At 49.0% G+C, this 71,466-nt stretch overlaps 1 protein-coding gene across 2 annotated transcripts; it reads right to left on the reverse strand.

Annotated features, from left to right (window-relative positions):
• Positions 1 to 18,958: 18,958 nt before the first annotated feature.
• LOC105536288 (cytochrome P450 11B2, mitochondrial) lies at positions 18,959 to 24,913 on the reverse strand. 2 transcript variants are annotated; one of them, XM_011975627.1, is made up of 9 exons: positions 24,672 to 24,913; positions 24,129 to 24,284; positions 22,035 to 22,234; positions 21,694 to 21,897; positions 21,247 to 21,401; positions 20,267 to 20,433; positions 19,789 to 19,867; positions 19,512 to 19,709; positions 18,959 to 19,072 (listed from the first exon to the last, which is right to left on the reverse strand). In XM_011975627.1, exons 1-9 carry the CDS (start codon positions 24,908 to 24,910, stop codon positions 18,959 to 18,961), a joined length of 1,512 nt encoding a protein of 503 aa, XP_011831017.1. In that variant the 5' UTR covers positions 24,911 to 24,913. The 2 variants fall into 2 exon arrangements, with proteins under 2 accessions (XP_011831017.1, XP_011831018.1); XM_011975628.1 differs by lacking the exon at positions 19,512 to 19,709.
• Between the last annotated feature and the right edge of the window lie 46,553 nt (positions 24,914 to 71,466).

A 71,466-nucleotide genomic window follows, 5' to 3' on the forward strand; every position in this document is an offset into this window, starting at 1 on the left:
TCTCTTTTGACTCCATGTCTCATGCTGATGCAAGAGCTGGGCTCCCAAGGCCTTGAGCAGCTCCAACCTTGTGGATCTACAAGGCACAGCCCCTGTGACTGTTTTCACAAGCTGGCGTGGAGTGCCTATGGCTTTTCCAGGTGCACGATGCAAACTCTCAGTGGATCTACCATTCTAGGGTCTGGAGGATAGTGGCCCTATTCTTAGAGCTCCACTGAATAGTGTCCCAGTGGGAACTCCGTGTGGGTGCTCCAACCCCACATTTCCCCTCTGCACTGCCTTAGTAGAGGTTCTCCATCAGGTCTCTGCTCCTGCAGCAGACTTCTGCCTAGACATCCAGGTGTTTCCATACATCCTCTGAAATCTAGACAGAGGCTCCCAAACCTCAACTCTTGCCTTCTGCACACCCACAGGGCCTCACTGATTAAAACTCGCAAAGGTTTGGGGCTTGCATCCTCTTAAGCAATGGCCTGAGATGTACCTTGGCCCCTTTTAGCCATGGCTGGAGCTGGAGTCACTGGGATGGAGAACACAATGTTCTGAGGCTGCACAGATCATCGAGGTCCTGGGCCTGGCCCACAAAACCATTTTTCCTTCCTAGGTCTCCAGGCCTATGATGGGAGGGACTGCCGCGAAGGTCTCTGAAATGCCCTGAAGGCATTGTCCCCATTGTCTTGGTGATATGGTTTGGCTGTGTCCCCACCCAAATCTCATCTTGAACTGTAGCTTCCATAATCCCCATGTATCATGGCAAGGACTCAGTGGAAGGTAATTGAATCATGGAGGCAGTTACCTCCATGCTGTTCTTGTGATAGTGAGTGAGTTCTCACAAGATCTAGTGGTTTTATAAGGGGCTCCCCACCCCCACCCTTCACTGTGCACTTCTCCTTGCTGCAGCTGTGTGAAGAAGGATGTATTTGTTTCCCCTTCTGCCATGATTGTAAGTTTCTTGAGGCCTCCCCAGCCCTGCAGAACTGTGGGTCAGTTAAACCTCTTTTCTCTAAAAATCACCCAGTCTCAGGTATGTCCTTATAGCAGCGTAAGAAAGGATGAATGCACTTGACTATTAACATTTGGCTGTCCTTTACTTATGCAAATTTCTGCAGCCTTGAATTCCTCCCTGGAAAATGGTTTTTTCTTTTCTACCGCATGGTCGAGCTGCAAGTTTTCCAAGCTTTCATACTCTCCTTCTCTTTTAAATATAAGTTCCAGTTTCAGATAATCTCTTTCTTCATGCATATGAGAATACGCTTTTAGAAACAGCTGGGTAACCTCTTGAATGCATTGCTGCTTAGACATTTCTTCTGCCAGATACCCTAAATTATTCCTCTCAAGTTCAAAGTTCCACAGATCTCTAGAGCAGGGGCATAATGCCACCAGTCTCTTTGCTAAAGCATAGCAAGAGTGACCTTTATGCCAGTTCCCAATAAGTTCCTCATCTCCATCTAAGACCTCATCTGCCTGACCATCTCTGTCCATATCACTATCAGCATTTTGGTCAAAACCATTCAACAAGTCTCTAGGAAGTTCCAAACTTTCTCTCATCTTCCTGTATTCTTCTGATTCCTCCAAACTGTTCCAACCTCTGCCTATTACCCAATTCCAAAGTCATTTCCACCTTTTCAGTTATCTTTATAGCAATGCCCCATTTCTCTGGTACCAATTTTCTGTGTTAGTCTATTCTCACACTGCTATAAGGAATTATCTGAGACTGGGTAATTTATAAAGAAAAGAGGTTTGGTTGACTCACAGTTCTGCAGGCTGTACAGGGAGCATAGCTGGGAGACCTCAGGAAACTTACATTCATGGCAGATGATGAAGGGAAAGCAGGCACATCTCACCATGACAGAGCAGGAGAGAGGGAGAGTGAAGGGGGAGGTGCTACATACTTTCAAACAACCAAATCTCATGAGAACTCTATCACGAAACAGCACAAGGTGGATGGTGCTAAACCATTAGAAACCACCCCTCCGTGATCCAAGCACCTCCCACCAGGACCCTTCTCCAACACGTGGGAATTACAGTTTGACATGAGATTTGGATGGAGACACACAGCCAAACCATCTCACAATTATACTCTTTTAGTGATTTTTAAATGTACAATTAAATTGTCATTGACTATAATCACCCTGTTGTGCTATCAAATAGTAGGTCTTATTCATTCTTTCTATATTTTAACCATTCTTACCTCACTACCATTCCCAGCCTCTGGTAACCATCTTACTCTCTATCTCCATGAGTTCAATTGTTTCCATTTTTAGATCCCACAAATAAGTGAGAACATGCAATGCTTGTCTTTCTGCACCTGGCTTATTTCAATTAATGTAATAATCTGCAGTTCCATCCATGTTGGTGTAAATGACAGGATCAAATTCTTTTTTCATGGCTGAATAGTACTCCATTGTGTATATTTCCCACATTTTCTTTATCCTTTTATCTGTTGATTCACACTTAGGTTGCTTCCAAATCTTGGCTGTTGTGAACAGTGCTGCAATAAACATGCAAGTGCAGATCCCATATACCGATTTCCTTTCTTTTGGGTATATACCTAGCAATGAGATTGCTGGATCATATGGTAGCTCTATTTTTAGTTTTTTGAGGAATCACCACACTGTTTTCTATAGTAATTGCACTAATTTACATTCCCACCGACAGCGTAAAAGGGCTCCCTTTTCTCCACATCCTTGTTAACATTTGTTATTGCCTGTCTTTTGAATATAAACCATTTTAACTGGGGTGAGATAATATCTCATTGTAGTTTTTATTTGCATTTCTCTGATGATAATGATGTTGAGCAGCTTTTCATATGCCTGTTTGCTGTTTGTATGTCTTCTTTTGAGAAATGTCTAGTCGAATATTTTGCCCATTTTTAAATTGGATTATTAGATTTTTTTTCCTATAGAGTTGTTTGAACTCCTTATATATTCTGAATATTACTCCCTTGTCATATGAGTAGCTTGCAAATATTTTCTCCCATTCTGTGGGTTGTCACTTCACCTTGGCAATTGTTTCCTTTGCTGTGCAGAAGTTTCTTAACTTGATGTAATCCCATTTATCCATTTTTATTTTGGTCCTATGTGTTTGTGGGGTATTACTCAGGAAATCTTTGCCCAGATCAATGACCTGGAAAGTTTCCCCAATGTTTTCTCGTAGCAGTTTCACAGTATGAAGTTTTATATTTATAACTTTAATCCATTTTGATTTGATTTTTGTATATGGTGAGAAACAGGGGTCTAATTTCATTCTTTTGCATATGGATATCCAGTTTTCTCAGCACCATTTATTGAAGAGACTGTCTTTTCCTTGGCACCTTTGTCAAAAATGAGTTCACTGTTGTGTATGGATTTTTTTCTTAGCTCTCTATTCTATCCCATTGATCTATGTGTCTGTTTTAATGCCAGTACCCTGCTGTTTTGCTTACTATACTTCTGCAGCATAATTTAAAGTCAAGTAATGTGATTTCTCTAGTTTTGTTCCTTTACTTAGGGTAACTTTGGCTATTCTGGGTCTTTTGTGGTTCCATATAGATTTTAGGATTGTTTTTTCTATTTCTGTAAGGCATGTCATTGGTATTTTGAGAAGGACTGCATTGAATCTGTAGATTGCTTTGGGTAGTATGGACTTTTTAACAATGTCAATCCTTCTAATCAACGAACGTGGAATATCTTCCCATTTTTTGGTGCCCTCTTCAATTTCTTTCATCACTGTTTAATAGTTTTACTTATAGAGATCTTTCATTTCTTTAGTTAATCTCAGGTATTTAATTTTGTTTGTGGTTATTGTAAATGGACTTACTTTTTATTTCTTTTTCAAATTGTTCACTGTTGGCATATGGAAATGCTACTGATTTTTGTAAGCTGATTTTGTATTCTGCAACTTTACTGAATTTGTTTATAAGTTCTAATAGTTTTTTTTGTGGAGTCTTTATGTTCTTCCAAATATAAGATTATATAATCTGCAAACAAGGATAATTTCACTGCTTTCTTTCTAATGTGGATGCTGTTTATATCTTTATCTTGTCTGATTGCTCTAGCTAGGACTTCCAGTACTATGCTGAATAACAGTGGTGATAGTGGGCATCCTTGTCATTCTTTAGATCTTGGAGGACAGGCTTTCAGTTTTCACCCATTCAGTATGATACTAGCTGTGGGTCTGTAATAGATGACTTTTATTATGTCAAAATATACTTCTTCTACACCCAGTTTTTTGAGTGTTTGTTTTTATCATGAAGGGATGTTAAATTTTATTAAATGTTTTTCAGCATCAATGGAAATGATCATACAGCTTTTGTCCTTCATTCTGTCAATAGGATATATCACACTGATTGATTTGCATTTATTGAACCATCCTTGCATCCCAGAGATAAATCTCACTTGGTCATGATGAATGGTCTTTTTAATGTATTGTTGAATTCAATTTGATAGTATTTTGTTGAGGATTTTTGCATCAATATTTATTAGAGATATTGGCCTTTAATTTTTTTATGTGTCCTTGTCTGGTTTTGGTATCCAGGTAATACTGGTCTTGCACAATGAGTTCGGAAGTATTCCTTCCTCCTTTATTTTTCAGAATAGTTTCAGTAGGATTGGTATTAGCTTTTCTTTAAATGCTTGGTAGAATTCAGTGGTGAAGCCATTGAGTCCAGGGCTTCTCTTTACTTGGAGACATTTTATTATGGAGTAAATCTCATTACTTGCTATTTGTCTGTTCAGGTTTTTTTATTTTTTCAAGGTTTAATCTTGGTAGGTTTTTATGTCTTGAAATGTGTCCATTTTTTTCTAGATTTTCCAATTTATTGGCATGTAGTTGCTCATAGTAGCCACTAATTATCCTTTGAATTTCTGCATCAGTTGTAATATCTCTTTTATCATTTCTGATTTTATTTATTTGAATCTTCTCTCTTTTTTCTTAGTTGGGCTAAAGTTTTGTCAATTTTGTTTATCGTTTTGGGAAAAAACCCAATTTTTTGTTTCATTGATCTTTTGTATCATTTTCTTCATTTCAATTTCATTTGTTTCTGTTCCTTAGGTTTTGTTTGAAGTTTTTCTTCTTTTTTGAGATAGGCACTTACAGCTATAAAGTTCCCTCTTAATACTGCTTTTGCTGTATCCCATAAATTTTGGGGTTTTTTTTTTTTTCCTGTTATCATTTGTTTCAAGAAATGTTTCAATTTTCTTCTTAATTTTTTCATTGACCTACTGGTCATTCAGGAGGATATTGTTTAACTTCCATATACTTTTATAGTTTCCAGAATTCTTCTTGTTATTGATTTCTAGTTTTATTTCATGTGGCCATAGAAGATGCTCAAGATTATTTCTATTTTTTTGAATGTTTTAAGATTTGTTTTGTGACTTAACCTATGGTCCATCCTTGAGAATGATCCACATGCTGAGGAAAAGAATATGTATTCTGTAGCTGTTGGATAAAATATTCTGCAAATATCTATTAGGTCCATTTGGTGTATAGTGCAGATTAAGTCTGATGTTCCTTTGTTGATTTTCTGTCTGGAAGATCTGTCTGATAGTCAAAATGAGGTATTGAGGTCTCCATTTACTATTGTATTGGGGGTCTGTCTCTCTCACCACATTTGGGAATCTGCTAAGCTTCACCTGAAGCCAGCAAGTCTCAGATTCTCACCTAAAGCCCTTGATGAAGAACCTGGGTATGGCTGCTTGTTATTTAAGTTCCAAGATCTCTTCAGTTAGCAGGTGATGAATCCTGCCAGACTTGGTTCTTCCCTTCAAGGCAACAGGTTCCCTTCTGGCCCAAGGTGTGTCTGGTAATGTCATCTGAGAGCTAGGGCCTGGAAAGGGGACCTCAGGACTCTGACCAGTGCCCACTCCTGCTGTGGCTGAAACTGGTATCCAAGGTGTAAGACAATGTCCTCCCCACTCTTTTCTCTCCTCTCCTTAAGTAGAAGGAAGAGGTATCCTTTTGAGCTGCAAGCTGTGCAGTCTCTGGTTAGGGGAGGGGTGTAATGCCAGCACTCCCTTATCTGCCCCAGCTATTGCCTAAGTATCTCACACGCCCACCAGTCCACTGGCTCTGGGCCCAGTTCAACAGCAGGAGTTGCAGTTCTTGTGGCCTAGACTGCCTTTCAAGTTTATATAAAGGTGCTTTAAAGGGGACCTCCGAAGTCCTGTGGTCCCCTTTATTTAGAGGTGCTCTAAATAAACTTGAAACTCTAGTCTGTGGTAACGAGGCTTGAGGCAACTCCAGTTTGTACCACTGGGATCAGCAATTTTCCTCTGGCTAGGGCTGGGTTTTTTGTTTCGTTTTGTTTTGTTTTTGTTTGTTTGGTTGTTTTGTTACTAACCCTCAGAACCTGTGAACTAGGGCTGGTTTAATGCTCCCTCCATGGGCAGGCGTCTGCTGAGTTTGGTCTGGTTTTGCTTTCTGCTCTAGTAGGGTAGCACTGAGTTGAATGCCTCACAATTGCTGCACTATCCCTCCCCCAGTGCACTGAAATGCACTCCACATCACACCACTGCTGTCAGGGGGACAATTGGCTCAGCTTTCTATTCCACCATCTTGCTTCACCTCCTCTCCCCAATTGCTTTTAATAAGGTTTTATAGTTTTCAGTGCATAGGTATTTCACCTCCTTGGTTAAATTTATTCCTAAGTTTTAAAAATTTTGTAGCTATTATTAATGGGATTTTTTCCTTCTTTTTGTTTTTTTTTTTTTAAGAGATGGGATCTTGCTCTGTCACCCAGGCTGTAGTGCAGTGGCACGATTACAGCTCATTACAGCCTTGAACCCCTGGGCTCAAATGATCCTTCCACCTCAGCCCCACCCCCTAACTCCCTGAGTAACTGGTATTACAGGCATGAGTCACTGTGCCCGGGAAAATTGGTTTTTTTCCATTTCTTTTTTTTTTTTTTTTTTTTTTGGTGGAGGGGATAGTTTGTTACTAGTATGCAGAAATGCTATGAATTTTTTTTTTTTTTTTGGTTGCTGTCTTTAGGGTTTCTATTATAAGATCATTGCCATCTGCAAATGAGGACAATTTAATTTCCTCCCTTTTAATTTACGTGCTTTTTACTTCTTTCTCTTACCTAATTGCTCTATGTAGTACTTCCAGCACTGTGTTGAATAGAAATGGCAAGAATGGACATTCTTGTCTTATTCTTCATCTTCCAGGAAAAGCCTTCAAATTTTCACCATTGAGTATGATGTTAAGACACCGGGGCCTGTCATGGGGTGGGGGTAGTGGGGAGGTATAGCATTAGGAGATATGCCTAACGTAAACGACGAGTTAAAGGGTGCAGCACGCCAACATGGCACATGTATACATATGTAACAAACCTGCACATTGTGCACATGTACCCTAGAACTTAAAGTATAATAATTTAAAAAGAGACATTTGTATGAAAGTGTGCTGCTGTGATTTGAATGTGTCCCCTCCAAAATCCAGTTGTCGCCGATTTAATAGTATTAAGAGATGGGGCCTTTGAGAGATGGTTAGGCAATGAGGGCTCCACCCTCATGAATGGGATTAGGTCCCCTTGTAAAGGGGCTTGGCAGAGGGGATTTCATCACCCTTATGCCCTCTGACGTCTACCATGTGAGGACACATTGTTCCTCCCCTCCAGACGATGCAATGTTCAGGGTGCCACTTGGACACAGAGACCCAGCTTCCACCAGACACTGACCCTGCTGGTGTCCTGATCTTCGACTCTCAGCCACCACAACTGTGGGAAAATAAATTTCTATTCTTTATAAGTCACTCAGTCTTTAGTGTTTCTGTTATAGTCCACAAAATGGACTAAGACAGATGGGAAATAAGCCCAACAGAAATTCAAGTCCCTTCTATGGCCACGAAATTTCTAGAAATCTGGTGGTGTGGGGCATGTCTAAATATCTCTTCTAAGGTGAATTACAAGCTGTAACATCTGGTCTCTCCTGCAATCAAAAAGGAGGCGCATTGCCTAGTAGACACTTAGGACTTTCATGGTAAACATATTTCTCATCTGAGTATGATCCAGCCCACTTTGTTTTAACCTAAAGTGCTGCTACTTATGAGTGGGACCCAGGACAGTGGAAGGCTCAGCAACAGGTCACGGCCGCCGTGCAACCTGCTCTGCTCATTGTGCCACATTTTCTAGCAGATACAATGATAACTGAAGTGGCAGTGGCAGATAGGCAAGCTTTCTGGAGCCTTGGTTGGGCCTGGTAGGTTAATCACAGCACAGACCGCTGGAATTGCAGAACAAAGCTCTGTCATCCTGTGCTGATAACCACTCTCCTTTGAGAAAGAGATTTTGCTTGCTCCTGGGTCTTAGTAGAGAATAAACACTTTACCAGGGGCCGCTAAATTACCACATGACTGTCCTTGATTCGTGGGGTGTTGCATAAACCACTAAGCCTTAACATACCCCAGCAGCACTCTGTCAATGAATGGAATGGAAGGAGTATGTTCATGTGGCCTCAAGGAGGCCCAGAAAGCACAAATAAGTTGCATGGAGAAGTGGCCCTAATGTCCATGTTGTCCACAATCCTGCTACACCATCTTCTCTCTCCCAGCCTGCACTTACGGCCTTATGTGGTTACCTGTATTTAGCTGGCAGAGAACAAGAAAACTAAAGTCAGGTTTAGAGATGGTTCTGCAAGAGATGTTGCTGTCATCCCAAAACAGACAGCTGCAGCACTGCAGCTACTTTCCGAGATGTCCCTGAAGGACAATGGCAGAGGAAAATTCTCCCAGTGGGCAGGACTTTGGGCACTGAGCCTGGTTGTTCATTACGCTTGGAGGGAGAAATGGCCAGGCATGCAGTGATATACAGATTTATGGGCTTTTGCCAAAGATTTGGCTGGGGGTCAGGATCTAGGAAGCAAGACGACTGTAAAATTGGTGACTAGAGATTTTGAGGAAGAGTCATGTTGATAGATCTCTCTGAACAGGCCAAACATGTGAGGATCTTTGTGTCCCATGTAAATGCTTATCAAAGCGTGATCTCAGTAGAAGGGGATTTTCATAATCAAGTAGATAGGATGACCTATTCGTGAACACCAGCCAGTCGCTATCCCCAGCCATGCCTGTCATTGCCCAATGTGCTCCTGAATTAAGCAAACGTGGGAGCAAGGAAGGGGGTTATGCTTGCTCAGCAATGTGGTTTTGCACTGACGGTGCCAAATCGGCTACAGCTCCTGCTGAGTGCACAGTCTGCCAGCAGCACGCACCAACAGATAACTCGCAGAGTGATACGCTCCCTGGGGAGATCAGCCAGCAACCTGGTGGCAGGTCTATTACAGCCAGCCTGTTTCATCATGGATGGGAAGCATTATGTTCCTTTTGGGATACATACATACTTTCTTTGGATGTGCATTGTTTCTGCATTCAATGCTGCTGTCAAAACTATACATTTTTATTTAATCTCTTATAACTTTATATAAAATAAGATGTGTTGACTATATCATAGTATTTATTGTGCAGAAAGTCAAGAAGAATAAACACCACCAAGGGTTTTTGCACCTTCTTCTGGGGAGAGGATTAGGACAGTTGTATCACGTTAGGTGAAGTATGACCTTGTTTTTATTTTTATTTGAAGGTCGAGTATGATTTAAGGAGCTGTGTGTGGGTGCCAAGATGAGAAGAATGGAATGTGATGATTGGTTTTAGGTTTCCATCTGGCTAGGCTATGCATGAGTCTGCTGTGGCTGCCATAACAAAGTGCCATGGATTGGGTGGCTTAAATGACAAACGTTTATCTCTCACAGTTCCAGATGCTGAGCAGTCCACGATCGTGGTACCAGAAGGCTCGGTTTCTCCTGGGCCTCTCTACTTAGACTGTAGATGGTTGCCTTACCTCTGTGTGCTCACGTGGCCTTTTTTCCCTGCATGAGCACTCCTGGTATCTCTTCCTCTTCTAATAAAGACACTAGCCCCACTGGATTGAGACCCCATACATGTGACCTCACTTCGCCCTAATTACTTTCTTAGAGGCTCTACCTCCAAACAGAGTCACATTTGGGGCTAGAGCTTCGACATATAAATGGGGACGGGCACAATTCACTTCATAAAAGTCAAAAACTAGTCAAGTTGTTGCTGAAAAGAAATTTTTTAGATATGAATAAGATTTAAATTGGTAGACTTTGAGTAAAGTAAATTATACTCCAGAATGAGGATATGCCTCATCCAAACTAGTAAGTCCTTTAGAGGATGGCTGGAGGTCTCCTGAGGAAGAAGGAATGCTGCCTCCAGACAGCATTTGAATCAAGATCTCAACATTAGCTTCTCTCTGCATCTTCAAACTACTAGCCTGCCCTGCATATTCTGGACTTCCCGGCAGAAACACTCTCATGAACCAATTCTGTAAAATAAATCCCTCTCTCATCTTGATTCAGTATTTCTGGAGAACTCCGGCTTATTCTAGAGAAGATTCATCAAAAAGAGATAACAACTGTAGCCATATACATATCAAACCACAGAGTCCCAAAATATATTCAGAAAACCTTAGGGAGGGGGTTCCAGATGGCCAGCTAGAAGCAGCTAGTGTGTGCCACTCTCTGGAGAGGAAACAAGGTAGCCAGGAAACACTAGCTCTTCAAGTGCCTCATCTGAGAGACCACACTGGGCCTCAATCAGGAAGCAAGGGAACCCACAGAGAACAGAGAGGACTGAAGCTCGCCCCATGCTAATGCTTACCAAAGTGTGACCTCGATGGAGGAGGATTTTTTAATAATCCGGTACATACGAGAATCTGTTCGTGAACACCAGCCAGTCACTATCGCCAGCCACCCCTGTCATAACCCAGTGTACTCATGAATTCAGCAGACATGGGAACAGGGAAGGAGGTCACCGGTTTGGAGCCAGGAGAAGCTCTCTAACTTCGGGAAAGGCTGAGTGAGTGAGAGTCCACAAGGGGTCCACACCTCCCTCTTGGACCTTTGCAATCCTGGGCATGGGAGAACCTCTCTGATGCTCCAACCCCCAGGCCTCCAGACTGACACAGGGAGCTAGCTGGAGTTTTGCAGAGGCACCATTTAAGCCCACATGGAGCCCCACAGGTCTTGGATCCCCGAATAGCCTTGTGCCAGCTGCCATAGCCCCAACAGAGCCCACAGCTGTGGTGCCAAGGAATGGCCAGACTGCTGTGCTTCTCCTCACCAGGCAAGGCTCCGCTCAGGCTTCCAGCACGGTGACCTAATCCCCACCTGAACACTGTGGGAGCACAGCTCTGTGTTCTCCTGGCATGCACCCAGACTGCAGCCCACGTGATGTTCCCCAACCCCCATTGTTCCTTGCCAGACAAAGCTCACTGGCTTGGGCTTCCAGTACAGTAACCCCACCCCCGCCTGGACACTGTGGTGGGTTGTTCCTCTGTGTTCCTCTGGGTCAAAACTCCCAGAGGTAACAGACAACGCTTGGCACCCTTGCATGCCCCCAGCAGTGAAGTTTAGCATTGCTTGGGTAGGAGGGAAGTGTCAGCATGCCACATATCCCACAGCCACCAGTTTCCGTGGACCCAGCTGAGGGGTCCTGTCCTCCCCAGTGAAAGGTCCACAGCATAGCTGCCCTGCCCCTGCCTGAACATTTTATCTGCAGCCCAGAGCCTTTCTGAAAACCCAGCCCCTACAGGTCTGTGATCTTCCTTCAGCCTCCCACCACCTAAGCATTCTGCCTGCCCCTGTCTGAGAGTTTGGCCAGTGACCTGGGAACCATCCTGTCCCCTTCCTTATCACAGCCAGCACCTGAACCCTGAGCTAGCCTGACACAGGTCCAGCCCCTTTAGAACTCATGAATGCTGTCCAGTGGGCCATCCAGAGGTCTGGGAACTGGGGAGCTACCTACTCCATTTCAACTCTGCTGACACCTGACCACTTCCCCCAAGGCCTGAGGTCAGACCAGCCCAACCAGTTGACAACACCACAACCAACACCCACCCACACAGGCCCAAGGTGGAGCCTTTACAAGAAGCAGCAGCACTGCCACATGGAGACACCCCACTAACATTAGACAGATTATTAGAGCAGAAAACTAACAGAGGAATTCTGGACTTAAACTTGACACTTGAACCATTGAACCTGATGGGCATCACAACCTCACTAACATCTTTTTTTTTACTTACTCATTATAGCCTTTCTGACTGGTAGGAGATGGTATCTCACTGGTTTTGGTGGTTTTGATTTGCATGTCTCCAGTGATCAGTGGTCTGAAGCATTTTTTCCTGTATTTGTTGGCTGCTTGCGTGCCTTCTTTTGAGGAGTCTATGTTCATGGCCTGTGCCCAAGTCAGGTAGTGTTTGAAGTCAGGTAGTGTCATGCTTCTGGCCTTGTTCTTTTTGCTTAGGATTGTTTTGGCTATTTGGACCCTTTTTTGGTTTCTTTTAAATTTAGAGTAGTTTTTCTAATTCTGTGAAAAAAGACATTGATAGTTCGATAGGGATAGCACTGAATCTGTATATTGCTTTGGGCAGTCTGGCCATTTTAACAATTTTGCTTCTTCTGATCCATAAACATGGGATGTTTTTCCATTTGTTTATATCATCTATGATTTCTTTCAGCAAATGTTTTGTAGTTCTCAAAGTACCCAATGCTAGGCTCTTGGAAAACACAGTCAATAGAGCTTTCATTTACCTGATATGTCCCCCAAATTTAATTTAATTTAATTGATAGAAATATATTTTCCTCAAACAACTCTTTTTCAAATCCTAGTCTGTGTAACAATTGGTAAATTAGCAAAGTATATGTAAAGATTAGTGGCATTTGTGTGTAACCAAAGAAAAAGAGTGGCTGTGACATGGATCATACTGTCACATGTCCCTGAAGAACGTGGATCATGTCCCTGACATGGATCATACTGTTGTTCCAGGCCTTAACCTCTTCTTACTCCAGGCTGCTTGACTGACTCATCTCACACCAAGTTTTAAAATTTTTCAGTTTCCCTTTCTTATTTGTAAAGGGGCATATGTGTCACCTTCATGTATAGGAAAACTTATTATGTTGACTCCCTCATCTTTGTAAATTTTGGGTCTTTGTTTGCCAACCCTCCTCATCCCAGGAGGGTTGGCCAGCAGACTGGGGGGTGAATTGTTTCCTGGGGATCCATTAACCATGGATTGTACCATGGGTCAGGCATCTGCTCATCCGATACAGGACCCATTTGAGCCTAAACCTTCATCAAAACAAAAAATATAAACAAAAAATCTGTTAAATGGAATCTGGAGGGCTCAGCCCTCCTAATGTGGACCTCAGCATTTGTCCTGCTGGGGCTGTGCTGAGGACCACGTGCCTTTGAGTTTGGCTGATAAAAGCCTTATGACCAAAAGGCCCCCATGGCTTGACCTTCATTAACCACACAACTTAGGCTCAGGGCCATGGCAATTGATCAAATAAGTGGGCCTGCCCTACAGAGCAATTAATGCTGGAGCTCGGCCTCAGGCTCATTATAAAACCATAGAGCTATAAACACAAGACCCGCATCAACTCAAGCAGGTGTCCACTAAAAAGAAAATGCTATGCGCACATCCCAGATGGCATCACTCTGGCCCAGGAGAACACTCAGGAGATGACATTGCCTTGGAGGACCTCACCTCAGCTCAAGAACTTGCCATTGGAGAAGATTTCTCCTCCAACTCAGGACACAACTTCATCCCAGGCTCTAAAATCTCAGCTCCCCAGCAATGCCCATGGACTGCCTTTCCTAATCTAAAAGTAAAGCAACAAGTGAACACACATAGCTCACTCCATTTTCTGTTTAAAGGGCCTTTACCGATTCCTGCACATGGGGGAGGATAATTTTAGAGCACTGAGTTAATAATACAAAAACAGCAGTCATGTAGTTTTTTAAACTAACTCTGAGATCAAAGGAAAAACATGTAAACAGCCAACTATGTTTTGTTAAAGATTCACAGGGGCGTTGAGACCTGACCAAGGACAAAGAAGTTTTCAACCTCCTCAGACGCTTGCTGGCTCCCTGGAGTCTGTGGTCGTGGGTCACCTCTCAATCACGCCTCCCTCCTCTTCCCCCTTCCCTTAACTAAAAAGAGCCTACAATTTGCACTGTATTAAGATGGTCTTGGTGACACTAGTCTGCCATCTCCTCAGGTTGCTGGCTGTTGAATACCCCTGCTTTTCCTCCCACCAACTCTTGTCTCTCGAGTTTGGTTTTCATGCAGCAAGCAGCCGAGCCTGGGTTCAGCTACACTAAGGCATGAACTGGACACAGGACATGGATTGCTTTTCTTTCTTTGGTTTTAGCAATTGTAATGAGTTTCTGCAGCTTCCTGACTGCTTAGCCTATCACGTTAGTTTGCTTTGGCTGCAATAACAAAGTACCTGAACTGGGTGGCTTAAACAACAGAAAGTTGTTTTTCATAATTCCAGAGGCTAGAAGACTAAGACGAAGGTGTTGGGGGTGGTGGTTTCTGCTCAAGCTTCTCTCCTTGGCTTATAGACCACATCACAGCGACACCCTCTGTTTGTGCCTGGGTTCTAATCCCTTTTCCTCCTAGGACACCTGTCATATTGGATTAGGGTCTATCCCAGTGACCTGGTTTCACATTGTTTATCTCTTTAAAGACTCTGTCTTCAAATACAGTAATATTCTGAGGTCCTGGGCTTAGGAGTTCAACACAGAAACTTCTGGGAGATACAACTCACCTGTAACACCCATGGTCCTTATAAAATTCCTGATCTCCAGGACCACCCACACTCCTACACTCCCATGCCCAAGGGACACCTGGAAAAGGTTGATTCTCTCTGTGCCACTCTGAAAATTAATGGAGATTATTGCTTTCCCCAGAAGGTACTTGTCTCACATCAACATCTTACCCCCAGGGAAGGGACCACTCACTCTCCGGGAACTTCTCCTACTAATCCTCTCCAGGATCCTACCATGACCTTCTGCCCTGCATCTCTAACCATCACAACCACGCTTTTTCCTTGGTTACACACAAATGCCACTAATCCTTACATATACCTTCCTAATTTACCCATTGTTATCCTCCAAAAACATAATTGATCAACTTCTACCTTGACACAAGCAACACACCAAGTAGTATTATTCAAATATATGTGTAGTTGTCAAGTGCACTGAAATCGTGTTGTACAAATTCAATGCAATTCCCATCAAAATGCCAACATCATTCTTCACAGAACTAGGAAAAACAGTCCTAAAACTCTTATGGAATCAAAGAAGAGCCCCCATAGCCAAAGCAAGACTAATCAAAAAGAACAAATCTGGAGGCATCACATTACCTTATTTCAAGCTATACTATAAGGCCATAGTCACCAAAACAGCATGGTACTGGTATAAAAGTAGGCACATAGACCAATGGAACAGAATAGAGAACCCAGAAATAAACCCAAATAGTTACAGCCAACTGATCTTCGACAAAGCAAACAAAAACGTAAAGTGGGAAAAAGGCACCCTATTCAACAAATGGTGCTGGGATAATTGGCAAGCCACATGCAGGAAAATGAGAATGGGTCCTCGTCTTTCACCGTACACAAAAATCAACTCAAGATAGATCAAAGACTTAAATCTAAGACCTGAAACTATACAAATTCCAGAAGATAACATTGGAAAAACCCTTCTAGACATTGGCTTAGGCAAGGATTTCATGACCAAGAACCCAAAAGCAAATACAATAAACACAAAGATAAATAGCTGGGACTTAATTAAACTAAAGAGCTGTTGTACTGCAAAAGGAACAGTCAGCAGAGTAAACAGGCAACCCACAGAGTGGAGAAAACCCTCACAATCTATACATCTGACAAAGGACTAATATCCGGAATCTATAGTCAACTCAAACAAATTAGCAAGAAAGAAACAAACCAACCCGTCAAAAAGTGGGCTAAGGACATGAATAGACAATTCTCAAAAGAAGATATACAAATGGCCAACAAACATAAGAAAAAATGCTCAACATCACTAATGATCAGGGAAATGCAAATCAAAACCACAATGCGATACCATCTTACTCCTGCAAGAATGGTCATAATCAAAAAATAGAAAAAATAGATGTTGACATGGATGCAATGAACAGGGAACACTTCTAACTACCGGTGGGAGTGTAAACTAGTACAGCCACTGTGGAAAACAGTGTGGAGATTTCCTAAAGAACTAAAAGTAGAACTACCATTTGATCCAGCAATCCCATTACTGGGTATCCACTCAAAAGAAAAGAAGTCATTATACAAGAAAGATACTTGCACACGCATGTTTACAGCAGTACAATTTGGAAGTGCAAAAATGTGGAACCAACCCAAACACCCATCAATCAATGAGTGGATAAAGAAACTGTGCATATATATATATATATAGGAATACTGCTCAACCATAAAAAAGAATGAAGTCATAGCATTCACAGTGATCTGGAATTATGCTAAGTGAAGTAACTCTGGAATGGGAAACCAAGCATCGTATGTTCTCACTCATAAGTTGGGGCCAAGCTATGAGAATGCAAAGGCATAAGAATGATACAATGGACTTTGGGAACTCAGGGAGAAAGGGTGGGAAAAGGGTGAGGGATAAAAGACTACAAATAGTGTGCAATGTATACTGCTCAGGTGATGGCTGCACCAAAATCGCACAAATCACCATTAAAGAACTTACTCTTGTAACCAAACACTACCTGTTCCCCAATAACCTATGGAAATAAAAGCAATTTTAATGAAATAAAATCAAATCATGTTGTACATACGAATATATACATAATCACACTTTTAAATACACTTTGCAACCCCACCCAGATACTGTTAGAGACTCTGGAAATTTCAGATCTACTTCATTGGCTAATAGCATATTCACGGAGAGCCGAACTATGGATCTGTAGGATTTGTAGGTAGCCGAGCTACGGACCACCTACAAAGATCCCCTGTGCTTCGTGCTCCCTCCTTCTACTCACATGTCTATTTAAAGTCTTCCTGCTGTTTAGGGCATCTGACACCCTGCTCTGTAATGTCTCATCTCTCATGACCCTAGCGCTTTCTCAATATGGCATCCAAGCATCACCAGGCCAATCATGTAATCATCGTTTTTATTTTCTGTGCTTCTGATGCCTTTCTGGGCTTGCATCCTGGAAAGGATGTCCTATCAGGGCTGGCCAATTACTACAGATGGTCAAGGTCCCCCCAGTGAATGCCTTTCCTGTGAAGTCTCACCAGGGCAAGCCCTGTGCCAGCCACCTTCTCCATGGGGCTCGCACACTCCAGGCCACAGTTCCCCTGCACAGATGCCCCCAGAGTCAGGCACCAGACAGCCAGCAGCAATCGCCGTGACTCGGAACCCTGGGTAATCATGCAAAGCAATCAGTCCCAAGCCCGCCTACCCTGCTTTCACTGGTTCCTCCCCCAGGGAGAACTAAACCTCTGCCTCCAGACTGACCCGGATGCTTGCAATGTGGTCATGATGGCAAGAAAGCCCTGCCACTGCATGCTGTCAGTAGCAGACTGTTTTTCAACCACAGTAGTCTCCTGGCCTGTGGGCCTCACCACAACTGAGTAAGAATTAAGCCTACATTTAAAAACCACAGAAAGTTACGTATGGAACAGAGTTGCCTGGAATTACAGACACAGACATGCACACACACACATGCACACGCAGGCACACATTTCACTGCTAAGTTCTGAATAAGCTCAGTGAATCGTGCCACTGTCAATTTCCTGTTTTGAAGACTGTTCTATATAAATGCAAGCTGCTGACAGTGGAAGGCTGTGTGAAGGGTGTGGGGGACCCATCTCTATATATATGTCGACAAATTGGAATGTATCTATAATAATTTTGAGATAAAAGGCTTTAAAATATTTTTCCAAGGTTTATTTTAGGATCCCATGATCTGGTGCTGACTAGGGAGTTGGACGGGTATCTGTGAGAGCCCCATAAACAAGAAAGCCAACTCTGAGGTGTGCACCTCGCTCCTCCCTTATTCCTTTCCCAGGCTGCGCTGCATTGCCGAGGGAGGGGAAGCGACCTGCAATCACAGGGTGACTGGCCTGAGGCCCTGAGTCCCGGAACTACTGAACACACCTGGAATGATTACCTAAGTATTTCCCCCTCCAAGGGGAAACAAATGCTCTGATCCTCATCAGCCACCATGAACTGGCTGCTGAGATCTTTGCCCCAATGAACGTCCCAGGGGATAAAGAGGATCTGGCTGGGCGCTTCCTCTCCCTGCACGGGAGAACTGTGGAGTAGCCAGTTCAGGAGGGGTCAACTCTCTCTGCTGGATTAGGAGCACATGAAGCCCAAGGCAGGTTCATGTTGGGAACTGCAGCCTCCCTGTGCCCACCCCAGGTCGTGGCACATGGCATGGCTCCATATCAACCAGAAAAATGAGTGAATAAAAGGCATCTGAGTCCTTGTTGGCCCAATCCTGTCTCTCCTGTTGCCAGAAACATTTCTGGAACCACACCCAAGATTCCCACCCCACATGACCCTTCCGTCTCCTCACAGCATCCTCAGGACCTTCCTCAGGGGACAGCACGGGAAGCAGAGGACCCAACACTCGCTGCTGGAACGAGGCCAGGTCCATGAAAGACGAGGCCTGGGGCATGAGGTTGACACGATCAGCTGGGGAACACACGTCCCTCAAGACTCAGTTGTATCACTTGAAAGTGGGGATGTGTCAGGACAAGTGACCACAGGGACCTTTTTACTCTACCCTGCAGGACCCTGTTCCAGGTGACAACTTTCAGAGAGCTCAGGGCATGCTCGAGCTGCCTGGGAGGCAGGCTGCAGGAGGGAGCTTGACTGCACTCTGAGGTGCTGGGATCCCGCTTAATGACTCTGACACAGTCTGCACAGAGGCCGTGGCCAGGGGAGAGGAACAGGGACATGTGAGAGTAGGCAAGAGGGCAAGGGACAGAATCACGGTGCCCTTGCATGGCCACACAAGGAGCCTGGAGCCAGCGTTGGGAGGGGTAGAGTCAAGCTGTCCAGAGGGCACTGCTTGCTGGAGAAGGGACTAGGTGGGGCTGGTGGCCAGGCTGGGACCCTGGGTGCAGAGGCACGATTAGTTGATCGCTCTGAAAGTGAGGAGGGGGAACGTGCCGGGCCTCAGTATGAAGCTGTAGACCATCTTTATATCCTCTTTGGTTAGTGTCTCCACCAGGAAGTGTTTCAGCACCTAGGACAGAGGCTGGGTTTCCATCTGGCCTGGTCAGCAGCCCATGGACCTGGGGCAGCCTCCTCCCATCCTCCCAGGTGCAGCAATTATGCTGAAGGGGGAGCAGCAGCCTGGGCCCCAACCTGTCCCATTCCTGACCAGCCCCATCTTACAGACCAGGCCCAGACTGAATCCTACCCAGGTCTTGCCCAAGCCCCATTATCCTGTACAGGCTCCACCCCACTCCCCTAGTCCCCACCTCACTGTTTAGAAGTAACCTCACCCAGACCCTACACTGTCTTGCTCAGCACAGACCCTCCCTGGTCACGCTGACCTCAACCAGCCAAGGCCCCATCCGGTTCCCAGATGTCAATCACACCATGCAAGCCCCGCCCCCAGGGTGCAGGCCCCGCCTCTGCTGCCCAGGTCCCGCCCCCGCCCTCGCCCCGGGCCTGCTCACATGGTGCAGCAGCAGCAGCATCTCCGTTTCTGCCAGGCGCCGTCCCAGGCACTGGCGCATGCCAAAGCCAAAGGGCACGTTGTGGAAGTTCTTTCCAGAGCCCCTGATGTCTAGCCAGCGCTGGGGATTGTAGCGCTCAGGCCTCGGGAACAAGGCGGGATTGCGACCCAGCGAGTAGAGGAAAACCTGCACCAGTGTCTGCGGACGGTGCAGAGCGGGGATCAGGGAATGACTGGGGAGGGAGGTTCTCAGCTGGAGGGGTGTGGGGCTCACTCACCCCAGCTGGGATGTGGTAGTTCTGAAGCACCAAGTCTGAGCTCACCACTCGCTCCAAAAACAGACCCACAGGGTAGAGCCTGGAGGTGGGGGCATCCACAGAAAGGGTCCTCAGCTGGACGGGGCTTCCCGTGCTCTCTGCAGCCTTCCTACCCAAGAGCCCGCTAGAAGTCTCCGGCCCACGGGAAGCCCAGCTCGTGAGGAAGTGCTTCCTTGCACCTGCTGAGTCCGGCCAAACCTCCCCTAACCTGAGCAGCCCCAAGCCCAGAAGGACATGCCCCACGTTAATCCCAGGGCGTTGAAGAGAGATTCCAGAGGAAGAAGAGCTCCCTGTCCTTGAGGGAGAGGAAGAGCAGGTGCAGGGGGAATGGGCTGCTGGGTGATGCTGCTTATCAGCCCAGCTTCTGTCTGCCACCACCCAGTGGGGGCTGCTCTCCAGCAGGGGCCAGGGCCACAGGGAAGGCTCAGCTAGCACCCACCTCAGGGTCTCCTTGAGGGCCGCCCGCAGCAAGGGCAGCTCGGTGGTTGCCTTCTGGGGATGTTCACTGATGCTGGCGGCGGCGGCCAGGCTCTCCTGGCGCAGGGCCTGCTGCACGTTGGGGTTCCGAGCCAGCTCAAAGAGTGTCATCAGCAAGGGAAACGCCGTCTGCGGGAGCCACAGCTGCAGGGTCAGACCTTGCACAGGAGGACTCAGCCCCCGGGACACCCCTCCCAGGACAACCTCCCTGTGAGGGGTGGAGACACGCATGCCCTGAGCATGACAGAGCCCTGGGGCCCTGGATCTGAAACCTTGATGACCACTTGGGCCAGTTTCCCTGACTTCTTCAGGGAAAGATGACCCCCATCTCCACCAAGGCCCAGGTCCCCTGCAGCCTCTTCAGGGTGGGTTCTCACAGCCACCATTAGGGCAGGGGGGCCAAACCTCAGCATCATCCAGGGAGTCCTGGAGCCCCAGCTCCCTCTGCTTCCATTGGGTTCTCCCCATGGGGCACCCACAGTTCCCTCTGCACTGGCTGGAGCCTGTGCTGCTGTCTTCCCCACAACCCTGCTCTCCCATGGATCTCCATTTCTGGCCCCAGGTGACCAGGCACACTGGGAAGGGTGCCCTGTGGAGTCCTCCAGCCACCTCTCAACCCTCCTTCTCCTGGTACACCCAGAGCTTTCCAATGGGGACTGAGCTGCTGTGTGTCCAGGGCCTCGTCCAGCTGTCTTCCAGCCTGGAGCACATTTCCCCACACAGGTAACTGCAAACTCTGTCTCCTGTGAGGGGAAGCTCCCATTTCCCCTCCCCTGCAAATCTCATCCCCTAATAAATGGAGGGGGAAGGCTGAGGGCAACAGAAATGTAGGGCCCGTAGCCTGGGGATGGGGCATGTGGGTGCTGTGTGGCATTGGCAGGCACTGCCTGGGAGGCAGGCTTGGCATCACCCTCTCTGGGTGGGGCTGGTTGCCGGCCTGACCGTGTCCACGCTCCCTGCAGTGAGTTCCATAGAGTTGGCCTTGATGGCTTCTAGTGACAGTTCTGCATTCAACAGGAGTTCCGCCACGATGCCTGTGTAGTGCTGAGGGCGGCTGAAGGCCAGTTCCTGATAGATTTTCTGGATACAGTTGTCGCCTGTCCGGGGAGCGGGACACAGCCCTCAGTCCTTGGTGCTGGGAAGCGTCCTTCAGTGTCCTCCTCCTGCCCAGGCTGCCCCAATACCCAAGTCTCCCTGCTCTCATCCCAAGTTCTCCGGATCAGCCCAGCCCAGCCCAGCCCCAGCCTCACTCCCAATCTCCCTGGCAGGAAGGTGAGGAATCCCCAGCCCCTCCCTGTGGCCTCCATTCCCCGCTGGGTGGTGGAGTGGAACAGACTGGGCCCCCATGGTGTCCCTTCTCCATAGCACTGCCTGGGTCCCTGGCCTCACCGTACTGGAAGATGCAGTCCCAGGCCTCAAAATGCTCCTTCCACACCTTGGGACTGGTCCAGCGAGACAGGCTCCTGGGCATGAACATGAGCTGGACGGTGGATTTGAACATGACCTCCAGGGCATGGAGGAAGCTCAGGCTGGCAGAGCTGGGGCTGTGACCAACCAGGCCCAGCCGCTCTCCAAAAAGAGCTAAGTTGCTGGCTGCGGGGAGGATGAACTGCTGAGCACAAGGAAGCCCCGGGCCTCCGGGCTGCCTCCCCCGACTCCCTCCAGCCCCCCGTCCCCGTCCCTGGCCACTCCAGGGTCTCTGAGGCTGGACCTTCCCACCTGGCCCACACCTTCTATGGTGTAGTGGAAGATGCTGGGCTGGACGTCCAGGGTCACGCTGTCCCGGGCGTTCTGCAGCACCTTCTTCCTCAGGGCCTGGGAGAAGTCCCTGGCCACCGCATCCACCATCGGGAGGAACCTCTGCACAGCCTTGGGCGACAGCACATCTGGGTTCAGCCGCAATCGATTGAAGCGCCATTCAGGCCCGTTCCTACAGAGGCCAGGGCAGAGCTTGTGAGGCCGCCCCAGCAAGACACAGGCCCCGACCCGTATCCCATCCTCCTTGTCCCCGAGGGGAATCGGACTGCAGGGAGCTGACTGGGGGCCCTGGCGGAAGCTGCCTGTTTGTGTTCGAGCTTCAGCCTTTTCTCAAAGTGGCCTCCAGGTGCTGGGCAAAGGCCACTCAGGTCCAATCAGGGATGAGACGGTAGTTTCTGCCCGCAGGTGCTGAGGAGGTAACAGGTCATTCCTGGGACCTGGCACCCCAAGGCTGGCACCACCTCACCCATGCAGGCCCTCCCTGTAGTGGGGGGGAGGGCTTTTCTCCTAAGGAGGAGGTGATCTCTGGTATCAAGCTTTGCCCATCTCGCCCACACAGTGTTCGAGGGGAGAGCCCCTCGCTGCCCTCTCCTCCCCGCCCTTCCCTGCCCTAGGCACAGTGCCTCTGGGGCAGCAGTCTCTGCCTGTCTCTGTGAAGCATCTGCATCTTCTGCAGGGCAGGAACCGAGCTCTGTGCCTCATGCCATCCTCACCCACACCCAGAGTGTGTTGGGGCTCCATGGATGCCCCCATGGAATGGTGGGGAGGAATTTCCTCTCTCAGCCACATTCCTGCAAAACTCCTTTATTTATGTCCAGCTGGCTGCTGTCCCGAGTTGACAGTGATGACAGACAGAAGATGCACATGTACACGTGTGCCCGTGCAAGACCTCAACACACATGTGTGAAGAGACACATGTACACGTGTGCACAGACACTACACCCATGCCGGCACCTGCACATGCACACACAGAGACACCCGTGCACACACACCACACCTCATACATGCACACACCCAGACACGTGTACACGCACATGCACACACAGAGACAGCCGTGCACACACACCACACATCATACATGCACACACAGACACTTGGGTACACACACATGCACACACATGTGCAAATGCAGGTGCAGAGGAACACACAGCATGTGCACAGATGCGAGACACGCACACACACCGGAGCACTCTCCTTTCTTCTGTTATGCACACCCAGCCTCCTGGACCTGCCTTCCTGGGTCCAGATTCCCTCCCAGATGTCGTCTGTCGGCCAGCCTCAGTGAAGGCCCTGAACCACAGGTGCCCTTTTACCTAAATCCCGCTATTCCCAAGAGAATTCCTTTCCTGCCATGGAGTGGGGGCTGTCGCCACTGTGACATCCTCGTCCAGTCCTTCCCCTGTCCTAATGGCAACGTCCCTGCAGGTGACCGATTTCAAGCACCAGCCTCTCCCTGTCCACCTGACCAGGCGCCACCCTCTCCACGGGCCAGGAAACATCCTCCCCAGTGTCATCAACCGCCCCACCTCGTGCCTTGCTTCTGAGAACAATGGAGCCACCAGCCACCTGCCTCCCTACCTGCCTCCTGCCCAGGACTGTCCCCATCACGAAGGTTTACCGGGACTATAGAGACCATGAGCGCCATGAGGGAGGCTGCGGCCCTGGTCAACACCAGGCTCAGCGCTCACAGCCTGTGACCTGGGCTGGTGGGCGTCCCCTTCTCAGGGCCTCAGTTTTCTGACCCGTGGGAAGGAGAGTCCTCAGCCCGCAAGAGAAAGAAGCCGCCGAGGTCGGTGCAGAGCGGGTTCTCGCTACACAGAAGGGCTCATTGCTCTGCGTTCTCTCCTCTGCAGAGGTGCCCGTGCCCATTTCTCCACCACTGTCCTGCTTCCCCTAGTTGCAGGGCAGACGTGACCCCACGGGATGGCCATCCTGTGGGCTGGGTGCTCACCCTCACAGCCCACCACACAGGCTCAGAATGGATGTGCTTTCGGGTCCTGCCTCTTTCACCTCCCCACCACACCCCGGCTGCCCACCCTGCTCCCAGCTCCCAGCTTGCCCCTCACAGCAAGAACACGCCACATTTGTGCCCACGATGTTGTCTGTAGGCCACCCAGGGCTCCAGGCTCATCCTGTGGGGATGTAGGCTATCCACCTGCTGTAGCTTCTCTACGTCTTCCGGAAGCATCACACACACCATGCGTGGTCCTCCCAAGTGGTACCTGTGGGGCCAAGCACAAGGCCCTGCTGGACGGGGTCATGTCCCCCCTGGCCCCACTCTGCATTCCCAATCCAAAGTGTCTCCCATCCACCCTCCTGGCTCCTGGATTAGCGGCTTCACAGCTGAAGCCCTCCTGCTGGCTCCTCGGAACCTCTCAACTTTAGTGCCTCTGAGTCCTGCCCTCTCTGCAGCGAGCTGGGGTTTGCTCTGCACCATCCCCGGCACTGGCAGAACCACAGACCAGCACGTGCTGCACTCCCTCCCCATCCTCCAAAGGATGCAGAGTGCTGGGGCCTGCTGGGAACAGCAGTGCTGTGTGCCCGGCAGGGTCCTGGGCAGCAGGGGCAGGGCTCTGGGTGTTCCCAGCGAGGGCCAGGGAGGGCTTTACCTGAAAATGGGCCCCAGCTCCTGGAAGGTCTGGTGCACCTCCAGGTGCAGGTGCTCATAACCCTGCTCCCTCCAGATCTGCAGCAGCCTCAGCCACCTGTTGCCTGGACGCTGGGGTATGGCTTCAAAGGGCAGCACCGTACTAGGGGCCCGGGCGGCTCTGGTGCTTAGTGCCTGTGCCCTTTGCAGGGACAGCCAGGGTGCTGCCATGCACACCTCTGCCTTTGCCCTGAGTGCCATTCCAATGCTCCCTCCACCCTGTTCAGCCCAAATCCTTTTATCTCACCCGGGAACCTGCCCTGGAAACAGATCACGTCATGGGAGAACTGGCTCTGGACCTGCCTGAAACTCTCAGAGCGAAGGTCAAGGCTGGAGGCCCCCAGCCAAAGGTAGATGAAGGAGAAGTCAGGTGCCTAATCCACTATTGCTGCAAGTCCTGCTGGTCTGAGGATGCTGAGAAGATGCGTGGGGTCTGGACAGGGGTCTATGCTGGTGGCAGGTGGTGGGACATGGCCTCTCCTTTCTCCAGGACTGAAAGGAGCAAAATGGATGGGGACTTTATCTTATCGTGAGATGAGAGGGGGCCTTGGATTCTTTTAATAGACTTTATTTTTATACCACAGATTTAGTTCATTGCAAACTTGATCCAAAACTGCAGAAAATTTCCATGTAGCCCCTGCCTTGACACAGGCACATCCTGCACCACGGGAGCACGCTGGTTCCATGTGAGGAATCTGGATACGCTGTTGTCAACCAGGGTCCTGGATTGACATGGGGTCTCCTCCTGGTGGTGAACATTCTGTGGGTTTTGACAAATGTTTGTGATTTGTATCCCTCCTTGCAGGATTCTACGAGTGTTTTCACTGCGTTAAAAAAAGGGAAAGAAAATCTGTGCTCTGCCTGCTCACCCATCCTGCCCCAGCCTCTGGCATCTCCCATCTTTTCGTCACCACCATGCTTTTGCCTTTTCCAAAATGTTGTATAGTTGGAATGACACAGTTTGTAGCCTTTTCAAAGTGACTTATCTCAGTTAGTGATATGCATTTCAGGTTCCTCCATTTCTTTTCATGGCTTAATAGCTCATTTCCTTTTTTTTTTTCTTTTCCTAGAGGCTGGGTCTCACTTCTTTAGTGGTTGCCTTAGAGTTTGCAATATACACTTAAAACTCATCCTCCAAGTCCACTTTCATATAACACTATACAGCTTCAGAGGTAACGCAAGCACTTTACAATCATCAGATATTCTTAAGCAGGGCATAGTTGCTCATGTCTGTCATCCCAGCACTTTGGGAGGCTGATGCGGGTGGATCACCTGAGGTCAGGAGTTCGAGACCTGCCTGGCCAACATGACGAAACCCTGTCTCTACTAAAAATACAAAATTAGCCAGGTGTGGTGGCACATGCCTGTAATCTCAGCTACTCGGCAGGCGAGGCAAGATGAATGCTTGAATCATGGAGGCGGAGGTTGCAATGAGCCAAGATCATCCCACTGCACTCTAGCCTGGGCAGCAAAGCAAGACTCCATCTCAAAATAAATAAATAAGAAGATATTTTTAATTCTACTCACCCATCCCTTGTATCATTGCTGTCCTTCATTTCACATATACATAACTATGATCATCAAATATACATTCTGACTTTTATTTATGTATATTTGTTTATGTATTTATTTATTTATTTATTTTTGAGACAGAGTCTTACTCTGTCGCCCAGGCTAGAGTACAATGGCGTGATCTCGGCTCATTGCAACTTCTGTCTCCCGGGTTCAAGCAATTATCCTGCCTCAGCCTCCCAAGTAGCTGGGATTACAGGCATGCGCCACTATGCCTGGCTAATGTTGTATTTTTAGTAGACACAGGGTTTCACCGTGTTGGCCAGGCTGGTGTCGAACTCCTGACCTCAGGTGATCTGCCCACCTCGGCCTCCCAAATTGCTGGGATTATAGGCGTCAGCCACTGTGCCCGGCCTATTTTTGTTGTCATTGTTTTGTTTTAGCAAACTCTTAGATCAATTAAGATTAAGAAAAAATAAAAGGCTTCGTTTTCTCTTTACTGATTCCTTCTGAAATGCTCTTCCTTTCTTTATGTAGATCAGGGTTGCTGACCTGTATCATTTTCTTTCTCTCTGCAGAACTTTTAAAAAACATTTCTGACAAGTCAGTTCTATTGGCAACAAATTCCCTCAGTATTTATTTACCTAGGAAAATATTTATGTTCACTTTTGAAGGATAATTTCACAGGATGCAGAATTCTAGGTTAATGTATTTTCTTTTTTCTTCTAACACTTGACATGTTTCCCTCCACTATCTTCGTGCTTGCGTGGTTTCTGAGGGTAAGTCAGATATAATTCTTAGCTTTGCTCCTGTATAGACAAACTGTGCCCCACCCAACCCCTGGTTTCGTTTCCATCTTTGATTTTTCCGAAGTTTGAATATGATATGCTCAGGTGGAGATGTGTGTTTTGTTGTTTTCCACTTGGTGTTCTCTGAGCTGCTTGAATCTGTGGTTTGGTGTTTGACATTAATCATTATTGATTCACGTATTTCTTCTGTTCCTTTCATTTTTCCTCCTTCCAATGTCCCCATTTGGTGAATGTTACACATCAGTATTGTTTCACAGTCCTCGGTGCTCTGTTCTATTTTCTTCAGTCTTTCTTCTCTTTGCTTTTCAGCTTCCAGTTTCCATTGACACATTCTCAAGCTCGGAGATTCTTTCCTCAGCAGTGTTCGGTCTACTCGTAAGCCTATCTCAGGCACACTTTGTTTCTGTCACAGTGTTTTTGATCTCCAGAATTTATTTTTTTACTCATCCTTGGAATGTTCATCTCGATGTCCACCTTCCCCATCTGGTCTTGTGTGTTGTCTACTTTTCCACGAGGGTCCTTAGCATCAGAGTTGTTTAAAATTCCCGGCTGATCATTCCAGGTCCTTGCCATATCTGAGCCTGGTTCTAATATTTACTCCATCGCTTCAAACCACGGCTTTTGCCTTTTAGTATGCCGTATCGTTTTTTTGTTAAACCCCGGACATAATATACTGCATAAAAGAAACTGCTGCAAAAAGGCCTTTGATGACTCAGGGGTAAGGTGCGGGGAGGGGAGTGTGCTGTGGTCCTGTAAGTAGGTCTGAGACTTTCAGTGAGCCTGTGTCCCCAGCCCGTGAACATTACAAGGGCTTCTCAGTGTTTCCTTGACTTAAATGAGACAGGATGCCCAGTAAGAGCTGGGGCCGTGTCTGGCTCTTCTGACATGTGGCAGGCGACATGGGCTGGGGTTGGATGTCTCTACTCTCCCAGAGAGTTCAGCTCTGATAAAACCCAACAGCTTAGGCTCTGGCAAGACAGTCTGTCCGAAAGGCTGGCCTTTTTAGAACAGAATGCTCTGGCGTATTTCATCATGGCCGTTCTTCTTCTCTTGCTGCCTGACATAGACTTTTCTGATACTTGCGGTGAGGACCTAGTAGAGGTCCTGGCGGGAAAACTCACCTAAGTGGGGCATCGTGCCCGGGTTCCCGACAGATCTTAGCTTTTACGTTTGTGCACACTGAGCCCCAGAAGCTCTTCTGGGATTGCTCGGGATTTTTTTCCTGGCACTGGCCCCCAGGAAGCCTGCCCTTGGTGAGTGGCAATTCTCCATATTCACCTGTCTGACTCTCCAGTCTTGGGGGTGGCAGTTTGCTGTGTGGTCTCACTTCTCTTAGGAATCTAAGAAGACTTACTGATTTGGGGAATTTTTTTCCTTTTTTACTTCATGTTAGGATGAATTAACAACTTTAAGTTCCTAGCATGCTGAACTGGACGTGAAGGTTGGACCTTGGATTACTCATCTTCTTGGAGCAAAGTCCCACACAGGAAGGAAGGGCGGAGGGCTGCACTTCCAAATTACCCCACTGGCATTTCGCCTCCTCTTCCAGGCCCTATGCTGGGTGCATGGAGCAGGAACAAGAGCGCACACGGGCCCCTCCCAGTGAGGGGCTCAGTCCTCTCGGGGCAATTCCGTGAGTCCCCAAAGGCACAAGGTGGCACAGAAGGAGATGAAAATATGTCCGAGGCCGGGTCTGGGCTGACCTCACTGGTCCAGCTAAGGAGCTGGGAATACCCAGGAGACCACGAGAGGCCGGGTGCTGGGAGCCACACCCAGGCTGAAAGACTAGCAGCGCTTGCCTGCGTCTGTCCTCGTCCAGGCAGGGGCCCTGTGACAGCGGCTCACATCCCCCTTTTCCGTCCTAAAACGTGTTGTCTGTAGTTCAGATTCATAGAGCCATGAGGGGCCTATGATGACTGAGTTGAGTTGGGTAGGGGAACACGCCTGGTCGCTTGCCCTGCCAGGCCTGAAGCTGACCGTCCCCCTCGCTGATGCTGTCCAGCAGGGCCCCTGCCTTCCCTTGGGAGGACAGATCAGTGGGACCCGGCACTGCCTGTCCACCTTCCCTTGGAAAGGCACTCACTCCAAGTCTAGGGGGGTGGCACCTGGCCATGGGGAAGGATAACAGGGTTCCTGATGCCCTGGGAATGGCGCCCTGGGGCACCCTGAGGCAGGTCAGAACCCGCACAGCCACACCAGCCGAGGCCAGAGTGAGGCTGGACTGCCCTGTGGTAGCTGTGGCCTGGGGCCAGCCTAGAGGAAGGGGCCTTTCATTCTCACTGCTCACACCGCCACGCGTCCCCAGGACTCCACCGGCCCGGGGAGGGTGTGCGTCCCACCCCGCACAGCACTGCAGAGTTCCCAGGCAAAGCTCTCACAAGCAAGACAGTGTCTGCGTGGACCCCATCGTCTCGCCTGTGTCCGATGAAGTGGGACCGAGTTAGGAAACCTTTCAACTTGCACCATCCCACAGGCAGAAAGGGCCGACCGCGGCGGGAGATTTCCAGCCGAGTGGGCGATGCCGCCTGGCCGCAGCCACCGTGTGGCCCAGAAACCAGAGAGGAGCAAGTGCAGCGTCTGTCCCGTCACGGACAGTCACCCCTCAGCATTCTCGTCAGGGCTGCAGAGCTTGCAGGCTAACTGGGGGACCGCCAGTTGGCTCCTTTTCTCTGGGTCATGCTCACAGGGACGTCCAGAGGCCCCCTTGTGCATTTTGCTGGTGTCTGGAGCCAGGGTGTGAGGACATGAAGACGGCTTGAGTTTTAGCGGGTGCCTATCGGTGGCTGCTTGGGGAACGTGTAGACTGTGGCCTCTGCCTTCTGATTATGTTTTTAACACCAAGTCAAGTCCTTCCAGCTGCAGGAGGGGCCACGACGGACACCGCAAGGCTGAGTGGGGAAGTGACTGGAGACGAAGCTGAAGGGGAAGCCGGGGGCAGCCGAAGTGTAGTTGGGGGAAGGGGTTTCCAGCCCGGCACACAGGAGGGCAGGCCTGGCCAGGAGTGGGCAGCAAGGCGGCGTGAGGCCTGGGCTGGGGGCTGCGGGGAGCCAGGTGAGGTGCTGGGAGGGTTTTCACAGGGGAGGGCAAAGATCCATTTGTTATTTTTCATTTTACTCTAATCAGTTCCCCACTCCCCATTCTTCCTCAGGAATCTCAAAGGCCTCGGCCCCTCAGCAGCTGTGATGCGCTGTGTGTCCCCGTGCGCCTCCCGCTGTCGTGTCAGAGCTGGCCTTGGGCAGGCTGATGCCATTGGACTTCCCAGCACGTCCTTGGTGTGGTGGTGCAATCTGCCCGGGCACGCTGGACAGTCCTCCTGCCCGACCCTGCCTGTGTGCACCCTCCCCTCTCCCATCGGCTGGGTCTGTTCTCATCTGTTCTGGGAGTTTCTGGGCCTGTGGCCATGAACCAGCGTTTCCCGTCCCTCCTCAGCCCACTTACAAGGAGGCTGGGGCCCCAGAGGACCCCAGAAGGCCCCTCCCATCCAGAAGGAACTGTGGGTGCAGCTGAGGCGTGGAGGCGCCAGAACAAGCACCCTGGACTTGCTCTAGACTCTGTGGCTTCCTACATGCCCTGACCTTGAAACCTGGAAGCAAATCCCGTAACTCACTTCCTGCAAGGCCTCGGTCATGCCACCGTGTGACACAGGGAAGAGGTGCAGGTCCCAAGGGCCCCTGCCCACCTCGCCTCCGGCCCCCTCTCTCTGCCCATAGGTCTGGTCGCACCCCGCTGGAGTCTGCCTCCTGGTGAGGAAATGGTTCAATAGGGCTGACCTGGGACATTTCCTCTAACTCAACTGTAGAGTGAGGGCCCAGCCAAGCCCCAGAGGCAGCAGAGAGGGGCAGGCAGAGGGCACCCTGGCAGTGCGGGAGCCCCCACCTTGATGTTCTTCCCGGGTTAGGGGGGTGCCAGGGCTGCCTGGAGATCCCGGGGCTGCAGTCATGGGGCAAGGTCAGAGCAACTGTCCTCGAATAGGCTGGACGCCTCCAAGGTGCACTGTGGAGGAAGAGGGGCTCCCTCTCTGGGGACAGACCAGGCCCCCGCTTTCAGGGTCTCCTGTGAACCAGGCTGGGCCAGCCCTCAGCCCTGCAGCAGAACTGTCCACCTCCCCTGGGTCTGTGGGTCCTGCTCATTACAGTCCTTTCTGGCTCCAAACCCAGTGTCCAAGCCTGCACCCCATGATAGTTTGAAAAGTTCTCAGGTTCCTCTCGAGCTCTGAGAAGCAACTCAAACCTCAGCCCTGAGCCAGCACGCTCCATCCGCTTGCCCTGGGCTAGGTTCCAGTAGCTCTTGGCCAGAAGCCTGTGTGCCCAGCAGTCGCTAGAGCAGCGGGGCTGTCCACCTGCAGCTGTGTCTCCTGATCCCAGCCCAGAGGACCGTGAGTGTTAGGGCTGGTGCAGAAAGCAGCGGCCCCTCGCCTGTAGCCTTACACATAATATCTCCTGTACTGCACCGATTTTACTCCTAGGGCCTTGGCATTAGTGACAGCGGTGTCACTAACACAAACAGAAAAACACAACACAAACAGAGCAATGGTGGGCGCGGCGGCTCACACCTGTAATCCCTGCCATTTGGGAGGCTGAGGCAGAAGATCACTTGAAGCCAAGCGTTCCAGGCCAGTCTGGGCAACAAAACAAGGCCCCATCCTTACCAAAAATTAAAAATTAGCCAGACGCGGTGGTGGCACCTATAGTCCCAGCTACTCGGGAGGCCAAGGTGAGAGAAACGCTTGAGCCCAGGAGTTCGAGGCTGCAGTGAGCTGTGATCACCACCGCACTCCAGCCTGGGTGGTAGACTGAGACCAAAAACCTATACAAAGCAGCAAAAGGAAGAAACCGAAAATGGAGGAAACAGCAACCAAAATGCCTGTTGACTGGAGAACGTTTTTGCCCACGTGGTCCATGCACACGCGAGGTGAGTTTTCGCCACTGTGGAAATGAATTCTTTCAGGCTCACGTGAAGATGAAGGTGATCAACAGTGCGGGGACTCACGGTGCAGCCTTGAAGGGAAAGAGGGAATGTCGGGAGACTGTGTCCCACGTGGTTCACATGCATTCAGTGAACCGCTTACAGAAGCAGCAAAGGCCAGAGAGAGAACACTGGGTGTGGGTGCCTGTGCTGGGGAGGTGGGAAGGTTGGTCTCTGTGAACGTGGAGCAGGTGGGACTTACTGCCTGTGTGGCGGGGCTTGGGTTGGGTGGAGTGTTTGTGACGTCTCAAAGACAGGGTCTAGGAAAAGGCAGCAGGATGCCAAGTCTGGAGGCCCCAGATCAGTGGTGTGGCACAGCGACGTGTGGACAACCTTGAAGGGGGACTTGTTTGAGAAACACATAAATACATGACAAAACACTTCCACAGCCACTTTACACGATAAAACAGGCAATAAGAACTTCCATGTTTTTCCATCATAAATAATTAGGTACACTAATGGCAGCCACAGAGTTATAACAGTTATGAGCAGACAAATTGTACTCATAAAGAAATAGGTCAAAAAGCAAAATATATAAATGCTGTTGATGAACAAAGCCAAACTCTGTAAAATATTTGGAGAAGTTTATTCTGAGCCAAATACGAGGACCATGGCCTGTGACACAGCCTTAGGTGGTGCTAAGAACATGTGTCCAAGGTGAGTTACAGCTTAGTTGTATACATCTTAGGGGGAAAGAAGTTACTAGCAAAGACATAAAACAATACATATAAGGTAAACATTGGTTCAGCCCCAAAAGACAGGGCATCTCAAAACTGGGGCTTCCAGGTCATAGGTGGATTCAAAGATTTTCTGATTGGCAGTTGGTTGAAGAATTAAGCTTTTTCTGAAGAGTTGAATTCAGCTTAAAGAATTGCTTGAGTTAGCTGGGTGCGGTGGCTCACGCCTGTAATCCCAGCACTTTGGGAGGCCAAGGAGGGCAGATCACAAGGTCAAGAGATTGAGACCAGCCTGGCCAACATGGTGAAACCCTATCTCTACTAAAAATACAAAAAAAACCAAAAAACAAAAAAAATTAGCCAGGTGTGGTGGTGGGCGCCTGTAGTCCCAGCTACTCAGGAGGCTGAGCCAGAAGAATGGCATGAACCCAGGAGGCGGAGCTTGCAGTGAGCCCAGATTGTGCCTCTGCAGTCCAGCCTGGCAACAGAGCGAGACTATGCCTGGGGGAAAAAAAAAAAAATAAAAGAAATGCTTGAGTTAAGATAAGGGAGGTTGTGGAAGCCAAGGTCCTTATTACATAGATGAAGCCTCCAGGTAGCAGGCTTCAGGGAGAATTGGTGGTAAATGTCTCCTATTGGAACTGTAACGGTGTCAGGCTCTCTAGAAAAGACTTAGCAAGGGAAAGAGATCCTCTACAGAATCCAGATTTCCTCTGCAAGGCCCAGCTTTGCAGGCCCATTTCAAAATATGTCAGATAAGTATATTTGAGGGTAAAATACTTTGTCTTCCTTTAGAGCCTGCTATCTGTCATGTGATTCTGTACTAGAGTCAGGTTGGAATTTGGTATCTTATTGCTACAAAGAGTGTTTGTCAGTCTTAAGATCTCTGTTTTAGTGTTAATGCTGGTCCGTTGTGCCTAAACTCCAAAGAGAAGAAGGTCTAATGAGGCATGTCCAAACCCCCACCTTCCAGTCATGTCTTAATGAGTTTCTCAGATTTCTTTAGGACCCTCTTGGCCAACAGGGGGGTCCATTCAGTCGGTTGGGGGACTTAGAATTTTATTTTTGGTTTACAACACGTATCACTCTGGCTGGGGACTGTGTGCTACCAGCTTTGTAAAAGCAGTCTGAATTTTCTGCCAAATGTGTTGGGCTGAATTGAAAAAGCGAACCTAATGGCAACACCGGGACGTTCACTTGTAGGAGTTTGGTCACAGCTCTCTCCCAATCTATTATCAAGGTTTGGGGATTCCATCGAAATCAATTCCCTTCTGCAAAGTCCACCAAATCTTCAAACTCATATTCATAAAGGGCTTCACTTTTTCCTGTCGTTGAAACACATATGAGGAGATAAAGTTCTAGACTTTTCAATCCACCAGGGACTTGAATTGTATATACTTGAAAAAAAACAGTGGGGACAGTTTTGAAAGTGCCGTCTTTAGTCGACGTGAAGCATGCGCTAGTTTTTCTGTGTCAGATTTAGTGGTAAATGTAAGAAGTCTATCCTCTTCAACGTCAAATTCCTAATCAAGAATATCTCACCATGCAGTGTGTTTGTGGCACTGGAGGAGCCCCAATGACAGACAGCAAAAGTCCTTGGTTCCGAAGCTCACTGAGCTTGTCAGATTTATTTTATTCTCAGATGAAGGGCATTTTTTTGTTTGTTTGTTTGTTTGTTTTGTTGGAGGCAGAGTCTCACTCTGTCGCCCAGGCTGGAGTGCAGTGGCGCTATCTTGGCTCACCACAACCTCTGCCTCCTGGGTTCAAGCAATTCTCCTGCTTCAGGCTCTTGAATAGCTGGGACTACAGCCCCTGCCACCATGCCTGGCTAATTATTTGTATTTTTAGTAGAGACAGGGTTTCAGCGTGTTAATCAGGATGGTCTCGATCTCCTGACCTCGTGATCCACTGGCCTCGGCCTCCCAAAGTGCGGGGATTACAGGCATGAGCCACCATGCCCAAACGAAGGGCGTTTTTTGAAGGCAAGCATGGTGCTGTGTGTGAAGGGGCAGAAGGCAGGCCTGAATGGATAATGTGACTTGGGAGATTTCTTGTATTTTTCACCTGAGTTTTCACTTCCATAGTCTTCAAAACATTCACTGCACTTGTATCTGGAGAGTGATTGTGGTCTACAAATTTTGCAGGTATATGCTGTCTATTTGAAGATCTCATTATTATTTGACTGTTTCAATTAAGCAATTTTCTGCTTTTAAAGTGCCAATAATAATTAGCTTTTAAACTTTTATCTTTCACCATTAAGTAGCTTCATACACTATTGCAGCCTTTTTGCAAGGGAACAATTCCATAGATCTTTCTTCCATTGTGTTGTAAGAAATATGGTAAGAAGGAACAGTACTCAACTTCCACAATACCAAATCTGTATTAGTCGGGGTTCTCCAGAGAGACAGAACCAATAAGAGCTGGATATGGATATATGAGAGGGGTTTATTAGGGGAACTGGCTCACATGATTATGGAGGCTGAGAAGTCCCACAGCAGGCTGTCTGCAAGCTGGAGACTACGGGAAGCCAGTAGTGTGGCTCAAGCCGAAAGCCTCAGGACCCATTGTGGGATGGAAGGGGATAACTCTCACTACAAGATTGAAAACCTGAGAAGCCAGGGGCCACTGGTGTAAAGTCCAGAGTCCAAAGGCTGGAGAGCCTGGAGTTCTGTGTCCAAGGCAGCAGAAGAGGTCTGTCCCAGCCCTCAGGGAGACAATTCACCTTCTGTATCTGTTCTCTCCAGGGCACTGTGGATTAGCTGGTGCCCACCAACGTGATGGCAGATCCTCCCCCACACAACCCCCTCAGACTCACATGCTGATCTCCTCTGGAAATGCCTCACACACATACCCCGAATAATGTGTTACCAGATTTCCAGGTATTTCTGAATCCAGTTGAGTTGACACTTAAAGTTAGGTCCACAAGTTCACCCCTTGTCAATTTGGCACCCATGCCCATCTCCTCCTGAAACCACACTTAATTTCCAAATAATAAAAGACAAGAACAAACAGTGCTGTCTAACACGGTGCAACCGTCCCGTGATTGGGATTCTTGGGGTTTTAGATGTTAGAGATTTTAGACTTTAGGGGTTTAGACTATGGCATTCAGTCCTGTGTCTTGGGATTATGATCCAAACCCATGTTGACTGATCCCTTGTCCAGGTCTCTCCTTATTTCGGGCTCCTAGTGATATGTTCTTTTGCCAGCCAGGAAATGCATCTTTGTCTGCTTTTTGGTATTCATAGTAGCTGGAAGTCAAAGGATTTCCAGAGTTTCTGCTCCATAATTTTGCTAGAACCTGAAGACATTTACTGGAGCTTTTTAGGCAGCACGGGGTGTCGGGCAGCTCTCCACAACCACAGGAGGGAAAGACATGGCTGACTCCGTAGGTGTGTGGCCGCCTCATAATCATGGAAGTCAGGCCTCACTTCGCAAAAGAGCAGTTCCAGCTTTCTTGCAGAAATCTGTGCCTATTTGCAAGAGGGGCCCGGGAATTGCTGGTTGCTGATCTTCTGACCTCATGGACTGTTGGGCAATAGTGGCATTGTCTATAAAGATTCTAAATGGCCGAGTACACCCTTTCATTGATTCACCCAGCGCTTCTTTATTGGGAACTTCCTACGGGTCTGGCGCTGTGCGATATGCTAATGAAAAAGAAAATGTCTGTCCTCAGGGTGTCTCCATTCTATAAGTCTAAACTATAGAGATATGTGCTAACACATTGATTTCCCTAATTTTGATCATGTCAAAGTAGACACAGCATAATTGTCTTGCAATAAAAGCAGCACTAAGTTAAGCTGCACCCATTGAGTGGGACAGTAGACATCGGTAATAAACATGGGTCTATAAACATGCCTATCTGTATTAGCCGAAAACGTTGCTCACCATGCATTAAGCAAAAGGACAAGTCAGAATTATATCTATAGATGCACACGTTCATGTCCTTGCAAATAACCCACACACACATACACAACGATGTCCACAAACCAGTGTGCTAGTAGGTGTTGAGCAGAATGTCAATAATAAAGAGAAAAGTATTAAAAGCCTCTAGAAAGCAGGCCGGGCATGATGGTTCACTCCTGTAATCCCAGCACTTTGGGAAGCTGAGGCAGGCAGATCACTTGAAGTCAGGAGTCCGAGACCAGTCTGGCCAACATGGTGAAACCCGTCTCTCCTAAAAATACACACATTAGCCGGGCGTGGTGGTGTGTGCCTGTAATCCCAGCTACTCGGGAGGCTGAGGCAGGAGAATCACTTGAACCTGGGAGGTGGAGGTTGCAGTGAGCTGAGATTGTGCTACAAGAGTGAAACTGTGTCCCAAACAAACAAAAAGCCTCTGGAAAGCAAAGACGACCTATAAATTTGCCTTGACAGTACCATTAAGTGTCAGAAGACAATGGAATAATATATATGTAAAATGCAAAGGGAAAATTACTGTAAACATAGGATCTTAAATTCAGTTAAATGCTCATCCAAGAGAACAGGCTAAACGAACTATTAATGAAAAAATCAGTTTACTCCTCACAGACCCTGTGCCCAAAAGAACTACTCGGAATTTGCTTCAAAGAAAGGAAAGTGATCCAGAGATAAGATGAGGGATCTGGAAAAGTGAGTGTAGTTCAGAAGTTGACACAATTCTGCTGATACATGCAATTAACAATTGACTATGGAGAGGCCAAGAGCACAAGAGCTTCGAAACAGCCTGTGAGCGATAACCTTTGGGTACTTGACTTTGAAGCCAGGCTGGTCTTGAACCCCTGACCTCAAGTGATCTGCCTGCGTCAGCCTCCCGAAGTGCTTGGATTACAGGCGTGAGCCACTGCGCCTGGCCGAGAAGCCCTTTGTAGTCTTTGGTACATGACCAACGACCTCACTCCTCTAATTCACAGCTCGGGCAGTGGGGTGGACCGCCGAAGCTCTGCCTGTGCGACACTAAGCTAAGCTCGGCGGTGGGTGCCGCCCGCCGGGAAAGAACCAAAGCCTGCCTCGTGGTTTTGAGCACCTAATTTAACTCCTCTGGTCCTCAGTGTTTTTCCTTAATCTGCAACATGGCCCTGGAGCAATTGTAGCAGCAACAGCAACAATACGTTATAAGGATATCAATAAGAAGCACAACTGAGTACTTACAGGCTGGGCACCACGTTACCCTTTATATTAAATACATATAAATGGCACTACGAGGCAGAACTGTGATCATTCCCATTTTATTGGTAAACAAATGGAAGCCAAGAAAAATCAGGGCCTTTGCCCAGGGATACCCTGCTATGAAGTGGTGCCGTGGGGTCCAGACCTCCTCTTTGGCTCCACAGCCTGTGCTCCTTCTGGGCCCACGTTCGGTGCCAGGCTGGGAGCAGTTGCTGCCTGGTGGGCTGCAGGACTTGAGGAAGGGTGCTGAGCAGTGGCCCCAGGAGCCAGCACCCCAGGGACTGACTCTGGAATCAGTGGGTTCTACTGGCCATGTGGCTGGCACCCCCTCCACACCTCGAGAGCCTGGGGGATCCTCAGTCTTTCAGTGCTGGCCTGGAAAAGGTTGGGTCAGATGAGTCCTCTGATTTTCAGATCTCCAGGCCTCTCATCGCCTGCAGGTGTGGGCAGCTCGGCACCTTGAGGGCCACAGGCCCTGGTGAGCATCGTGGGCAGGAAGCACCATGCTCACGTGATGAAACCTGCGGCAGGCACCCAGGAAAGTTGTGCGGCTGCTGTGACTACTGGTCTCTGCATAAAATTGATAATGAACTGAGCGTGGGACGAGGCTCATGCTAGATTTGCTGAACCGTGGATGGAGCCCGTGTGTGGCCACTGAAATAAGCATCCAGGCACCTCCAAGTCCACAGTAAATTGGGGGAGTGCCAACAGGACTGACACCTCTTCCTCAAAGGCCTACATCAGCTGTACCAGCTGGCCCCTGGGGGAGCTGTGCTTACACACATAGGTGAGCACCGTGGTGATGGTGCCATCGTGACCTGGCAGAGCATAGCCACTATCAGTGACATCATCTTTACAGCACTCTGTCTGGGGAGCCCTTCCGGGCACTGCTAGAGCCAATTCTTCAATCTGTTCTAGGCCAGCACTCAGAGGGCAGTTCCTGGTGTGGCAAAGGTGGTACAGTTCTGGGGCCCCCGCCACCATGGATGGTGGCAGAGGTGAGCACTCTGACTGGCCAGGTCTGTGGTGCATATCTGGGAGGGACTCCTGAAAGCCCAGCCCAAGATCAGCATCAGCATTCACAGCATCAGCTTTCTCACAGGGCGGAACCTGGCCATCAATGTTCGCTCTTCAGGGCCTGCCGCAGGTGGCAGCAGCAGCAACTGAGGCTCCATAGAAATGGAGACGTATGAGCCCAGCAGAACCATGGAACCAGAACCCAAGGTTTCACAAGATCCCCACGACCTACAAGCACAGCAGAGTCTGAATGGAACCAGAACCTATGGTTTCACAAGGTCCCCTGGCCCACTTGCGTGGCAGAGTCTGAGAAGCACAGTTACAAAACACCATTGCCACCAGCATCATCATCACTATCACCACCACCACCATCACCACCACCACACCCATCACCATCATCACCACACCCATCACCACCATCACCACCACACCCATCACCATCATCACCACCACACCCACCACCATCATCACCACCACCACATCCATCACCACTACACCCATCACCATCATCATCACTACACCCATCACCATCATCATCACCACCACCACCATCACTACCATCATCACCACCATCACCCATCAACATCATCACTACCACCACCACCATCACTATCATCACCATCACCATCACCACCACACCCATCACCATCATCACCATCACCACATCCATCACCACCACACCCATCACCACCACCACTACACCCATCACCACCATCACCACCACCACCATCACCATCATCACCATCACCACCACCACCACACCCATCACCATCATCAACACCACCACCATCACCACCATCATCATCACCACCATCACCATCATCACCATCACAACCATCACCACCACCATCACCACCATCATCACCATCACCATCATCAACACCACCACCATCACCACCATCATCATCACCACCATCACCATCATCACCATCACAACCATCACCACCACCATCACCACCATCATCATCACCACCATCACCATCATCACCATCACAACCATCACCACCACACCCATCACCACCATCATTACCACCACTGTTACTAGATGCAAGGTCTTGACTGTGAGCTGTCCAGGTTCTTGGCATGTTCAACAAATAATTGAACAAAACACACAAACAAAGCAACCAAAAGGCATAGTAACACAAGCACAGATTTATTGACATGAAAATACACTCCACAGAGTGAGAGCAGGCTCTAGCCAGCAGCTCAGGAGCCCTGACTGCAATGTTCTTTAGGGTTCTTTTATTTATTTATTTTGAGACAGAGTTTTGCTCTTGTTGCCCAGGCTGGAGAGCAATGGCACGATCTCTGCTCACTGCAACCTCTGCCTCTCAGGTTCAAGCGATTCTTCGGCCTCAGCCTCCTGAGTAGCTGGGATTACAGGTGCGCACCAACACACCCAGCTAATTTTGTATTTTTAGTAGAGACAGGGTTTCTCCATGTTGGTCAGGCTAGTCTCGATCTCCTGACCTCAGGTGATCCACCCGCCTCGGCCTCCCAAAGTGCTGGGATTATAGGCATGAGCCACTGTGCCCAGCCAGCATTCTTATTAAGCTAAAAGAATTTGATAACACCCATAGGTGCCCCTTAGAGACTTCCAATTAGCTATACCCTATGAAGGACTGGCCCACAGCCCCAGAACGACCTGGAACCTGCCACACCCCAAACCAGCTCTAGAGTCCTGGACTCGGTCTCCCTGCAAGTCTCACCCTGAGCTTCTGATTGGCAGAGCCCCGTCACATGACTGCCCTTAGCAGCAGGGGAGCCTGGGAAGTGCAGTTTTCTAAATCTCATTTTGGGGAAGGAGGGTTGTGAGGGACAAGAAAAATAAGAAAACGAGTTAATCAAAATCTGAAAACAGAAGTTATACCATCTGTCACTCACATCACAGCCACAGCTTTCTCAAGGTTGAAAGTGTTTGGGGTTCCCGCAGCTTTTCCACTTTCTTGCTAATCACAAGACGAAGGCCTCACTCTGCCGGCTTCACCACAGGGCCGAGGTGAGGTGAGATGCAGGGGTCCTCCCCATCAGGTCAGGCAGGGGCAGGCTGAGGCAGCCCTGAGGCTCCTGCATCACCCAGTGACCACCTGCCTCCTGTCTGTGCCCACGCCATCCCCAGCCTGAGCCTTAAAATGCCACAGCTGCACCGACCGTGAGAGCCACACTTGCCCTATCACACAGTGTGCAATGAAAAATGAAAGTCGATATAATGAAACCTGAGAACTGCCATTCCCATTTCAAAACCCTGGCCCCACCGTTGTCCTCAGTCTCACACCATACCTCACTGCCACAGGACCCTGCCATCAAAGAGGCATAAACTAATTACCTACCAAACACCACTGCAGTGACAGTCTTCACAGTGAAATCTGAAAAATAAACAACTGAAAGAAATTAAGCGCTGTAGGGAGGAGGGAGGAGGTAGGTACTGGATCCTACAAATTCCTAACAGTTCAACCCTACTCCCATCCCAGCCTGAGGAGCAGAACCCACACCAGCTCCATCCCATGCACAGCACCCTCCCCCACTGAGCCATGGAGCCCACCGTTCCCGGCCCCTCTGTGACCCACAGCAGCAAGCACTCTTCCCATTCCCGTGTTCCACCACATCCTCTCAACTGGAGCATTTCCACCGGCTGTAAACCTCTCCTATGTAAAAATGCATATTGTCGGGTGTGGTGGCTCACGCCTGTAATCCCAGCACTTTGGGAGGCTGAGGAGGGTGGACCACTTGAGATCAGGAATTCCAGGCCAGCTTGGACAAAATGGTGAAACCCTATCTCTACTAAAAATACAAAAATTAACCAAGCATGGTGGCACATGCCTGTAATCCCAGCCACTTGGGAGGCTGAGGCAGGAGAATGGCTCGAACCTGGAAGGTGGAGGTTGCAGTAAGCCAAGATAGTGCCACTGCACTCCAGCCAGGGCAACAGAGCAAGACTTTGTCTCAAAAAATAAAGCATACATATAGACATGCATGCATACACATGGACATATTCATACACATACACGCATATATACATGAAAGCACACGGATACCTGCATACACATATGCCCTGTGTGGACCCACATGTGTGCGTGTGTTTTGTGCATATATGCCTGTACACACACATGTGCATGCATGCATACATAAGTTTATACATACATACTTCATGTGAGTAAGAACAAGCAAAAATCACGAACTTTCCTATGTGAATACCACCAATAACCCCTTAGAATAACTGTAAGCTCTCCTTCACAAGGCGAACAATGATAAACCATCCAGGGTAACTCAGTGTGCACTCCCTGCTAAAAAAGTTACACTTTACTGAAGAGCGCTTAAAACCTGAACGGAAATAGACAGACCATGCTTCTACATGAGAGGACCACTGTGGTAGAGGTGTCAATTCTCCCAGTAAAGTTTTTTTATTTTTTTGAGACAGGGTCTCGCTCAGTCACCCAGGCTGGAGTGCAGTGGCATGAACACAGCTCACTGCAGCTTCGAACTCTTGGGCTCAAGTGATCCTCCCACCTCAGCCTTCTGACTGGCTGGGACCACAGATGTGGGCCACCATGACCAGCTAATTTCTTTCTTCCGTTTTTTTTGTTTGTTTGTTTTTTGTTTTTGTTTTTGTTTTTTTTTTTTTTGAGACCGGGGTCTCCCTGTGTTGCCCAGGCTGGTCCCAAACTCTTGGGTTTAAGTGATCCTCCCACCTCAGCCTCCCAGAGTGCTAGGATTACAGCCATGAGCCACCACCACTGGCCAAATCAATAAACATAAGAAAACTCCAAATATCCTCCCAACAGGAGTTATGTGTGTAACATGAATCTGGAAGATTAAATGTGCAGCAAAGGCAGAAGTATGAAAGTACAAGAAAAACCAAGAGCTTACGCCAGCAGATCTCAGACCTTTCATGCAGCTGGAGATGCACACATTACAGTACTGGCAAGGAGACGAACAAACACATCAGAGGATCAGAATGCAAAGGTGTGTGTGTGTGTGTCTGTGTGTGTGTGTGTGTATATGTGTGTGTGTGCGTGTGTCTGTGTGTTTGTGCACATGTGTCTGTGAGTGCATGTGTGCATGTGTATGTGGGGGTGTGTGTGCACGTATGTCTGTGTGTGTGTGTGTGTATGTGTGTGTGTGTATGTGTGTGTCTGTGTGTGTGCACGTGTGTGTCTGTGTGTTTGTGCACATGTGTCTGTGAGTGCATGTGTGCATGTGTATGTGGGGGGGTGTGTGCACTTGTGTCTGTGTGTGGGTGTGTGTCTGTGTGCGTGTCTGTGTGTGTGCATGTGTGCATGTCTGTGTGCATGCATATGTATGTGTGTGTGCATGTGTGTATGTGTGGGGGTGCGTGTGTGTCTGTGGGTGCATATGTGTATGTGTGTGTGTCTGTGTGTGTCTGTGTGTGTGCATGTGTCTGTGTGCATATGTCTGTGTGCATGTGTGCATGCAAGCATGTGTACATGCGTGTGTGTGTGTGTGTCTGAATGTGTGCATGTTTGTGCCTGTGTGTGCCTGTGTCTGTGTCCGTGTGTGTCTGCGTGCATGTGTGTCTGTGTGTGTGTCTGTGTGTGTGTGTCTATGTCTGTGTGTGTGTCTGTGTATGTCTGTGTGTGTGTCTGTGTATGTCTGTGTGTGTCTGTGTGTGTGTGTCTGTGTGTGTGTCTGTGTATGTCTGTGTGTGTGTCTGTGTGTGTGTCTGTGTATGTCTGTGTGTGTGTCTGTGTATGTCTGTGTGTGTCTGTGTGTGTGTGTCTGTGTGTGTGTCTGTGTGTATGTCTGTGTGTGTGTCTGTGTGTCTGTGTGTGGGTGTCTAGGTGTGTGAATTTAACACAGGCATCAGCACGGTGGTTCCAACCAGTGCTTCGAGTCAGCAGCATTGGAACAATGTCTTACCCATTTGGAATGAGAGGAAGAGAGACAGAAAACCCGAAAAACACCTCAGTGAAAACCGTCAGTAATTTTGTTTACAGTCTTAGAGTGTAGAAATATTGGAGAAGTATACATTTAAATTATTCAAAAGTGAAAATATTTACATAACAGCCATTAACTGAAGATTTAAAAAATACAGTGAATGACGAGCAGGACAAATTATTTGCAATAGGTGTAACAAGCAAAAAGTAACATCTCAAGCATGTAAAGACCCAGTGTAAAAGAGCAGAGGCCCTGAGCAGGCGGTTCACAGATGAGGAAGTGACAGGACCCCCCACGGGAACACCCAGGGAAGCAATTCAACGCGGTGATGAGATGCCACCCGGCCCCGCCCAGATCAGGGTGCAAAAATGTAAACGCCTGATAAAAGTCAGTGTTTTCAAGGGTGTAGGGAAATGAATACGCTTATATCCTGTATAAACCGGTGCCATCTTTTAGGAGGGCCAGTTGGCAGGGGTAACCAAAATGTTAAATATGTGGGCATTCCTCTGTTTTCAGAAATTTCACTGTTAGGAATCTTTTTGACAGAAATACTCTGATTTGGGCACGAAGACATGTGTAAAAGGTGTGCAAAGCTGTAATAACAAAAAGCTGGAGGCCTCTGAAGTCTCCATGCAAGGGGTACTATCTAAGCCGCGGCTCTGTTATACTGGGCAACTGTTATTTAAAAAAGAATTAGATGCATCTGTAGGTCCTAACAACAAAATATCTACAAGACACGTTAATGTTTAAAATCAAGGCTCTAGGAACTCCAGTTAAAATAGTTAACACGGACCAGGCATTGTGACTCACGCCTGTACTCCCAGCACTTTGGGAGGCGAGACAAGAGGATTTCTTGAAGCCATGAGTTTGAGACCAGCCTGGGCAACATAGTGAGACCCTCATCTCTACAAAAATTAGAAAAAGTTCTAAAATTAGAAAAGAAAGAAAGAAACAAAAAGTTAGTGGTGGCAAACCCCTGTGGTCCCAGCTACTTGGGAGGCCGAGGCAGGAAAATCACTTGAGCCAGGAGGTGGCGGCCACAGTAGCTGCGATTGTGCCACTGCACTCCAGCCTGGGCCACAGATGGAGAGACCCTACCTCGAAAAAAATTAATAAAGATATAAAGAATCCTAATTCTCTCTGGAAGGAAGACGAAGCGCCTGCTAACAGCACCAGCTGCCCTGGGAGAGAGCACCGGGATGCGGTTCCCTCCCGACCAGCCCCCGCCTCTTCTGGGAGGCCGCCCGGGCTGCATCGCGGCTGCAGGAGTCTGTGGTCCAGCGTGGATTTGGGTGCGGGAGGCGTGACACAAAGGTGGACAGCAGTTCCTGGGGGCCTGTGGGGCGCCCCTGAGACTGCGGGGCAGGTGCGTGTTCTCCCAGAAGGCCCCGGCATCAGGGGCGCCCAGTGTCCTCTCCACCAATCACTTCTCAGCACGGCGGCTCCTAGACCCCTGGGTCCCAGCACCTGCTGTGTGCTCCAGGTCAGCCACAGTGACTGAGGGGAGAGTCTCACAGTCTGGAGAGGGAGGCGAAGATGCTTTGCCTGGGGGCTGAGGCGGGACATGGCAAGTCCCCGGACTCTTCCTGCCAGCTCCCCGCAAGGGTGTCCCCAGCGCCTGGTCTCCCAGGAGGTCAGCAAGGGCATGGGCTCCAGAGGAGCAGGTGGCGGGGTCTGCAGTCGGGGCAGGCCAGGAGGCGCCCGAGGGCTGTTGAGCTCTGCTTCCCAGAGACGGTGCTGTCCTTGCCCCCACGGGTGGGGCTGGCAGTCAAGTTCCATTCAGGAAAACAAGGATGGGTCGCCAGAAGCACCCAGTTTGCCACAGTGACAGCCCCCAGGCAGGTGAGGCCTATCCTGAGCACACGTGGCTTTCAGCGTTTCCATTTGCCCACCCTGGATGCTTCTGAGGCCTTTCACCCCAGGGGCACATCTTTCCACCTTCATTGCACGCAAACACCTTTGGCTGGACGGTGAGCTCACACAGGAGGCTGTGAGCGCAGTTGGGGGAACAGGACCCGTGTGCTCCTCCACCCCACATCCCACCATCGGGCCCATGGAGGAGCAAGTATAGGCCCTGGACAGGCACAGTCGGGCAGCGCTGTCCTGGAGAGAGATGCACATCCCGGCGCCCTGTCCAGGCTTGGTCCTTGCTGGACCTTGTGGACGTGACAGGCTGGAATTGAGGGGAGGAAGCGTGAGGCAGAGGCCAGCACCCCCCAGCCAGGCTTCCCCCACCTCCCCCGAAGCCGGTGGACACTGAATGTTATCAAGACCCAGAGGGATCAAAGTGTTCAGTGGAAAATTACTCAGCTTCATGCGAAATTGCTTCTATTTTGGGCAAGGACGTTCTAAGCATGAAAAGAAAGGCTTGACAGATTGATGAGAAAAATGTCAACCTTCTGCATAAGTGAATTTAAAAATATATGAAAAACTGAAAAATATGTGACAAGGGCTTATCACATCTAATACAGAAGTAATTGTTCATTTTCTCAAGGGCAATTTTTAAAATTAAAAAAAGAAAACAAATTGGAAAAATACAAAAAAGATAAACTGAGGAAAGAACAAAGAAAAAAATGAACAAGAAATGATTGTCAAAATTGTCATGTGTAAAAAATAATAGGAAGTGGGGACTTTTTTTTTTTTTTTTGAGACATAGTTTCGTTCTTGTTGCCCAGGCTAGACTGTAGTGGTGCAATCTCGGCTCCCTGCAACCTCCGCCTCCTGGGTTCAACGATTCTTCTGCCTCAGCTCCCAAGTAGCTGGGAATACAGGCATGTGCCACCACGCCTGGCTAAGTTTGTACTTTCAGTAGAGATGGGGTTTCACCATGTTGTCCAGGCTGGACTCAAACTCCTGACCTCAAGCGATCCACTCGCCTCAGCCTCCCAAAGTGCTGGGATTACAGATGTGAGCCACCACACCAGGCTGGAAGTGGGGACTTTTGATTCATAAACAAAGAGATAAAAGTGACCTGTACACATCAGAATGCCCAGCCTCGCCACCCATGAAAAAGAAGTCACAGAGCAAGGAGATGTTCTTGAGCCCGGCTTATTTACAAGCCTTCTTGTTTTATTTTGTTTTCAATCATGAAAGCCAGCTTCCTGTGGGGCTGGGAGTGAGTGTCCAGGCAAACTGCAGTGCGTTGGGTCCTCCCAGAAGGTGGCGAGCTAACCTGCGCCCAGAGCTTTAAACTGTTCCTGGTCTTTGACCCCATCATGCAATTTTAGAATTTGACTGAAAAGAAATAATCCAAGATACCACCTGTGCATATGACTTCGTTCTTCATGATAGGAAAACACAGGCGGGGAATAGAAAAACTGACGGGCACCCACTGTCTCCCCTCAGACCCCTAAAGCAGCCCTGAGACCAAGATTTGGAGGGGAAGAGTGTCTACGGCCAGCGAGACAGAGACAGAGGGAGTCAAGGAGAGGGGCTCTGCGCACCGCTGGGACCGTGCGGCTGGATTGTGCTGGGCCCCGAGAAGCCCACGGAATGCCTCCCACAGCCCAGCGTGAACAGGTGCTGCCTCCTGGGGCGGGGACAGGCCAGGGGCCAGCCTGAGTCTGCGTTCCCAGGGTGCCCATGCCACAGGTGATGGGGTCCCATCAGAAAGGACCTAGTTTTAGCCAGGAGTGGTGGTTCACGCCCGTAATCCCAAGATTTTGTGAGACTGAGGTGGGAGGATCGCTTGAGGTCAGGAGTTCGAGACCAACCTGGCCAATATGGTGAAGCCCCATTTCTACTAAAAATACAACAATTAACCGAGTATGGTGGCATGTGCCTGTAATCCCGACTACTCAAGAGGCTGGGACAGGAGAATCGCTTGAATCCGGGAGGCAGAAGTTGCAGTGAGCTGAGATCACACCACTGCACTCCAGCCTGGGCGACAGAGCTAGACTCTGTCTCAGGAAAAAAAAAAAAAAAAAAAGGAAAAGAAAAGACCCAATTTCTAAGGACCTGAGAAAATGCTCACAACCCACTGTTAGGCCCAGAGACAGCCCACCGTCTGTCACCTGGACAGATGTCTCATGGCTGTCCTCAGAGTGCTGCGCACCCTGCTGCCCCACCTTCTTCTAGACGGCAGATCCAGTGGCACACGCCCGAGCTCAGAGCTCACAGTGTGCACACAGGCTTCAAGGACCCCCACAGCGTAATGAGATGCTCACCACGTGCCACTCCAGACCCACGGAGAGGCCCCTGGTCATTAGAGGCTGTCTGAGGCTGCGCCAGGCCACCCTGCTGGGACTGGGTTGGGTGGGGAACTTCCACCGGAGCCCCTTTTGATGACCCCCCGCCATCCCCGAGGAATCAGCTACGGAACCATTTCCATAAGCAACCAGCTCCTGGGATGCAGTTCATAGGGTCCCCTGCAGGTGGGAGAGCCCCACACCCCCACTCGGCCTGAAGAAGCTCCTGCGGGAGAAAGTCAGAGACCCACCCGCCCGCCGATGGCATTGAGCAGCATCTGCACCCATAGGTCCCCTCAACCAGCTGCAAACACTTAACTCACAAGAGCAGCCTCTGCTGGGTGCTTGAAGTGTGTGTCTCAGCAGAAGGTCTTCCCTGGAGCTAACTGTGTCCCAGGAGCCTGCTGGTTAGAGGGACCATTTCATCTCAAGAGCCCTTGTGTGCTTAAGGGACAATTAGGGGCTCTGAGGACACAGGCCACACCAGTTTCCCTGCTGCAGAGTGAAGTCAGCCCAGGATTATGCCCTGACCCTGGGCTGCAGCTGAGGCACAGCCCTGGCTTTGTTAGGAAAGTGGCCCAGCCCAGCCCAGTCCCAGGGCTGCAAAACATTAGGGAAGCCACCTGTGCACATGCCCTCCAGAGGAGAGGGCATGAGAGGAAGGAGGAGGGCCGCAGAGCCCCCATGGGGAGGCTGTGGACACCTCCCATGCTGGAAGCCACCCACCATACAAAAAGACTTTCCAGGGAAACTTCAGTGAAGTCTGCTGTGTTCACAAATGCCTGTCTAAGGGGCTCCTCTGAAGAGACTGGGGGAGGTGCTATCTTAGGGTTTTGGGTCTCTAAAGACAGAGCCAACTAACACACTTAAGGAACAGGCAGTGACTCTCATGAGGCTTTTAATTAAAGGATGTGCGGATTAACACACTGACCAAGACCAGAGGCTGGGCTTGAGGCAGTGGCGGAGGGGATTGGGGAGTAGCGTTGGTGCCCCGGCCCTGAAGCCCCGTCTCCCAGCTGGACGAAGCCCGACCCTTGGTCATCCTGCTCTGCAGTGCTCTGGAAATCCACAGTGGACTGCAGTTCTGAAGAGCTGAGATTCTGGTTGGGGTTAGTGCTTCCGCCTCCAGGAGGGCATCCCTCAGGGCCCAGCCCCTGGGGACACCGTGTTCTTCGGGAGCTGCGGGAGCTGGGGATGCCCAGGCAGCCTGGCATTGCCTGCATCAGCTCCTGCTGCCACCAGAGCTAACCCACCCAGTGCTGGGGGCACACCTGTCCCCATGTGGGCAGCCACTCCACCCCTGCACACAGACCAGGGGGTCCCTCCACAGGGTTTCTGTTTGCCAATGGTCTTGGGACCCAACTTACAGCAGCACATTTGAGTATGATTCCAGGTTCTTAGGAGGACCCAGCCTTGGAATGCAGGTAAAGATGAAGGCCCGAAGGCAGTGGTCTGTACTATCAGAGGTGCCTCAGCCTCGGCATCATTAACAGGCTTGTTGCTGTGGCCGCCTAATGGTGCTAGCCCCTGGGGGCCAGCAGGTGGCCAACTCTCAGGGCCAGCAATCACAATGCAGTACCCTGGACAGCATCAAAGACCATGTGCAAATGCAGCCGCAGCGTCTCCTGTAACGCCCATGTGCGTGTCCATTCTCTCCTGGAATCCCTCCAGTTGGAGGTAGGGCCCAGAGAGGGCAAGTGCCCTGCCTAAGGTCACAACGCAAGTCAGCGGCAGATGCGACCCGGCTGCAGACTCCTAATCCACTCTTGAGCATTCCTGGGGCTGAGCCCACTGCTATCTGTTGAGTCAGGCCACCCAGATGCTGAGGGCCAGCAGTCCCCAGCTGACTCTGAGGCTTGCTGTGCTGTTGCAGAGACCCGTGTTGCAACACGAGGCCCTGGAGGTGGCTAGGCTCTCTTGGTAGCCAGGGCAGGTGTAAGCACATGATTTTATAACAATCGTTGGCTGACCTGGGGGAGCTGGAAAACAGAGTGCAGAGGGCTGTTTTTTAAGACCTGTGAAATTCATTCCTGCCCCTCTCGGCAAGCAAAAGCCTGCCTGACTCTTCCTCATTGTTCTCCCACCTTACAGGGATGCACAGCAAGAGGCAAGTGCAGCCCCAGGGCTCAGTGTGTGACCGGGACCAGGGCTCAGTGTGTGACAGGGACCAGGGCTCAGTGTGTGACCAGGACCAGGGCTCAGTGTGTGACAGGGACCAGGGCTCAGTGTGTGACTAGGACCAGGGCTCAGTGTGTGACAAGAACCAGGGCTCAGCGTGTGACCAGGACCAAGGTTCAGTGTGTGACCAAGACCAGGGCTCAGTGTGTGACAGGGACCAGCGGTCAGTGTGTGACCAGGGTCAGGGTTCAGTGTGTGACAGGGACCAGGGCTCAATGTGTGACCAAGACCAGGACTCTGTGCATGACAGGGACCAGGGTTCAGTGTGTGACCAGGGTCAGGGTTCAGTGTGTGACCAGGACCAGGGCTCAATGTGTGACCAGGACCAGGGTTCTGTGTGTGACAGGGACCAGGGTTCAGTGTGTGACCAGGGTCAATGTTCAGTGTGTGACAGGGACTAGGACTCAGTATGTGACCAGGACCAGGGCTCAATGTGTGACAGAGGCCAGGGTTCAGTGTGAGACAGGGACCAGGGCTCAGTATGTGACATACATACTGTATGTGCTCAGTATGTGACTAAGTATGTGGTCAGGGCTCAGTGTGAGACCAGGACCAGGGCTCAGGGTGTGACCAGGGTCAAGGCTCAGTGTGTTACCAGGACCAGGGCTTGGTGTATGAATAGGGCCCAGGGCTCAGTGTGTGACCAGGGTCAGGGCTCAGTGTGTGACCAAGGTCAAGGCTCAGTGTGTGAGCAGATTCCAGGTCTTACCCACTGTCCCACTTTTCTCCCTCTTCCTTTCTCAGCAGACTTTGCCCTCTGTTCAGTAATTACAAGGATTTAAATTAAGCATTTCCTGGGTGCCAGCACTGTGTGGGCCATTTCATATGGAATATCTCACCCACTCTAAGGACCTTAGGATGGAGGCCACTTGCTATTCTCATTTTGGAGGAAGGAGATAGAGGGCCCGGCAGTTGCGGCATTTGCCTGAGGCGTTGCTTGCCAACATCAGAGCTCTGATTAGAAACCAGTCTCCCCAGCCCCTTTGATTTCCCCGCCACTCCCTGCCCTCCTGCTGAGGCCCAGGCACACCGCCCTGCCCACCTGCCACCCAGAGGAGAGGCACTCACTGGTCCAGGTAGCGATGGGTGTTTTGGCAGGATGTGGGCTGGAAACAATTCCCTCAATTCCCTGTCGCAGAGCACTCATGGCATCTCAGTGCCTGGGCTGGGGGAGGCACAGCTGGTGGTCAGAGACCAAGCCCTGGTCCCTGCCCGGCCTCCCACATCACAACCGCCAGGCATGGACTCTGCTTTTGGGAAAGCACCATCTTACCAAGCCCTGCACCCTGTCCTCCACCGCCCACCCATGTGGACACCGGGCCCTGCAAGTGCTGCGGCTCCATGGCGCACACTTAGGCTCAGATAAAGAAGTCGTCTCTGCTTTCTCGGGAGAGGACTAGAAATCACCTGGGTTAGGGAACCAAAGCTCTGAGCAGCCAGAGATCTAGGCTACCAGGTAATCCCCAGCACCCCCAGTACCCCTCAAAGCCCACCAGGCCAATGGGGGCAACTCTGCAGGACTGGGCAAAAGCAGCAGCGATCAAACGGTGCCCCTGGGGGAGTCAGGAAGGCAGAGTGGGCAGGGGGGAGTCAGGAAGGCAGAGTGGGCAGGGGGGAGTCAGGAAGGCAGAGTGGGCAGGGGGGAGTCAGGAAGGCAGAGTGGGCAGGCAGCCCAGGGGCTGGGAATGGGGCGGAGGGACCAGGCTGTGGCCCTGCGCTGGCTCAGGCTCAGGCTGCACCTCCTGTGGGGCCTCTGGCGAGTCCTGCCCTCTGTGCCCCAGCTTCCCCCTCTGAGCAGCACGGGTGCCTGACTGCACAGGCCAGTCCAGCTAGGCCAGCCCAGGCTGTCAGGGTGGCCGCCAGCACCCCCAGGGACCCAGGGGGGACCCACAGCAAGGGTGCACATTGGCTCACCTGAACATGCCAGCCTCAGAGGCAGCAGTCAAGACAGGTGGATCCTCATGGCTAGGGTGGGGCAGGTAGGCAGGTGGTGGCCCCGTCCAGAGCTCAGGCTGTCTGGCCTGGATTAGGCCATCTGGTCTTTATAGGGCCTTCTCCAGCTGTGGCTGGAGTGGAGCAGATGTGTTCCTCACTCTCTCCTGACTCCATCCCAACATGTGACATCACCCAAGGTGTGGTTGGAGCAGTAAATACTTCTGGGAGCGCACCTGCTCCTAAGCTCCCCAGCTGCCTAGGACTGGTGCCCTGGCCCTGGAAAGCCACTCAGTGCCCCCTTCGCCAGCCCCCTGCACACACACCTCCCCACCACGGCACCCAGGGGACAGCAATGCTGGTGTCTGCATCTCCTTAGGGTGTATCACCCAGGGGCATCCTCAGCTCTGCCACCATCGCAAAGGCCACAGGCCAGGTGCCAGAATGGCAGCTGTGTGCGTCTCACAGCTCTGGAGCTGGGAAGTCCAATATCGAGGTAGCAGCAGGGCTGGTCCCTCCTGAGGCTTCTCTCCTTGGCATGGGGAAGGCATTTTCTCCCTGCATCCTCACGCAGTCACCCCGTGTGTGTGTCCTCATCTCGTCTTCTAATAAAGACACCAGTCAGGTTAGGTTAAGGCCCCCTGTATAATCTCATTTTAACTTAATCTCCTCTCTAAAAACCCTGCCCCCAGACACAGTCTCGCTCTGAGGTATTAGGGATTGGAACTTCAGCACAGGAATGCGGAGGAACACGATTCTGCCCCTAGCACAGGGAGAGGGAGAAATGGGTCCTTTTCCCGGGCTGGGGCGTAGTCATGACAGAGGTGATCGCCGAGAGCCCCATGGGGGCAGGTATCCTTGTTCCTAAGATGGGACCAAAACTCATAGCTGGAATCCATTCAGTCAGGAGACTACTGGTCACATTTGGGCCCACAGGGCTCTGCTTCCTTAAACAAATAAACATTCACAATTTCAAAGTGCCGGGAACTTGTCCTTTCTTCTAGACTACAAGGATTCCAGGTGTGAGCTTTAGCCCCATGTTATGGACAAGGAAACTTGAAGGCCCAAGGTGGGAAGTGGTTGGCCATGCGAGGGCTGGCCGTGCGAGGGCTGGCAGGTGGGGGCTGCCAGGTGAGGGCTGCCTGGTGGGGGCTGCCAGATGGGGGCTGCCCTCTTCAGAGTGGGACTGAGTCTTCCAGCCAGCCTGGGGGTCTTCCTGACAGATGCAGGATAGGCTTCCCCCGGTGCTGTGGGCTCGTGCATGGCTCTCCCTTTGTAGCGGAACAGCTGCCACCTTCCTGGGAACCCCTATGATGGGGACCCCCACAACCCTGTGATGCACATCTGTGGCCTCACCCCTCCCCAGCCTGCCACGGGCTGACACATTGGCCAGGATTCCCAGAAACAATCCTGGATAATCCCACGAGATATGGCAGTAGCCTGCCCAGATGTTGGCCTAAGGCCAGGCACAGTGGGTCCCTCCAAGTCCCAGGCTTTGTTCTTCTGTGCCCCGGCCACCCACACTGGACCAAGGGACAGGAGGGGCAGCTGTGCTCTGGGCAGGTCTTCCACACTCATCATCCTGAATCCTCGCTGCCATCTCAGGACAGGGACTGATCACGATCCCCGCTTCCCAGACCGGGCAACCGAGGCTCCCTGGCCACCCTGTCTGCACTGTGTTCACCTCCCTCTGGGAGAGCAGAAAATGGAGCAGGAGTCAGACTGGGAACAGCACATCCATAATAAGGAAGTCGGCAATACCTTGACTAGTCATTGACAGCCAGGCCCCAGGAAGGTTGGTTTGTTGTCTGTCACTAAGGCTGGTCTCTCCAGGCAAGCTAAACAGTGGGCCAGAGCTTTATTAGGTGTGTTATGCAGGAAAACGGCCCCCAGAGATGTTCATGCTCCCATCCCAGGAACCTGCGGCTACGTCAGCTCACACAGCAGAGGGGACTCTGTAGATGGGATTAAGCTGAAGATCTGGAGAAGGGGAGAGGGGCATGGGTTACCCAGGTGCGTCTTCAGTGTAATCACAGGGTTTTACAAGAGGGAGGCAGGAGCATCAGAGGAGGCAAAGACGGTGAGATGGGGACAGAGCAGAGACTGGAGCGACTCACTTTGAAGATGGGAAAAGAGGCCACAAGTGACGGAAGCTTCCAGAAGCTGCTATAACAGATTACCACAGAATGGGTAATTTACAATGAACAGAAATTTATCTGGCTCATGGTTCTGGAGGATGGGAAGTCCATTGATCAAGGGTCCAGCTTCTGGCAAGAGCCTTCCTGATGCATCGTCACATGACTGAAGGGCAAAGGGAGGGTGGGAGAGGAAGGTGAGAGAGAGAGGGTGAGAGATAAAAGGATGACAAACTCATCCTTTTATCAGGAACTCACCACTGTGGTAACTAACCCTTAGTTCATTGGTGCTGCTGTAAAGAATACCTGGGGGAGGCTGTGCTTCCATGAAGGGACAAAAGAAATACCTCCCTGTGGTGAGCAGAAACTAGCACATCCTTATTACGGATGTGCTGTTCCCAGTCTGACTCCTGCACCTAAGGCTGGGTAATTTATAAAGAAAAGAGGTTTATTTGGCTCATGGTTCTGGAGGCTGTACAAGAAGCATGGTGCCAACGTCTGCATCTGGTGAGAGCTTCAGGCTGCCTCCACTCATGGTGGAAGGGAAACGGGAGCCACCATGTGCAGAAATCACGTGGTGAGAGAGAACGTGAGAAAGAGAAAGGAGAGATGCCAGGATCTTTTTAACAACCAGCTCTTGGGGGAATTTTCATAGGAACCAATAGAGCAATAACCCATTCATTGCTTCAAGAACAGCATCAAGTCATTCATGAGGCATTCACTCCCATGACCCAACACCTTCCATTAGATCCCCACCTCCAACATTGGAGATCAAATATTAACATGAGGGTTGGACGGTCAGATATCCAAACTATAACACCATGCTTGATAATGGCATTAATCCATTCATGAGGGCAGAGCCTTCATGACCTAATTTCCTCTTAAAGATCCCACCTCTCACCACTACACACTGGGGCTTAAGTTTCTAACACATGAAGCCACCACAGACAGTCCTCACCAGAATAATTGCCCAGTGGAGCCATAAGAGTGGACTGCCACCTCCGGGATGCCAGAACTGTGGAGCTACCAGTGTGCAGTGCAAGCCTGGGGTCGCTACAGGCATGAGACTCCAACCCAAAGGAGCTGCAAAGCCATGGGGTCCAGGCTTCCCAAGGCTGCCCAATCCCCATTGCAGTGTGCCCAGGAGGTGGTGTACGGAGCAAAAGATCATTATAGAGTCTTAAGACTTAACTTCTGTCATGTTGGATTTTAAACTTGCTTGGATGCTGTTACTCCTTTCTTCTTACCTATTTCTCCCTTTTGGAATGGGAATGTCTATTTTATGCCATCCCATTGTATTTTGGAAGCACTTAACTTGTTTTGATTTCACAGGCCCACAGCTAGAAAGGAACTTACCTCAGCATAAATCATGCCTTGAGTCTCATCTATATCAAGTTAAATGAGGCTTTGAACTTTGAGTTGATGCTGAAATAAGTTGAAACTTTGGAGGCTGTTGGGGTGGAATCAATGTATTTGACATTGTGAGAAGAACATGAATTGGGGGGTCAGGGCATAGTGCTATGCTGTGAATGTGTCACTCAAAGTTCATGTGTTGGAAACAATCCCCGATGCAACATGTTAGGCAGTGAGGCCTAATTGGAGGTGTTCAGGTCATGAGATTTCTACCCTCATCAATGGACTAATGTCATTATCATGAGGGTGAGTTTGTTATACAAGCAAGTTCTGTCCTCTCCTGTTCTCTCCTGCTTTCTTGCCCTTCTACCTTCACCATAGGGCTGATGTACCAAGGGAAGACCCTCACCAGTGCTGACACCTTGATATTGGACTTCCCAGTTCTAGAACTGTGAGAAATAAATTTCTTTCTTTCTTTTTCTTGTTATGAATTTCCCAGTCTATAGTATTCTGTTTTAGCAACACAAAGTGAATGAGGATGGTGGGGCTGTTGTTGGGGATAGTAATAATAGTAATGGTGGTGATGGTAATAGTGATAATGATTGCGATGGTGGTGGTGATGATTGTGATGATGGTGGTGATGGTGGTGATGGTAAAGTTGGTGGTGGCAGTAATGGTAGTGATGGTGCTGATGATGGTGATGGTGGTGGTGGTGGCAGTTATGATGGTGATGGTGGTGATGATGGTGGCAGTGCTGGTTATGATGACAGTGATGATTATGGTAGTGGTGATAGTGATGGTAGTGATGGTGTTGATGGTGTTGGTGGTGGTGGTGGTTATGATGATGGTGATGGTGGTGGTGGTGGTTATGATGATGGTATTGGTGGTGGTGGTGGTGGTTATGTTGATGGTGATGGTGGTGGTGGTTATGATGATGATGATGGTATTGGTGGTGGTGGTGGTGGTTATGTTGATGGTGATGGTGGTGGTGGTTATGATGATGGTGGTGGTGGTGGTGGTGGTGGCAGTGGTTATGATGATGGTATTGGTGGTGGTGGTGGTGGTGGTTATGATGATGGTGATGGTGGTGGTGGTTATGATGATGGTATTGGTGGTGGTGGTTATGATGATGGTGTTGGTGGTGGTGGTGCCGGTGGTTATGATGATGTTGTTGGTGGTGGTGGTTATGATGATGGTGATGGTGATGGTGGTGGTTATGATGATAGTGATGGTGGTGGTGGTGGTGGTTATGATGATGGTATTGGTGGTGGTGGTGGTGGTGGTGGTTATGATGATGGTGTTGGTGGTGGTGGTGGTGGTGGTTATGATGATGGTATTGGTGGTAGTGGTGGTGGTTATGATGATGGTATTGGTGGTAGTGGTGGTGGTTATGATGATGGTGATGGTGGTGGTGGTTATGATGATGGTGATGGTGATGGTGGTTATGATGATGATGGTGGTGGTGGTGGTTATGATGATGGTGATGGTGGTGGTAGTGGTGGTGGTTATGATGATGGTGGTGGTGGTGGTAATTATGATGATGGTGGTGGTTATGATGATGGTGATGGTGTTGTTGTTGGTGGCGGTTATGATGATGGTGCTGTTGGTGGTGGTTATGATGATGGTGATGGTGGTGGTCGTGGTGGTGGTAGTTATGATGATGGTGGTAGTGGTGGTGGTGGTTATGATGATGGTGATGGTAGTGGTGGTGGTGGTTATGATAATGGTGATGGTGGTGATCATGGTGGTTATGATGATGGTGGTGGTGGTGGTGGTTATGACGATAGTGATGGTGGTGGTGGTGGTGGTAGTTATGATGATGGTGGTAGTGGTGGTGGTGGTTATGATGATGGTGATGGTGTTGTTGTTGGTGTTAGTGGTTATAATGATGGTGTTGTTGGTGGTGGTGGTTATGATGATGGTGTTGGTGGTGGTGGTGGTTATGATGATGGTGATGGTGGTGGTGGTGGTTATGATGATGGTGGTGGTGGTGGTGGTGGTAGTTATGATGATGGTGGTAGTGGTGGTGGTGGTTATGATGATGGTGATGGTGTTGGTGGTGGTGGTTATGATGATGGTGATGGTGGTGGTGGTGGTTATGATGATGGTGGTGGTGGTGGTAGTTATGATGATGGTGGTACTGGTGGTGGTGGTTATGATGATGGTGATGGTGTTGGTGGTGGTGGTTATGATGATGGTGATGGTGGTGGTCATGGTGGTTATGATGGTGGTGGTGGTGGTGGTTATGATGATGGTGATGGTGGTGGTGGTGGTAGTTATGATGATGGTGGTAGTGATGGTGGTGGTTATGATGATGGTGATGGTGTTGTTGTTGGTGTTGGTGGTTATGATGATGGTGGTGTTGGTGGTGGTGATGGTTATGATGATGGTGATGGTGGTGGTCATGGTGGTTATGATGATGGTGGTGGTTATGATGATGGTGATGGTGGTGGTGGTGGTGGTGATGGTGATGGTGATGGAAGGGGTAATGATGGTGCTGGTGATGGTGTTATTGGTGGGGATAACAGTGGTGGCGGTGGTTTTGCTAGCAGTAATGGTGGCAAAGGAGGTGGAGGAGAGTGTATTGCAGCTTTTCCTGCCACGAGTCAGTAACAAGTTGTGATTAAAAGCCCAGCCTTCAGAATCCTACATACCTTGGCTTGACTCTCAGCTCCAGCACTTATTCACTGCATGACCATGGCCACATTAGTCATCTGTTTGCCTCACTCACCTCATCAGTGGAGTGGGAATCACAGGACTCACGAGGGGAATGTGGGGTTTGATAACTACCACAGTGTGCTCAGCCTAGAAATGACATGAATGACTTACCCAGAATCATGAGTCTACCAACCCCATCCCATATTTCCATCCCTGCTGGCTGTTTGATGTCTTCAGACTTTCATTATTTCTGTCCTGTTCTAGCTCTGCGACCTTGTCGTGACCCACCTGTTTGCCGCCTTTATACACTTTATTTTGCCCTTCTGCCTCAACTCAGGACACTCTTCCCAGCAACCTGCACCGCTTTTCCTCTTGTGTGTCTTTCCCTGGAGACACCACCGAAGTTTGCAGAGTATCGCCTGCTCTTTGGCTGTGGCTCCACAAAGTGGTTAGTGTCAGATAGGTTCCATCCGTAGTGCTCACCTTTCCCCGACTCTTTCTGAAGGCTACTTATGCCCCCTGTATGTCCCAAAGACTTGGGCACTTAGCTGCTCTCTTTGCCCTGAGGCTTTCCTTACCAAAACCTGCATCCCCACATCATGTATTAACAAGAACACCCAAATTAGCCAAACATCCCTGCACCCCTTTGATTCCTTATCGCCTTCTCCCTACATCCAGTTGGTCTCTCAAGTTCTGCCCACCCAGAATCACCCCTGTATGCTCTGTTCCTGCTGCCTCATCTCAATGCAGGTTTTGCCCCAGCCAGTGATGCCACCTCCTTCCATTGCGCTGCACCACCATTTCCCCTGCTGCAGATGCTGACCCTCCAAGCCACACTCACTCATGCCACTCTTGGCTCAAAGCCTTCCCTGGTGCTCCATTTCCCACTAAAGAAGGTCAAACTCTAGTCATGCTGCATGCTTTGAGGTCATCATCCCTTTGCTCTGTGACGAGATGAAAACCCAAATCCAGAGTACCTGGTTCTAATCCCAACTCTGCCGATTGCTAGCTGTGTGACCTTGGGCAAGCTATTTAACTTCTCTGTGCCTCAACGTCCTTATCTGTAATTTGGGCCTCATAATGGCACCTATCTCATAAGGTATAGGGGAGGATCAGGTGGGTTTAATACACACAAATCCTTTGAAGTTGTATCTGGTGCCTGGCATGTACTAGGTAAGTGTTTACCATTTTCATCATCAGAACTCAAGCTCTCTGTCTGGCTCAGACTTATTTTGAGGATGTCAAGGGCCACATTCTCACTAACCCCCTTGGTGGTGGAAAGGTGGGGGTGGGTTGTCTTCCTGGACCTCCCCTTTTCCAGGCTGGGCCAGCAGCTGCTCCACCATGTTCCCAGCACTTGGCTCAGATCATGGTGTTGCAGCATCATGATCTGGGCAGGTTTCTGCCTCCTCCCCTGGATCACAGGCTCTGGACCAGCCTATCCAAGGCTCTCAGGCCCCACACGTGCACCCTACGGGTGGGTGCTTTCAGCCTGACGCACCGAAGTCTTCCGACAGCATGGCCAAGCAGCGTCAGAGTTTTCGTGGTGCTGATGACAATGCACAGCCTTGGCCCCCGAGTCACCCCAGCGGATGGTGAGTCACAGCCTATCTCTAGGACCAGCCGGGCCTTGAGCTCAGTGGCCCTGGCTGCATCCCACGTTATTTCTCAGACTCCCAGCCATGCACCCAGCTGTGAGCACACACTCTGGGGACTCTGGACCCTGGCAGTGCCACAGAAGAGTCAGGCCAGGCATTGGGGACGTTGACACGGGCAGTAGGATCTGTCCCTCTCCCTGTGGCTGAGGGGGTGGCTGGGGGTGGAGAGTGAGAGGCAGCCATGAGATGACTCCCCATGGTCCCTGAAGCTGCAGCAGCACACCCCATGCCTCAGCTTCTCCTGCACAGTTAGGAAACTCCTCTCTGTCTCCCTCCTGGGAGACACCATCCCCCAGTTTCCCTCTACTCCCAGTTGCCATCCAGACACCCCTGAGCTTCCTAGAGTTCTAACCATCTTCTCCACAGTCCAGTCCCATTGCCTAAAAGTGGAAGGGTGTGTGGAGGCTGAAAAGCAGAATGGGGCACTAGCCAGTGCTCCAGCCCTGGCACAGGCACTCCCTGTCTATGTGCTTTCTCTGACTCTGTTTCCTCATCTGCAAAACGACTGCGCCTCTATTTTGCCGATCGTTGTGAGAAACAATGAGATATTTATAAAGCCCTTAGAACAGAGCCTGGCTCAGTCAGTGCTGAAGATGTGTTAATTACTATGATTATGATTGTTTCCTAAGTCCTCCTATAGACGCTCCTCTCTTTACCTTCCCCATCTGCCTGCTCTGTCTCTTCTCTCCTCCTCACCTCTCCTTCCCTCTCTTCTCACTCTCTCTCCATCCCCTACTGAGCCCCTCCCCTTCCCGTCACCCCCAGTCCCTTGTCACTTCCCTCTGCCATCTTGGCCTCCAACTCTCCCTCCCAAGACATGTCCCAGGATCATTCCCTCCGGGATGTTGCCCAACCACCTTCAACCAAAGCAGCTGCAATTTTCTCCTGATTCAAGCCGCATGCCCTCGACACCTCACCATGGACCCGGCTATCTGCCCAGACCCTCTGGTGCCACAACCCCACAGGCTACAGGGGATGCACTGGCCCTGAATCCACCTCATGGCCCATCTGTCCCCTCCCCACCTCTGCTGCCTCTGCCCAGGCTCAGGCCCCTCCACCTCTGTTCGGACCAGTGCCCAGCCTGCCCCTGGTCTCCTTGCCTCTTCCACTCACTCGCCTCCCATCCCAGGCTGCAGGACACCTCTGGTCACTTGACAGCCATGCTCAGCTGCAAAGCCTCTTCCCATCGGTCATGAGTGCAGGACACCATTGTCTTCAGTCACACAGCCAGGGCCCTCCAGGACCCGGCTTCTCTCTATCTTTGTGCATGTTTTGAATGCGTTGTTGTTGCTGCTGCAGTTTGCGTTTTTCACCACTTAAAAGTGAAGCATAACACCTGAGCAGATGGTGCCTGCACCACCCTTACCTCAAGTATGTAGTTCCCTGAATTCTTGCACACGAATATGTAAGGTCAGCCAAGAGAAAGGACAAGAGATAGAGACCCAAGTTCAGGCAAGTAAGTTTATTGAACCTGCCGGCTGCTCCATTACAGACAGAGGAGGCAGCCCTGAGCCTACACAATGAGGGGTTTACAGGGGGGAGAGAGGCCCTCGGGTCATTGGTTGGTCGACTCTGCCACATACCGCCTGGTGACGTTCATGCTACCAGGGAGTGCGGGCAGAGTTTGCTTATGCCTCCCACGACATCCCCTGTGTGGTCTCCATGGTTTGTAATTGGGATTTGCTTTACAGCAGCAAGGCCTGATAGATAACGTCTGCTGGCGTCACCGCGGCATCTAGATAAGGGCTTAGAAGTGTAAAGAGGCTGGGGCAGCACAGAGAGGAGCTGCAGAGTCAGGGGGGCGGGCAGCACCGAGAAGCTTCTTGGGGCAGTTTGTCCCTAACAGTATACACCTATGCAACCACTTCTGCGTTCCCTTGTGCCACCCCCACCTGAAGTGACCACCGTTCTGACTTCCATGGCTAATAGCTAATGGTCTTTTCTGCTTTTGAATTTTCTATCAGTGGAGTCTCACAGGATGCCCTCCGTCACATGCTCAGCGTCCCGTCTGCAAGGTGCATCCATGCTGGCGTGCGCGTTGGTACCATGTTCTGTTTCTGTTGCTGAGTAGCGTTCCATCTGATGAATAGCCACAACTTATTTATCTTGTCTTCTGTCGATGGACAGCTGTGTCATTTCCAGATTGGGAATTAACACACTTACGAAAGTCTCTTTGTGGACACACGTTTTCATTTCCCCGGGCTGTGTACCTGGGGCGGAATTGCTGGGCATGGAAGGCACCTATTGAGCTTGGGTAGATGTGGCCACAGCGTCCCCAAAGTGGCCCTACTGTGCTGCTCTCCCCACAGCAAAGCAGAGCGCTCCAGCTGCTCTACGACACTCTACAGCGCAGGGGAACTGTGAGGGCTTCCTTTGCCACTCACTGGACGGGCCCTGGGCCTGTGCCAGGTGCAGAGGCAGAGAGACAGGGTTGCCAGACTTAGCCAAAGTGAAGAAACATAGGACACCCCATTAATTTTGAATTTTTAAAATATTGCATGAGACATGCTTGTACTAAAAATCATTTGTTGTTCACCTGAAATTCAACTTTGCCTGGGCACCCTGTCTGATGGGGCAGGGCTCTGAGAGGCCATCAGGGACCCCGTCCTTACACCCTCACAGGAGAGGGCTCGAAAGCCCTTCAATGGGCAGGTGAGACTCTAACACAGGCGGAGAGAGCCCTGGGACTCTGTGGGACTCTGGCTTTGCGTCTGGCACACTCACCACCCCCGCAGGCTTCTCCCCTGGGCCAGTCCCCCATGGCCCCTCTCAGCCTGAGCCTCCTTTGCCGCAGGCCCAGGTCCAGGGGCCCAGGGCTTTGCTTTTCCTCTGGGGGCTGCACCAGCCTCCCTGCGCACGGCCACGTCACGCTCCTCCGTTAGTGCCAAGGCCACAGGATGACTTCAGGCCTTTGAAAGAGCAGAGCAGACACAGGCAAGGCTGTCGGAACATACGGGGCCTCCTGGGGGACTGTAATGAAGGAAGGCTCATAATCTGATTTATGATTTACAGTCACGTGGGCAATAAATCTGTAGTTTTGGGGGAAAAAATAGAAGACAGTGTTTCTTTCATTTTCATTGACCCACATCCCTGATCCAGGAGCCTCCAGAGGAGGAAATCCCACCCCTCATCCCGGGTCAAGAGACCCTTCCTGCGAGCAGGTGTCGCCCTGAGGCCCTGAGGAGGAAGTCCCCACCTGGAAGGCGCCACAGGTGAAAAACCCCACCGGTGACCTCAGACCAGGGTCTGTGGGTGATGCTAGGTCCCTGCCCTGCCTGCACCTTCACCCCGTGTGGGCAGCAGGCTGCTGTCAGGAAGGAGGCCTGACCTAGGAGGCCAGAACTTGTGGGGTGCCACCCCCAAAACTAGGGAAGCTGTGGGCCTCCAAGAGCTCTGGGGACGAGCTCAGAAAGAAGCCACATCCAGAGAGTTCTGGAACATTCCAGAATCCAGCCAGGGTGCTCCTTTGATTTTTTGGTCTGGGTCTTCCAAGAAGCAGCAAGTAGGCTGCAGGGCAGCGCATGTTTCTGGTGGAATGGGGACCACTGCTCCCCACTGGGAGGTGGAGTGGGCAGGACCATAGGGGAGAGAGCGTGCCCCACAGAGGGGACAGGCCATGGGAGGGACAGCAGGAGCAGGGGTCCTTGCCTACAGGCAGGGGTTTCCGTCCTTCCCATCTCAGGTGACTTAATGCTTCAAATAGCAGGATAAAGGCACACACCACTTCCCAGGCACTCGCCAGGGCAGCTGCCGCCAGCCGTCAGGCCTGCTGACTCATCCTTTCCAGGTTCCTTTATGGGAATGCAATCACATAAGGGTGTGGAGTCTAATTTATTTTCAATTTTGCTCCAAATTTCACACATTTTGTACATGAGTCACTTAACACACATCTTGGAGAACTTATTTTAAAATTGCTGACCATCGGGCTGGCTGATGGTGATTTATTTAACTAGTCTCCTACCGATGGACATGTTGGTGGTTTTCTGTCTTTTGCCCTGCAACCAGTACTGCAACCAATAAGCCAATTTTCCGTAATTCACATGGGAGAGTAAGTCTGGGAGATGTTCTGGGGCAGGCCTGCTGGTTCAAAGAATCTACAAAAATAAAATTCTTAGAACTAGTAAGTTTAGCAATGTCACAGGATACAAGATTAACACACAAAACTCAATTATGTTTTATATACTAACAATGAACAAGAGGAACTAGAAATGAAAGGCAGAATACTTTTTGCAGTTACTCCAAAGGAAATTAAAAAAAGAACATGCACAGTATCTTTATGCTGAAACTTATAAAATGCTATTGAAATAAGAAAAAAAAAAACCTAAATCGATGGAGATATAGACTGTCAGTGGATTGGAAGACTCAACATAGGAAAGGCGTCAGTTCTCTCCAACTTGACATACTTTAAATGCAATCCCTATCAAAACCCCAGCAAAAGCTGTTCTACATATAGATGAGATTATTCTAAAATGTATATGAAAAGGCAAAGGAACTAGAATAGCTAAAATAACTTTTTTTTTTTTTTTTTTTGAGACGGAGTCTCGCTCTGTTGCCCAGGCTGGAGTGCAGTGGCCGGATCTCAGCCTGTCTCTTATACACATCTAGATGTGTATAAGAGACAGCCAGCCTGGGCAAGAGGAGCAAAACTGCATCTCAAAAAGGAAAGAAAAAGAAAAGAAAAGAAAGAGAAAGAGAAGGAAGGAAGGAAGGAAGGAAGGAAGGAAGGAAGGAAAGAAAGAGAGAGAAAGAAAGAAAGGAAGAAAAAGAAAGAAAGAAGAAGGAAGGAAGGAAGGAAAGAGGGAGGGAGGAAGGAAGGAAGAAAGAAAAAGAGAGAGAAAGAAAGAAAGAAAGAGAGAGAGAAAGAAAGTTTCAGTTAAGGAGGCTGCGATGTCTAAGGGTAAGGGGCTGCATCTGTTGAGGGCTTTCTGGCTGGTGGGGACTCTCTGTAGGGTCCCCAGGGAATGCAGGGCGACCCAGGGCAAGGGGGCTGAGTGTGCTCCCATGCCTGCTCAGTTTTCTCTTCCTCTTCTTATAAAGCCACCAGTCCCGTTCCATGATAACTCACTAATTCATTAACCCATTAATCTATTAATCCATTAACCCGTGAATGGGTTTAATCCATTCACAAGCACAGAGCCCTTATGACCCAACCACCTCTTAAAGGCCTGCTGCTGTATACTGCCTCAATGGAGATCACATGAGTTTCGGAGGGACAAACATTCAAACCACAGTGAACTCTATATTCTAAATACTGGCTCTTATATATACTCTCTAAACCCGAGAGAGAAAAAAACTCCAACAATTCAATTAGAAAATTGTCAGAAAAAGAAACATGGAAAACTTTTCACTGAAGAGGAAATACAGAGAACAAGCCAATGAGGAGATGTCAACACAATTAGCCATTAGGGAAAAAGGCAAATTAAACTGCAATAAGATCCTACTACACACCTCTCAGAATGGCTAAAATAAAATAGCAACCTCACCAAATGCTAGTGAAGAAGTGGACAGACTGGATGGCTCATTCGTCGCTGGTGGGAATGTGAAACGGTACAACTACTCTGCAAAACAGCTTGGCATTTTCTTTAAAAGCACAAAGTACACGAGCCAGGCGCAGTGGTTCATGCCTGTAATCCCAGCTCCTATTTAAGATGGAGTTGCTCTGGTTCACACACCTCTGACACAGGAAGTTGCAAAGACTGTCCAGAGAGATCCCAGTTCCCCCAGTGGTTACATCTTCCCTTCTAGAGTAGAATGTGACAATCAGGAAATTGACATGATACAATGTGCCCGGAGTTCCAGGAACTCCATGCCTGTGTCATTTCTGCAGCCATCACCTCATTCAATATGCAGAGCCCTTCCATCGCTGCAGACACCCTCCCTTGTGCTATGCCTTTGTGGACATGGCTGCCCTCCTCACACACCACTAACTCCTGGCAACTTCTAAATTGTCCTCCATCACTACAGTTTTGTCATGGAAAGGTTACTTACATGGAGCCGTAGTTTGTAGCATTTGAGATGGAGATTTTATGTCCTTGGGAGCTTAACCTTTTAAACATGTGGCAGTACTTTCTTTTGGTCTCTGCCTTCGGGGAACAGGAATTTTAGGATTCATGTCATAGTTAGCTCTAAAAATCATATTAAACAGTTAAAAGCCTTTGCAAGCTCAAAGTTAACTACTCAAGACTCCTTCTGTGAAGAGTACTAGATGCCAGCTTGTGCTGTAGCTCAGTAGCCAAGGCTTTCCTCTTTTACAATAGCAGTCCGGGTTCAATTCCCCCCACAGGAAGTCAGTCATTTCTGGTTTCATATCTTGTCTATTATCTGCTCCTCTGCAGACCGTCTTAAATCTTCCTTTCTCTAAGCACCTGGGACGTTCCCTTTGGTAAGTTCAAAAGCCAGAAATATCGGCCATTTGGCATAAGAAATTCTAAAAAGACTTTAATATTAAACAGTGCTATGGTTAAAATCAGGTTTATTTAAAACTGGATATTCAAGCGCTAACAGCCTGGACTCCCTGGGAAAAACAGGAGGCACCAGAGACCCTTTTCCTGGCCCTGTTCTTCCAGGGGCTCCACCCTAATGCTGGTAATCCAATTAAAAAATTTAAAAACTGGCAAATGAAAAATCTTACAACTCCTGTGGTAATCTTCTTTCTTTCTGTGTAACTACATATGTGTTCTGTGTAACATCTATATTTTAAAAACTACTTAATTGGCTTACACAAAAATAAGCACTTATATCAAATATTTTGAAAGCAAAATAAAAACTGTTATGTCTTTTAGTTCATGTAACTTTAGAAATCTTTGGGAAATAAAAAACAGCTTTAATAATTGTTGATAAAATAAAACCATTTAGTCTAAAGTATGCAGGTCAGATATTAAGTTGGCTAAATGCTTTGAGGTCATAAACTGCTTCTTTAACTTTTAAAAATTGTTCAATTTACCTACCTTAAAGCCATTAGATTCTAGATAAGGCCTGGGGACATGTAGAATTAGCCATGCTCCCTAGCTGTACAAAGATTTTAAAGAAAGAAATGTTATATGAGAAGGATCTTGTATGGTAAATTCTTGTCCTAAGGTAAAATGACTGAGTGTTTAAAAGGAGGGATGTTTAGGGCAAGTCAGAAAGTCCAAAAATGTCTCAAGTGGTCTGTGTAAGTCATGAAAGGATTTGTGAAAGGGAATTTACGCAAGAAATGTTCTACAATTCAAAGGTTGTTGGGCTTCTTAAGTGCTTCATAAAATGCCACTATGACTCTTACTGTACAATTTGCCTGCTTCAGTAAGATAAGGCCTGGAGACATGTGGAGTTAGTCACGTCCCTAGCTATGCTGGAGTGTCAGCCCTTATCTATACCTCTGCCTGGTATGTCCTAGGCTAGGCTCCACATCTAGTAGACAATATAAAATTGCTTACTAACCAGGGTTTTCACCAAAAGTAAGAGTCACTAAAAGTTAACATTGTAACATGTAATTGAGACTACTGAAAAAAACAGCTTTACATGCAAGGTGTGTAAGGAAAGTAGAATGTACTTTTGGTAAAAGGTTAGAAGAAGACATGGGAATGTGAATGTTTTTTGCCTAAAGGGTTAAAGAATTGTTGTAAGTTAGGTAGAATAAAGCTAAAGGTTTGAACAGTTGTGGAAGGTTTGTAAAAACTTAATTGTAAAAGAGATTCTGTGTGTATACATTGGCTAAATTAAATGGGTATTATTCAGTTTTTATATAAATTGAACATTGGAATAAAAGCACAACAGGTTTTTCTTAAAGCAAAAAAACTGTTTATAATCTGCTCTTTAACAAAAACTTGTAAAGGATTATAAAAGGTTTTTGAGAATCTTACCTTATGGTCAAACTGATTAAGATTGGACAGACTTATTTATAAGGTTTTATTAAGAACTGGGTTTGACATCAGTAGTGCACTAATACAACAGTGACATTTGGCTTATTTGGTACAAAAATCCTACAGGAAGCACTGTCCTGTATAAAATGGTGTTTGGTTTTCTCTGGGCAGTATTTGTATAAATGTGTTATTGGTATATATTCCAAAATTATGGGCAACTCCTATAATCCCAATATGACAGTGTACGTTATCAGTAATAATTATAATTGTTACATAAAATCATTCTATGCCATAGTGATAACAAATTTCCTTGTCAATTGTTTATTTGACTGCGGCTGCCCTAAAACATTTTGTCAGCCACAGACAATTGTTATCTTGTTTTAGTCCTCTTTAAAAGTGGTTTAAAATCAATTATAGAACTCTAACAGGCGTTTTTGTTGTTCTTGTTGTTTGTTTATTTATTTGTTTGTTTTTCTGAGACAGAGTCTCACTCTACTGCCCAGGCTGGAGTGCAGTGGTGTGATCTCAGCTCACTGCAACCTCTGCCTCCCAGGTTCAAGCAATTCTCCTGCTTCAGCCTCCTGAGTAGCTGGGATTACAGGAATGCACCACCATGCCTAGCTACTTTTTCTTATTATTATTATTTTTAGTACAGATAGGGTTTCACCATGTTGGACAGGCTGGTCTTGAACTCCTGACCTCGAGTGATCCCCCTGCCTTGGCCTCCCCGAGTGCTGGGATTACAGGTATAAGCCACCACTTCTGGCCTAACAGGCATTCTTAAATGTAGGTTTTCTAATAACTTTGGAAATTGTAACATCAGAATAGAGGAAAACCTTGCAGGACTCTCATGGAGAGCTAAAATGTTCATAAATATCAAGCAAAATAGGAATTAACTAAATTCACTAAACCAATAAAAAAAGGAAGTAATCTTTTAAACTTTGCTTAAAACATTGCTGATCCTTTGTTTTGTTTTTCAAAGTCAAGGAAACTTTTCTTTTGAGCTATTTACAGCTTTTAACAGTTGAGTATGTATCCGCCTATAAACAAAATGTGGAGTATATTTGTTTCTCTCTACCTAATTTCTCCAGAATTTGTAAACTAGTTGTGAGTATTCTTAACTTATGGCAATATAGTTATTTGCATAGGTGCAATAAGAATCTGTTTTCTTTTGTAACAGGACACAGTGGGAGAAATTGGTGATTTTGTCAAGGCTTTGACTGGAATAGTGTGTTTTCCTTTAGGGAACTAAACTTGACTTATAGAGCCAATAAAATCCCTTTAGGGAACTGACCTTATACCTTTCCTACAACAGTCCCTGTGCAGGGTTTCTAACCTGTGGTGAGTGAAAAATGTCACTTTCTGACAGGTCCAGGAGCCCCAAGTTACCTGGGACATCAAGAGGAAAAAAATGTACCTAACTCATAGATATTCAAGGGTAAAAACCCATGGCTGGGCTCGGCTTTTAAAAAGTCTTGTCTGAGATTCCTTATGAAACAGAGTTCCATCAAAGCCAATTTAAAAGGAGCTCATGTGAAAAATAATTACTGTTGCTGAACTTTATACAAATAATCAGGCCAAGTATAATAACGCGAATCAGTCTTACCATAATTTGTCTTCAGTAAAAATGGAAAACTGGAGAGAAAAGTATTATGTTTCAAGAACTATGGTACACTTGTTACTAAATTCTAGTCTCATCTGTTGTTTTTAAGTTTGTTTCTGCAATTTAAGCTAACCTTGCTTATTCCTGTGAATCAACCAGTGATCTCTGACTGCTGCTCAGAAGAAACAAGAGGGATGGGAAATGTACAAATCTGGATTGGTATCCCAATTCTGGGCACATTACAATCGGCTAACAACCCCATACCAGCTTAGTTCCAACAGTTGCCCAGTTCATGAAAAGCCTCCTAATTAAGTTTGCTTGGCATAACTTTACTTATTTTGCTTTACTCTTGGGGAATATGTTGCTGTTATACCCTTTGTATAGAAATACAGGACAAGCTTACTGAATGTTTTCTTTAACACTTATTAATCTTCCAGATATCACCTTTCGTCAAAACTCAAGAGTTATGAAAGGACTTACTATACTGTTGCTTTCTGACTGAGCTCCTCTCTACTCTGAATGCAAGAGATTCTCATAGTTAGACAGGAATATCATTGCCCTCATTCAGCCTGAAGAAGTTACAGAAGATGGATCTCCATCCTTCTGCAATCCTTAGGAATAAGGATTCTCTTATAAAAGGGAAGGGGAAAATGTCATAGGTGTGTGAACCAGAGCAACTCCATCTTAAACAGGAGCTGGGTCAAATGAGGATAACCTACTGGGCTGCATTCCCAGAGAGTTATGGCATTCTAAGTCACAGGATGAGACAGGAGGTCGGCACAAAATACAGGTCATCAACACCTTGCTGACAAAACAGGTTGCAGTAAAGGAGCCGGCCAAAACCCACCAAAACCACAATGGCCATGACAGTGACCTCTGGTCACCCTCACTGCTACACTCCCATCAGTGCCATGACAGTTTACAAATGCCATGGCAACGTCAGGAAGTTACCCCATATGATTTGAAAAGGGGAGGCATGAATAATCCAACCCCTTGTTTAGCATATCGTCAGGAAATAACCATGAAAATGGGGGCAGCCAGCAGCCCTCAGGGCTGCTCTATGGAGTAACCATTCTTTTATTCCTTTACCTTCTTTTTTTTTTGAGATGGAGTCTCGCTCTGTCGCCCAGACTAGAGTACAGTGGTGCAATCTCAGCTCCCTGCAAGCTCCGCCTCCCGGGTTTGCGCCATTCTCCTGCCTCAGTCTCCTGAGTAGCTGGGACTACAGGTGCCCACCACCATGCCTGGCTAATGTTTTTGTAATTTTAGTAGAGATGGGATTTCACCGTGTTAGCCAAGATGGTCTCGATCTACTGACCTCGTGATCCACCTGCCTCAGCCTCCCAAAGTGCTGGGATTACAGGCATGAGCCACCATGCCCAGTCTCCTTTACTTCTCAATCAACTTGCTTTCACTTTGCACTGTGTACTCATCCCAAATTCTTTCTTGCCCTAGATCCAAGAAACCTCTCAGGATCTGGACTGGAGCCCCTTTCCTGTAACACCTGAGATTGCACAGAAATCGTCCAATCAGGTTTAGCCTAAAGCCACGTCCTTACATATTTTAAGTTCAGCCTAAAGGTTTTTCTGTACATCATGAACTGTAACAGGTGGAGGTATAAACAGACCGTAGTCTACACTTGTGCCAACCACTGAGTCTTGGCCAACCAAATGTAGCCAACTGTTCAAAGCGTGTTCAAATAAGGCAGATGCCGAGCTGTAACCCTCTAGCTGTTTCTGTGCCGCACGTCCATTTTCTGTAAGTCACTTTCTTTTTTCTGTCCATAAATCTTCCACCCCATGGCGGCACTGGAGTCTCTGAGTCTCCTCTGGTGTAGGGTGTTCTCCCCATGTGCGGAGAGGAGAGATTGTAATAAATAGACACAAGACAAAGAGATAAAGAGAAAACAGCTGGGCCCAGGGGACCACCACCATCAAGACGCAAAGACCGGTAGTGGCCCCGAGCGGCAGGGCTCGCTGATATTGATTGCATACAAGACAAGGGGGGCAGGGTAAGGAGGGCGGATCTTCTAAGTGATTGACAAGGTGAAGCAAGTCACGTGATTACAGCATATGGCACCCTTCCCTTTTAGGCAGCCAAAGCAGAGAGAGAAGGCAGCATACGTCAGCATTAATCAAAGACTTTAAGACTTTCACTATTTCTCCTACCGCTATCTACTACGAACTTCAAA

This window comes from Mandrillus leucophaeus, unplaced genomic scaffold, assembly GCF_000951045.1.
Source record: "Mandrillus leucophaeus isolate KB7577 unplaced genomic scaffold, Mleu.le_1.0 Scaffold158, whole genome shotgun sequence".
Taxonomy (NCBI): Eukaryota; Metazoa; Chordata; class Mammalia; order Primates; family Cercopithecidae; genus Mandrillus; species Mandrillus leucophaeus.

What these genes read in the sequence shown, in the direction of transcription:
- LOC105536288 (XM_011975627.1), bottom strand. Translation starts at nt 24,910, where the DNA reads ATGGCACTCAGGGCAAAGGCAGAGGTGTGCATGGCAGCACCCTGGCTG. An exon ending in GCCCTCAAGGAGACCCTGAG is followed by an intron (nt 19,868 to 20,266) that starts GTGGGTGCTAGC and finishes CCCCACCTCCAG; the next exon opens with GCTCTACCCTGTGGGTCTGT. An exon ending in ACTACCACATCCCAGCTGGG is followed by an intron (nt 19,710 to 19,788) that starts GTGAGTGAGCCC and finishes CACCGTCCGCAG; the next exon opens with ACACTGGTGCAGGTTTTCCT.